Genomic DNA, 71,783 nt, shown 5'->3' on the forward strand with positions numbered 1-71,783 from the left:
GGGATTACTGTCAAATAGGTGCTCAGGGGTAAATGTGATTTTTTTTTTTCATGCTGACAAGGGATGCCCGAGGGAGGCCCAGATTCAGTCTCACAAAATCACAATAGTATTGAAGAGGAAAATGAAAAACAAGAAGAAGACGGAGATTTCTCCCGTCTTCGTAATGAGATTTACAGTAGAATAACAAAGATATGATGCAAGAGCATTTACAAAAATGACAAGAACTCAGACTCCCCGTTTTGGAAGTTTCCATCTGCCAAATTCCACGTTGCCACCCATTTATCGGCTTCTCATGCTCCTCCTGAGAGATTTATAATTTCCCATTTATAAAATTGAATTAATTAGAGGAATGAAAGCTGCATACATAATAGAAATCGAGGATGTACAATTGGGTTCATCAATGCAGAAACTTTAGAAATATCAAGGTGGTTACTGTAAGATCCATGATTTTTTTATTGCGACAATAAATATATGGATTAATTATTATATTTTATTACGAATCTATCATTATTTAACGAGATGAATTATTTCTTATTAAGTACTATGTGCAATTATGGATTTTTTTCCCCAAATTACTTCCCTTAAAACCTCGTCCGATTCCACACGTTGCGGAGAGGACTGTCTTTTGCCTTCATCTCTCAGGGAATATGGGGGAGGGAGAAGAGATCATGAGAGACTGAGATTGAGAAGGGGAATGAGAGTGGCGACCGGGACTTGGAATCGAGCAATTGTCATGACCAGGGATTGGAAACAGAACGTCACAAATGGTACCAAAGCTTAGCTATTAGATCTTGAATGGGGAATTAATTCTTTTCTCAATTCAATTTGGGCCAAACTTGAGAGCGTTCGTCTGTGTCAAATTTCAGAAATCGGTAAGTTCTTGTGTGGTCATTTGGTTGTTTTCTGTTAAATGGTAAGCGTGAGAATAGATATAATTTTAGCTTAAACTCTAGACTCTTAACTTATGTATATATATATATAAAAGGAATTCACACTCATCCGGACTTATGAATTTAAACTTCTAAAATTCTACTTCTTATTACATGATCTTCAATACAGATCCAGACATCCACGTACTACAAGTTACAACAGTGACTGGAGACCATATATCAATGAGAGAATACAAACTTGAAAATATGTGGTCTTAAATCAGATAGAGTACAAAAAGACACGTGACCAGGAAGAGTGGTAATACTTAAAATGAGTCATTATACATATCAAGTAATGGCACTCCATTCGGTACTAATATCTCGTAGGAAGGGTTGGTTTGGAAAATGACTAATCTCATTCAGCTCCACACAATGAGCACTTGCCTCCAGTAGCAAAACTAGAATAGTTACAGAAGTCTATATTAGATACACTTCTGTTATAATGGTGTTTACCGGCATGATTCATAATTTCAAAATTATGCTATCGTATGTTCGCAACATATATCATCAATGTGTCCTATCCCATCTGTTAAGCTGTAAGCTGATAATGACATCAATTGATACCTAAAGTCAGGCTAACAATATTTTTTTGTTGACAGCAAGCAATGCAATTATTTCAAATTCCCTGACTCAACACATGCATGAAGAATCTGTCTAATGAGAATACTTATGCAATGATTCGATGCGGATAATGAGACATATTCAGAAAAGATGGTTCATCGACTTCAAACAAGCTCTTCTCTGTTAGATTATAAAGAAGTTAACAGCCTTTTTCTTTGATTTATGACTATCGACAGCCTAATAAGGATAAATATATGTCTCTGCCTTCTTATTTTGCAGAATTTTCTTCAACCACATTAAATTGATGCAAATAAAGACCAAAGGCATTGACTGACTGTTCAAAGTCATCCAGTTACTCGTATTCCGGCCAACACCAACACCCAGGTACTGTGGTGACAGCCTGGATCCATTGTGCTCGATCACTGTATGCTGTTGAAGCGATGATATTTGCCTGAGAAGAGGCTTCCGATCGATGAGCCACTGTAAGTGTCTGCCATTGCTGCTCGGGGTCGAGGTGATTGTTTTGTGCTGACAAGGGACAGCTAAGGGAGCGCTGCTTGGTCTTTACAGAATCAATTAAAGGGGAGAAAGAAAAACAAGAAGAGAAGATGAAGATTCCTCTTGTCTTCCTAATCAATCAATTATAATATATTAAAACCGAAGTGCGATGCGAGAATGCGTCATGACTTACTTTTTTGAAACCTTGAGCTAGTGGTTAAACGTCTTTCCGGTTGCTCGGACTGTTTAATTCTTGATCGAATGTTGGTGTATCCTTCCATTTCTATCACTGTCTCTTCGCACTTTTCAATATCCTATGTCGGTAGGATATCGTCTAATACTATGTGCGTAATCAAGAAGATATGAAATATTTCTTTAAAAAAATAAAAAATTATCCATCGTGAATAAAATATTAAAAACAATTTAAAAATATATATCCAAGTAAATTAAAACATTTCTTCATAAAACTCGAATAAACTATACTTTATTAATTTTTGATAAACCCACGCAACATGTAGAGCTGCCTATAGTATATATTAAAGGGGAATAAGAAGATTTAGCCAAAAAAAAATTGAGGGGAATAAGAAGAACAAAAAGAAGATGAAGATTTCTCCAATCTTCGTAATTAGATTTACAGTATAATACCAGAGATATGATATAAGAGCATTGACAAAGCAGACGCACTCCGTTGTTTTCTATAAAGCAGTACAAGAACTCAGATTCCTCGTTTTTGGAAGATTCCATCTGTTAAATTCCGTCTTGCCACCCATTGATTGGCGTCTGGCGCTCCTCCTGAATGATTTATAATTTCTCATTGACAAAATTAAATTAGAGGAATGAAAGATGCATAACAAAAGACGAGTAAGTTCTGTTGCTCAGTAGCAATGCAGAACCTTAAGAAATATTAAGATGGTTAGTGATGGCGATGGACATAGAATTAAAGGGAGAGTTTTTTTGTGAAAAATACCTCGATTATTTGTAGGTGGCACATTCTTCTTCGGCCTATTTTTTTTCCTGGGTCGTTGCCTCGTGACCATTCTCTCTAAGCATATTGGTCTCCTAGACCCCTGGTCTCCAGCATAATGTAACCTGCTGAAATCCCAAAGGAAAGTCCGCATCCGTAGCTCATTAAAACCCCCTCTATTCAATCATACTACCAGACTCTGTCTCTTCTTCTTCATGGGAAGTAGAGAGGTCTGTTTGTCTTGATCATTACCGCATTCTTTTCGCAAAGCATGGCCACACAATCCAAGATTCCTATCAAAGGAGTAGCCGAAAGTGTCGAATTGCGTGCTTTGTTGTCCTGTCCCTTGAGCTGGTGATTTGAGAGATTCAACCATGAGAGTGATGAAAGATTTGCCAAACCTCTTGGGATCCCCCATTAAGCCTGAGAGATATTTTAAAGAGGAACAGGCCCTGAGAATCCAGATGAAGAGAGATTGAGGTGTGACAATCTTGTAAAACCACCAATGTTGGGCGAAATTTGTGAGCCATTGAAATCGTTACCTGAGAGGTTGAACCAAACATCAGGGAGCAAAAAGGGGGTGCTGTTGTAATGGGGGCCTCCTTGGAGCTGACTGCAACTGAAGTTGAGGCCAATCACGTAAGTGGTTGCTCTATGGCATGTGATCCCATCGCACGAGCAGTAGTCAGTGCTGTTCTTCCATAAGGCCATCTTTGCATATGATGTGACTGAGGGAAAGTCACATTATAATGACGCATATTCTGTTAGGATAAATAAATTGCTGAGCCGGAGCAGGGCATCACACTAATCTACAAGGCTCAACTGTTGGGACGAATAAGAACGAGATGATGTGCTACTAGTGGTGGGAAAAGCAGGAATATCTATAGAATGGCTTTGGAGTAAAGAGAGGAGGAAGTGAAAGGGAAAGAGTATGCTTCAGAAGTATCTCAAGTGGCAATGAATGAATTGAATATGGATGTAACGGGAGAAGACGACTGCTACTAGATAGTTCAGAGTTCGAGTCAAACAAGTCTTCTTCGATGTCCACGCACACCCACTTTATGTATGAATTGATGAAGAAATTAATAAGAAGGTTCATTGCCTTGAAATAAGAACATGCCTCAAAAAACAGAGAAATTCTGTCGTGTTTCATCTAAGAACACGCATCAATTGAGCTTCATCAATTCATCAATTGAGGCTCGATGCTGCAATTTTGATCTGTAATCTTTCTTTTGCTGTTTTGTTCTTTGAGCTTCTCTTAGATGAGTGTACATTTTTTATAACAGATAAAAGAGTCATAAATTATTCCAAAAAAAAAAAAAGGAACACGCATCAATACCAGACTAAACATTACGAGAACTCAGATTTACTGTAGTTCGAAGACTCCGCCAGCCATTCTTTGCCCCGCTGCACGCCCACTTCACCGGCCTCTGGTGCTCCTCCTGAATGATTTACAATTAATTTTTCCTCAAGAAAATTTAATTAGAGAAACGAAAGCTACATCATGAAAATTGAATGTTGTCCTAGTGAAGACACACAGACATGTTCGCAGCCATGTAATCCCATAATATATTATGAAATAACTTGTCATGAAATAAGTACCTTGCATGATTTCTCGAGGCAGCATTCTTCTTTGTTCTGCTTGCTTTCCTGGGTCGTTTCCTCTCGACCATTCTTGCTAACCATCTCGGTCTCCTGGTCTGCAGCATGATGTACCCAGCTGAAATCCCAAGTGCTAGTCCACATCCATAGCCCATCGGCACTGCTCTCCGCTCAATCCCATTTCTCTTCTTCCTCATGGGAAGTTGAGGGGTGCGTTTGTATTGCATCGTTCCCGCGTGCCTTTGGTAAGGGATGTCCACACAATCCCGAATTCCAGTCAAAGGAGCGGTTGACAGTGTCGAACTGTGTGCTTTGAGGAATCTGTCCCACAAGCTGTTTGTTTAAGAGATTCAAGTAGGAGAGTGACGCAAGATCTGCCAATCCTCTGGGGATCTTCCCGGCGAGCTTGTTCGAGGAGAGGTCCAACCACTCAAGATTAGTCAGATTTCCCATAGAAAAAGGAATGTTACCACTTAGACTGTTGTGAGAAAAATTGAGTCCCTTGAGTGCCTTCAGATCTCCAATTAAGTCTGGAATCTCTCCTTCGAAGAAGTTGATTGAGAAGTTGATGGTTGTAAACAAGGTCAGAATTTTCACCAGCTCCATCTTCAGCCCCTTCATCTCCACCACAATAGAATCTTGATAGTATTCATCGCCCATGTATTGCAAACCACCTCTCACTTCATTCTTCATGGCTTTTAGTTTCGCAATGTACTTAGCTGGCAAAGGACCATAAAACTTATTGTTGGAGAGGTCGAAAATGCGCAGTTTCGGGAAGGGATGATTATTTCTCTTGGAACTATCAATCGGACCACAAAACTTGTTGGATCTCAAGACAAGTACTTGCAACTTTGGAAGAGTATCCAACCAATAAGGGAAGCTGCCCTCCAACTCATTTTCACTTAGATCCAGAACTTCTAAGTTCTTGCAATATTCTAAAGATCGCGGCAGGGTTCCTTCAAGTTGATTTTGACTCAAGCGGATCGTCCTCAAGCTGGTCTCTTGGACAAATATTTCACGTAAACCACCAACAAACTTATTTGCTCGAAGATCCAATACTGATAGGTGGGCAATGAAATTTTTAAAGCAATAAGGAAGGGTGCCCGTCAACATGTTATTGGATAGGTCGATGACATTTAGCCCCGTGGCTCTGCATATCTGATAAGGAGTGTGTCCACTGAACTTGTTGTTCGAAATGGAATAGAACCAAATAGTGGGAGGTGGAATTGGGAGTGGTCCGTCAAAATTATTAATAGCTAAGTCAACAAAATAAATTGTTGAATTCATAGAGAAAATTATTGGCAACTCTCCAGAAAAATGGTTGTTGGAGAGCCTTAAGTATGAAAGCTGCGGAGGGAGGGGATCTTCAACAACTCCATGAAACTTGTTCTGCTGTAAATCTAGAATCCTCAATCTGCCGCTACCATTTAACCAGCATGGGAAGGTGTCATATATTTCATTATAACTGACATTTAAGCGCACTAAGCTCGTACAATTTCCAAGAGATTTTGGCAGAGGACCTCGAAATAGAACTTTGCTCAAATGCAAGCTGGAGAGGCTGCTTAAATTTCTCAAACATCTCGGAAAAGTGTCGTTGAGTCTGTTATTTGAGACCTCAAGTTCTTGTAGTGAACTCATTTCACAGATTGATGATGGGATCTCTCCTGCGAAATTATTAGATGAGAGATCCAAGAGTGTCAATGTGTCCCTCCCTACTCTCCAAAACCATTCAGGAATCCGTCCACTGATCATGTTCCCATTAAGGAGCAATACTTCCAAATTTTCCGAAGAACTCAAGAAATATGGGAACCCGGTCAGGTTGCAACCGAACAAATTCAACACCTTGAGCTTTGGGAAGGATAAGTTCCCATCACTTTGCAACAACACATTGAGGTTCTGTGGAAGGTAAAGGTACTGGAGATCTTTCAGTGTTGAGAACATTTCAAAGTCCACGGTGCCACTGAGCTCGTCACCTCCAAGGTCCAAGTGGGTGAGGTGGTCAAGGTTTCCAAGTGTCGGTGGGATTGGACCAGTACCAGAGGTCCAAATGTTCCACAGATGTCAGATTCCTCAGTGAAGTAGGAATTGACCCGTGGAAGTTTGTATCTGATAGATCCAAGGATATGAGCGGACTGGTCCAGTTTGCTCGAGAAATAGTGCCTTTAGGATAAATATTCTGAAAAAGAGAGAGGCCGCGGAGGTTTGCGAAATGGAAGATGGCAAGTGGGAATATCCCACGCAGATCACAGAATCCAAGGCTCAAAGATGTCAGAGTGGAAGGAAGTCTGCGAGGGAAATAGTAGAAATTCTAGACATATCGGTACCTTCGAGAACAAGTTCTCTCAGTTGACTGAGATTATGCACAATCCTTTTGAAACTATGATTTTCTATTGCTACAAGACCAATGGGATTAGAGTTAGAGAGATCGAGTGAAACTAGTCTGGAAAGGTGAGATATTTCCAGAGGAACACGGCCCGAGAATCCAAAATTAGATTGATTGAGATGGGTCATTTCTGTAAAGGTACCGAACTTGGGTGAAATTTGTGAGCCATAGAAATTGCAACCAGCTAGGTTGAGCCATCGAAGATTGGGGAGCGAAAAGAGCATGCTGTTGGAATGGAAGGTCCCTTGGAGCCAGCTGCGGCTGAGGTCAAGTCCAGTCACGTAATTAGTCGCTCTGTGGCATGTGACCCCATCCCACGAGCAGCAACCAGTGCCATTCTTCCACGAGGCTGTCTTTGGATATGAAGTGACGGAGCAGCAAACAGAGGAAGTGTAGGTATTGCCGCAGCCATATCCAGAGGCATTTCTCATGATGATGAATGAATGGCTGAACTGAAGCAGGGCTTCACACTCTCCCATATGGCTCAGATGTTGGGACGAAGGGGATGATATCTTGGGAACCGAAACAGCAATGGAGGAGTATAACAGGAAAGAGATCAGGAGGCAGGGAAAGAGCCAAACGTTGATCATCTTGTCTTGTGAGTAATACTGACTGAAGATGAAATTTGATGTGTTTAAGATGGAATGAATTATCAAGGATATATCGCTGAAATTATTAACCCCATAACGTGCTGAATTTAGTATGTGTCGTGGAATTCTTCCCAGTCACTTTCCTCACCAAGTAGTCAACAAAGAAAGGGAGAAAAAAATGGAAGTGTCTGTTTTCTCCTCACAAATTTCCAGCTGACTAAGGCGTTGACCACTACGTGCAGTCCGCTTGATCCTGACCTCCATTTGGATTAGTTCAATCATTCGAAGCGGTTATGAAAGCTACTACAGTACGGTCCCCCCATCTCCGATCAGTTTTACATATTCCATGTGCATCGTCAATTGAATGAGTTAAGCCAGTAGCAGTAAAACTTATATATACCCGAATCGAAGTGTCAGACACGGTTGAGTCAAGGTGATTGCCGTCGTGACAATCTGAGACAACTTAGGAAGGCCAGCTCGGGATAGCTTTGCTAAATTGTGACTAATATGCTCCAGGGGCTTCGGCCTTGTTTTCCAGTTTGGCTGCAGCAAGTAACTCATATTAATTCAGTCACTCAATTCATGCGAGTTTTGGTGAGAAGGAGATTGCTGAAGTTGGTTCTGAATTTGGAAGGGGAAGCACAAATGTCACGGTGAGCCCTGAAAACAAAAATTGTAAGTTAAAACGGGGAAAAGATCGAGAATATATGTCAAGAAGAGTAGATCTGTCACCTACAGGATATTTATATTTGCGATTTTGCAGGTACTATTATTGCAATCGTTCTGCTTATGGGTACTTCTTCAGGGTAATCAACATGTTCATTGGTGGTTATATTATTTCGATGCCAGTTTACGCACAATAGCAGGTGCATCTGTGTGCAGATTACCAGAACAAGCTCTAACTTTATCCTCTTCATCCCGGAGTATTTTCCAGTTCTCTCTCTTCATTTTCAGTAATAGGAATCACCTCAGAAAACATGCCTATAAAACATATCCTGTAATACCATACAAGTGCGTGCTTATGAATAGCATGAAAAATGGAAGAACTCTGTTACATATGTCCAGGAACTCATTATAGTAGCAACATTATTCTAGCAAAGAGGGCTCTGAAGATTCCCGACTTCATCAAAAGCTCTTTTGCGCATCAGCTGTTTGGAGATAACCCCTGTCTCTTTGTTGGTTTGCCCAGTTTATTGACCTCGGCTTCTCCTGATTCACAAGGTTTTGCATGGAGATTCAAAAACAAAAAGGGTTCAGGATGAAAATCAAGGTTGTTATAGGTGCAAAGTTCTTACAGATTAACCGAACTTAGATAGAGAAAACTGCAGAATAAAATATGAACAGCATGAGATCGAAGGGCAAATATGTTTCTAGAAGATGTGCAATTCATGACCTAAAGGAAGAATTTGCAGTAAACATTACCTTGTGTGATTTCTTGGAATAGCAGTTCTCGTTGGCCGGTTTGTTTCCTCTCAACCATCTTCACCAGCCACCTCGGTCTCCCTGTCTCTAGCATGATATATCCCCCTGAAATCTCGAATCCAACACCGCATCCATAGCCCATGACTACAGCTCTCCATTCGATCTGGTTCCCGAGTTCATTCCTTCTTCATCTGGGGAAGTTGTTGAGGGTTGTGCATCATCTCCACATGCTTGTGGCAAGGGATGCCAGCATAATCTGGGATTTCCATCGAAAGAGTCACGGTTGAATGTGTCGAATTGTGTGCTCTGAGGGATGGGCTCTGTGAGTTGATCTACCGAGAGATTCAAGTAGGATAGTGATGCTAACTCTGCTAATGCTGTAGGAATCTGCCCAGTGAGCTTGTTTGAGGAGAGGTCCAGCCACTCGAGATTACAGAAGAAGGGATTCTGCCCGTAAGAGTGTTGTGACAAAAGCTGAGCCCTCTAAGGGCCTTCAGATATCCAACGGCTTCTGGAATCAGTCCTTCAAAGGATTCCTAGACATGTCAAGAGTCGTGAACACGGTCAAAATTCTAACCTACTCTCCCTCCATCCCTTTCATGATGACCTTGACAGAATCTTGGTAACCATAGCGTCTACTCTTCATGTACTGCAGACCTCCTTTCTCTTCATTCTTCATGGCATTTGCCTTGACGATGATTGTAATCGGTAAAGGACCAGAGAAGTTGTTGTCGGAGAGTAGAATCGAACATTAAAGAGATATTCGCGAAGGGGTGATCTGTGTTCTTGGAACAATTTAAAGGGCCAAGGAAACTGTTGGATCTCAGAACAAGGACCTGCAGCTCAGGAAGAGCATCTAACCACACAGAGAAGCGATCCTCCAAGTAGTTGTTGCCGAGATCAAGGACCTCCATGTTCTTGCAATTTGCCAAAGATCGTGGTAGTGCACCCCCAAGTTGATTCTGACTCAAATCAATGGACGTCAATTTGTTCTCTGGGACAAACATTTTAGGAATTTGGCTGACAGACTTGTTCATTTGAAGATTGAGCACTAATAGACTGGTATTGGAATTTGCAAGACACTAGGGATGGTGCCACTCAGGCTGTTGTTAGACAAGTTGATGACCTCAAGACCAGTAGCATTGCGGATTGAAGACGTAATCTCACCCATAAACTCATTTCCAGACACAGGATAGAAACCAATTGCCGGGGGTGGAATTGGTACGGGACCTTTGCAACCATTATTTGATAAATCAATGATCGAGATCTAGAATTTGAAAAGAAGTTCACTACTGGCAACAGACCACAGAAGTTATTTGCAGTGATAGAGAAGTACTCTAGCTGACCGAGGAAAAACGGATTTTTTTCGGATTTAATGAAACCATAAAACTTGTTTGACTGCAAATCAAGAGATCTTAAGTTGGGGATTATTAAATTTCTAATGGGCTTATACGGACCTGGGCCCATATCCACTTAAAAACTCAAGCTAATAAGTGGTGGTACCCAAGCTACATATTAACCCATAGATTTTCCTTTTCTTTTTCGATGTGGAATTTATCCTATTTTACTCCTCAACACCTCAACACCCGCCCTCACGTGCAACGCCTCAACACCCACTCTCACGTGCAACGTGTGGTTTATATCTGTCTACACGTTGTCACGTGCCCTTAAACACCTGCCCTCAACAATTGACCTTGAGCCGGGCTCATCTTCCGTGCTTGGGCGAGGCGCACTCTTGGCTGCACTCGACATATTGGGCCTAGCGTGACATGGGTGCGCATATGCGCGTGGGCGCGCTACGCGTAATCAGGGCTCTGATACCATATTAAATTTTTATTGGGTTTATACGGACCTGTGCCCATATCCACTTAAAAGCTCAAGCTGATAAGTGGTGGTACCCAAGTAACATATTAACTCATAGATTTTCCTTTTCTTTTCCGATGTGGAATTTATCATATTTTACTCCTCAACACCTCAACACGGATAATCAGCCAGTATGGAAAAGTGTCAGAAATTTCATTTTTGCTGATATCTACATCTACTAATATTGTACAGTTTGCAAGAGATCTCGGCAATGGACCCTCTAGCTGATTGCCGCCCAAATTCAACCGCCCCAGATTAGTCAAATTCCCAAAACATTCCCGAACGGTGCCGCTGAGATTGTTATTTGACAGAACCAGATCTCTTAATGAACTTACTCCACAAAATGAAGATGGGATGTCTCCGGAGATTTTGTTGTTTGAGACATCAGATAAGTAAGTTGTAGGTGGCAGGGCTGGGAGCGGTCCCTCCAGGAAGTCTCCACTAAGGAGAGCGAAATCTATACAATTCCAAGGGAATTGGGACATGACTCCGGTAATCTTGTTATCAGATAGAACTAAGAACTCCAAGGTATCAATCCCTATGCTAAATAACCATTGAGGAATCTGCCCCTCAATCATGTTTCTTGACAGGTCCAGCAAGCCAAGTTCTTAAGAACTCAAGAAATATGGAAATTCGGTTAAGCTGCAATCAGAGAGTACTAACATGTCGAGATTTGGGAAGGAGCAGTTCCCATTGTTTTGCACTAGCAGTCGCAACTTTGATGGGAGCCAGAGGAGTATGCCATTTTTGAGCTTCGAGAACATTGTTTCGAACTCTAGGGCACCACTCAGGTTGCTCGATGAAAGGTCCAAGATCCTGAGCTGCTCATGGTTCCCACATAGGGCGCCAGGTGATAATGTCTGGAAAACTCGGGTGTCTGATCGTGCGGTCTTCTCCTCTTCGTTCTGCTGCCCCCTCCTTATATTTATAAGCAATCTGCCATCCATGACAGTTAACGTCTGTCATGACCAGAAAAGGGGGAGGCAGGCACTGCTTCATTCCATGGGCTGGACCAAATGTTTGCTTGGGCTTTCTTGGGCCCCCATTGGGGGAGGCCCATCACCAACAATAGATTCTGTTACAATGCGTTTGTTTTCGGAGTTAAAGTCACGAATTTGTGATTGTGATTGTGATTGTAGAAGAAGACAAAAATATATGGGGCCCACCAGTTTGACTTTTGAAATATAAAATGAATGGAAGGTAGAGATAATTAATTATAATGAGATTGTATTTTAATAATATATGGGGCCCACCAATTTGACTTTTGAAATGTGTGTTTTGTTGTATAGTGTTTTGAGTTAAAGTTAAAATTAAAATCTTAAATCACGATTTTGAAAACAAACGGAGCTACGTTTCCCTCTTAAAGTCGTCGATTCTAGTTCTAGATGCAAGGGAACAAGCGGACTGGTCCAGTTTATTTGGGGAAGAGTGCCCTTTAGATCGGGGTTATAGGGCAAGTAGAGAGTGCAGAAGTTCGGGAGATCGAAAATGTTAGTCGGGAATATGCCCCTCAAAGAGCTACTAGTAATACTTAAATGTGTCAAGGGGGAAGAAATGTTTCTTATGGAAACGGGCGAAATTCTCAACACGTCAGTACAATCGTGAACAAGCTCTCTAAGGTCGGTCGAGTTCTGGACGAGCCTTTTCAAAAATTGGTTCTCAAGTCTTGGAGGGTATTTAGCGTCGTAGCTGCCCGAGAGATCGAGGGAAAGTAGCTTGGAGTGGTGGCACATTTCCAATGGAATGAGTCCAGATAACCCGGATTGAGATAGATTAAGATGTCTCATTCTAGCAAAAATGCCAAACCTGGATGAAATTTGAGAGCCACCAAAATCTTTTCCAGCAAGGTTGAGTTTCCAAAGACTGCGAAGCGAAAAAAGGGTGCTGTTAGAATGGAGGGTTCCTTGAAGCCAGCTGCAACTCAGATGAAGGCCAATCACTTCTCTCGTCGCTCCATCACAGGCCACCCCATCCCACAGACAGCAATCTGCGGCTTTCGTCCATGATGCTGTCTTCGGATAGGAGGCAGGGGAGAAAATATCACAGCTTGCCTTAAGAGGCATTTCTGGAGATGATGAATGAATTACCGAAGTCGAGCAGAGCTCTGCACTCATCGTCGTGATTTGAAAGCTCAGGCGGAAAGGTAGAAGGTAATGATACGGTTAAAGCAACCATAAACTGCAGGAGCAAAAGAAGTATCATGCGGCAAATCCTCATGTTCGGTATATGGTTTCTGAGAACCACTGAAAGAGTGTGCCCTTCGTATAGAAAATGCTGTGTCAAAGTTTCGTTGATAACAAATGCGCAAATGGTTCAATATATCTCTCCCTCGTGGGGCCGACCCTACGGATAATACTAATTATCATTATGTAGTGTTGCATAGAATACATTGAAATTTCTTAGTCACTTGTATAGCATTTGTATATTGCAGCAGCATTGATATTTCCACAATACAGCCGCCAGAAGAAAACGGAGAGAACGAGATTTCCACAAAAACTCCCAGTAGACTCAGGCGTGGACCAGGGAAATGCTGTCATCCATCACACAGATCAATTTGATTTGATAATTAGATTTGATTACTTGAACCATTTGACATGGTATGCTGCAGTGCAGTCAACAAATCAGATCAACTTTTTCATTTAGCATCATCAAATGAGTTAGCCAGCACCAACTATGATGATTTTTTTTTTCAATACACCCATGGATGCATTGATTTGTGAGAAGAAAAAAATTTATGAAAAATAAAAAGTTAGCATTGGACGTAGATTTGAAAAAGAAACAAAATAATGTGATTCAATGTGAATTGGAAGAGGTTGACACTAGAAAAAAAAAAGAGTGCGGATAGCAATATTAAGTGGACATATATAACCTCAAAGGGTTTTGATCTAGTGGTTAAGGTGCGCCTAAACTTGCACTCAATCCAGGGTTTGAATCCTTTTAGGGCCACCGGAGCGCTTTTGGCGTTATTACCCGCTCTGTGCGCTGCCGGGGGTTCACAGAGCCCCAGGGATTAGTCAGACAAAGGCTGGACACCCCGGGTTAGTAAAAAAAAAAAGTGGACAAATATTACCCTTCCACTCTTTCTCACCTTCAATTGCGTTATCTATATATATATATATATATATATATATTAAAACAAAGTATGAGCCGAATTTTTATGCCGTCATATTATCAAAAATAAAAAACGGAGCTATTTTGCTTTGCCACATCATATTTTATGTATTAAAGAAATTTTTTAAGAATATAGAGCAAAATATATATCAATTCTTACAAATATATATTGCATGGCCATATAAGTAGAAAGGACATTAAAAAAAACTATGTATATATATATATATATATCGATTCTTTTGCATAGATATAAGTAGAAAGGAAGATCCAACCAATATCGATATATTCGGTTAATTTCATATTAACGGAATATATGTATATATATTTAATAATATGCATAAGATTATCAAAAAAGAAAAATAACATAAGTGCAAACCGCATTATATGTGTGTGTGTGTGTATCAGACTATGTATATGGGGAAACAAAAAGGGAAGGCAGAACAATTCCACCGAAAAAAAGGGAAGGCAGAACAATTCCACCGAAAAAAAGGGAAGGCATAAAACAGACTTATATATATCATTCTATATTGTAGGTATGTATGATGTTAAGCCTCTTTTTTCTTTTTTTCTTTAAATTTTTATTTTTCTTGGTTGAACTTTGATTCCCTTAATGAACTTTTTGATGCAAATTTGAAATTGATTGCTTTGATATTGATTGTGTTGATAGAATCTATGTTGCAGTTTCATTATGAGCATCTTTTCGGTGCCCGTAAGACTTTTTGAATTTCTATTCCCTAAATATTTCTTTTTAATTTTTATTTTATAATTTGATGGACTTCTTTTCTCCATGAACTTCGAGGTCACGAGCTTTAGTTATTTATTCTTAATTCTTTCGTTGAAATTTAATTGGTAGAATAAATCTTTTAATGCATTTGTCAAACTAATTTCATCTATATTGATTGTTAAATTTTAATAATCTTCTCTATTGCAATTCCATTATGGGTATTGCTTCAGTAACGGTTAGACTTTTCCGCCAAGAACATTTCTTTTTTACTATAATTTCATCATATCATAATATAATGGAAAACTTTTCTCCATGAACTTCAAGTTCATAAGCTTTATGTATTTATTCTTAATTGTATAAATTTGTTAATGCAAATTTCGAATTAATTACTTCATTATTGATTGTTTTAGTAGTCTTCTCTAAAATTTTCATTTTTATAGTTGAATTTTGATTTGTTGAATGAACTTTTTAATGCAAATTTGAAGTTGATGGTTTTGATACTTACTGTTTTTCATCCAAGTTTTACATATTATATTATAATTAAACCAAAAAGTTAATACTAAATTAATTTTTATAGCCTTAGATTCTTTTTCTCAATTCCTATTTTTACATAGAACTCAATCATTTATATAATATATATATTAAAATTAAATTTTACATTATTTAATAATACGAATAAGTTTTGATACTTCAAGATTTGTATATTAAAATTTCTTTTTATTCGTCCGCGCAATGCGTGGGTCACCATCTAGTTTAAACTAAAAAGAAGGAGTACGTCCAACTTTTCAACCACCTTTTATGAATAAGGTGATAATTACAAAATCAGACTTTCACTTAAATAATATAAGTTTATAAGATATATTCGAACGAATTAATTCGCCTGAAAATAAGAGACAATTGACAGGAATTGAACTCATGGAAGAGATTGGGCCCTAGAAAAACAGATCAATAGACCGCCCCAATTGAAGATATGTCTAAAGGGCCCATTACTGGGGGACAAGGCCCAGGAACACTAACTATAAATAGAAGGGTTGTTATCATCATATAGCACGATATTTAGAAAATTTTCACTACATAGCACATATCGTATTAATTTCACTATTTAACACGATATTTTGAAATTTTTTCATGAAATAGCACAACAAACAATAATTTCACCAAATAGCACAAAATTATGAAAATTTTTCACTATATAGCACAAAAAATTGAAAAATTGACGAAAAACCAACGTCGTACTATGGGATGAAAAATTTTCATAATTTTGTGCTATGTGGTGAAATTATTGCTTGTTGTGCTATGTATTGAAACATTTCAAAATATTGTGTTAAATAGTGAAATTAATATGATATGTGCTATGTAGTGAAAATTTTCAAAATTATCGTGCTATATGGTGATATTATTCTAAAATAGAAACATTCCCATTGAGGAAAGTGTTGGGAATTGGTGTATGCCCTAGATACAATCTATCATCAGTTCTGTAATATGACATGTATTTCATTATATTACGAGGCATATCTGTTATTGTGTAGATTGCGCTAAATATGATTTTACACAATAATGTCCTTGGAATAGTAGGTTCAATAGGCATCAAGTGTGACTTGATTGTGAGATCCTATAATTACTGAACATTATTCCTAAATGTCCATAGTCAAAGTATTATCGTTAATTAGGACAACGATAATACGGTTAGATTAGTGTAAGTGTTGATTGATGATCAAATCTCATAGGTCATGGATATGGAGATATCAAATCACACCACATGTATACATTAAGAGTAATGTGTATAGGACTGATCCGCCATGAGATTGCTACATGGGTTGTTACGTGATTGTCATTAGCATATCTCAAAGTGACTATAGTGTAATGGTCCTTTGACTTGAGGTCACCATAGATTCCTACATGTAATGTCATATACTTTGATACTGTCAAACGCCACTGTAACAGGATGGTTATAAAGACAGTTATTGGGTATACCACAGAGCATGGAGAGGAATGTGAGTGATCAAGATAGGATTTGTCCCTCCTACGAAACGGGAGCGATATCTCACGGCCACTTGGTGGTTAAGTCTAAAAGTGTATGCCTACCCAAATGAGTCGATATAATGATATCGAGCTCATTTGTTCTGATAGACTTACCCGGTAAACCAAGAAAAAGAGATATTGAGCCATACAAGGATGTCATCGACTATGCCTTGGGCTCAATAGAGATATAGAGGACAAAGTGATTATATTACACGGTAACGGAGGTCACAAGGTTCGTTGAGAAATTGACTTTCCGATTACTTGAGTAACAGTGATGCATTGCTAGATGCCACTCACTGTTTGTAATATTGAAATAGAGATTTTGATATTATTGTCAACGTAATTGGGAACCTACAGGGTCACACACTACGACTAAATTGACGAGATATTTTGAAACAATAAAATCATCTAATAGAGATTAGATGATTTATGGTGCGACTAATTAATTGGATATTTAATGAGATTAAATTTGTCGATTAATTAGACTCGATTTATTAGATTAAATGGACCAAATTGATGCACGATTAATATGGTGACACATGGCTTTTATGTGGATTAACATGTGTAAGGACACATGTCATAAGGGAACCTTAATTCCCTAAATCCCATATCGGTTGGGATTTCATCTTCACCCCCCCCATATTGCTTATAAAAAGGGGCAGTAAGCATGATTATATATATATGCATATATATAAAAGCGCACACATATTATATATATATATATATATATGCTAATATATATATGTACGTGCATATATGTGTGCATATAAAATATATATATTTTGGGTTGAATTGTTCAACTCAAATTAGGTCCATTAGTCTGAAAATTTCGGGTGTCGCATCGGTGTTTCTTTCGAGTGTTGGTCGCTAGCACCGCCGATCTCGAAGACTCGTCGACAAAGTCGGTGTGGATTCCAGTAGAGGCGTCACGCGTGGGACGCTCGGTCGACAACTTTAAATATTCCAGGTACGTTTTTATTTACTCTTATTCTTCTAGTAGGTCTTGGAATTAGTTTCACGGGTAGGAAATTTTGAATTTCTGTTCCTTTTTCGCTTCCGTTGCGCCCCGTGGAACTAGCAATTGGTATCAGAGCCTAGCTAGTTAGAATCTGAGTAGATAATAGCATAAAATATGATTTTATGCTTGGTACTGGTATGATTATGTTTGATATTTGCGGTGCATGACTGTTAGACATGGACTATGTCCTAGTTGTGTTAGTATAATAGTTATACGTGTGGACTATTATGTAATAGTTACATAATAGTGTATAGTGAGATCGATTAAATGTTAATCAAATCCCTCAAAATATTAAGTCCATATCCTTCCACCGTGTAACGCTCGTCAAGATCAAGATCGATGAGTGTGTAGACCTTGCCTTCGCAGGATGCCCTTATCTATCCTAGTAAGACGTTGTGTTTACCAGTGGGTCGGACTTAACTGAGCAAGCCTAATAGGATTAGGAGTTCAGAGGCATGTAGTTGGGCATCGATCTATAAGATAGATTTGAATAAGGAGTTATTCACTCAACTAATCAAGAGTTGCATGTGATGCAATTGGGAAAGTGAGTTCCCTACCTAAATAGCCAGTTCTGGGTGAATCAGCCCTCGCTGACTCAGAGCTTGGTGAGATATGGATCTTGAGCTACTATGAGAATGATATTCTCTGAATCAATGTTGAGGGTCATTGATTTGATATAAATAGTGGGAGCAATATTTATAAAGTCCTCATTAAATATTGTTGTGTCATAATACTTATTTTGTATATTTCTATGGTAGTTACCATGGCAGGGAGCACTTCTAGTACTTTCTGTTTGCGATCCGTCCTTGATAAGGACAAACTGTCAGGGAATAATTTCCTTGGTTGGTATCGAAACTTGAGAATTGTTCTCACCCAAGAAAAGAAGCTATATGTCTTAGAGCAACCTCTTCTTGCGCCACCGCCTGACGATGCCCCCCAAGCTGAGAAAGATGCTTATAGTAAGCATCATGATGATGCCGTAAACGTCGGATGTCTCATGTTAGTCACCATGGACTCGGAGCTTCAGAAGCAACACGAGAACATGAAGGCGTACAATATGATCGTGCATCTCAGGCAGCTCTATCAAGAGCAGGCCCGACATGAGAGATTCGAGATCTCTAAAGCACTTTTTCAGGCAAGGTTGACTGAGGGTAGCCCGGTGGGTCTTCATGTACTCAAGATGATTGGGTACGTTGAGACTCTGGGAAGACTGGGATTTCCTCTTGGTCAAGAGTTGGCCACAGATTTAGTCCTACAGTCGCTGCCCAGCAGTTATAGTCAGTTCATTATGAGCTATAATATGAATGACTACAATAAACCATTGCCTGAACTGCTTAGCATGTTGAGAACAGCTGAGCATGATATCAGCAAGGGGACATCCGTTCTAATGGTCCAAGGGACCAAAAGAAAGGGCAAGAGCAAGAGTAAAGGCAAGAAGGCTAAAGGTGCATCCAATTTTGACTTGGGTGCGTTGAAGCCTAAAGCCAAGGTGGCGAAGAATGATTACTGCTTCCATTGTGGCAACACTGGACATTGGAAGCGGAATTGTAAGATATACCTGGAAGAGTTGAAGAAGAAGAAGGGAAGTGAGACTTCCACTTCAGGTATCCATGTTATAGAGATTAATGTATCTACTACTTCTACATCTTGGGTATTAGATACCGGATGTGGTGCTCATATTTGTGGAAATATGCAGGACCTAAAGGACAGTAGATTGTTGACAAAGGGCGAGGTGGACCTACGAGTTGGAAATGGAGCAAGAGTTGCTACATTAACTGTAGGGACTTATCACCTAGTTTTACCTACTGGGCTTGTATTAGATCTTAACGACTGTTATTATGTACCTGCTATTAGTAGAAACATAATATCTGTTTCTTGTTTGGACAAGAAGGGATTTTGTTTCACTATAAAGAACAAGTGTTGTTCTATGTACATGAATGATGTATATTATGGCAGTGCACATTTAAGTAATGGTCTGTATGTTCTTGATCTAGATACGCCTATTTATAATGTGGAAACCAAACGGCTCAAATCTAATGATTCGAACCCGACTTACCTCTGGCATTGTCGTTTAGGCCATATTAGCGAGAATCACATCTCTAGACTCCTTAAGGATGGATTACTGGACTCGTTTGATTTAGAATCGATCGAGACATGCGAACCTTGCTTAATGGGGAAAATGACTAAGGCCCCTTTTACCGGAAAAGGTGAGCGAGCTAGTGATCTTTTGGCTCTCATACATACCGATGTATGTGGACCAGTGAACAAGCTTGCTAGAGGTGGGTATCTCTACTTCATTACATTTACTGATGATTTCAGTAGATTTGGATATGTGTTTTTGATGAAACACAAATCTGAATCCTTTGAAAAGTTCAAAGAATTTAAGAATGAAGTGGAAAATCAGTTGGGTAAGAGCATTAAAGTTCTTCGATCAGATCGAGGAGGTGAATATTTGAGCTATGAGTTCGCTGACTATCTTAAACAGTGTGGGATTTTATCTCAACTGACTCCACCTGGAACACCACAATGGAATGGTGTAGCTGAGAGGAGGAATCGAACTTTATTAGATATGGTTCGATCTTTGATGAGTCATGCAAACTTATCTGACTCCTTCTGGGGATATGCTCTACAGACAGCTGCTCTCATATTAAACAATGCTCCGTCGAAATCAGTTGAAAGGACACCATATGAGATGTGGTATGGGAAACGTCCCAAGATATCTTTTCTAAAGATATGGGGTTGCGAAGCTTATGTGAAGAGATTGTCTTCGGATAAGCTTGGCCCTAAATCGGACAAATGTTACTTCGTGGGGTATCCTAAGGAAACTCGAGGATACTATTTCTATAATCCCATCGAGGGCAAAGTGTTTGTCGCTCGAACTGCGGTATTCCTTGAGAAAGAGTTTCTCTCCAAAGGAACTAGTGGGAGGAAATTAGAACTTGGGGAAGTTCTACCACAAAATGACATTGACCAATCGACGGGCGATGTTGCAGAACAAGTACCACAAGTTGTTGTGGCACAATCTTCTACACAGGTGACACAGGAGCCTCGTAGGTCTAGTAGGATACGTCATGAGCCCGAGAGATATGGATTTCTCGTGACTCAAGACAATGACGTATTGCTCATAGATAATGATGAGCCTACAACCTATGCGGAAGCCGTAATAGCCCCAGACTCTGAGAAATGGCTGGAGGCCATGAGATCTGAGATGGAGTCCATGTACACTAACCAAGTATGGACTTTGGTTGATCCACCTGAAGGGGCAAAACCCATTGGGTGTAAGTGGGTTTTCAAGAAGAAGACTGACATGGACGGTAATGTGATTACCTTTAAGGGCCGACTTGTGGCAAAAGGTTTCAGACAAGTTCATGGTGTTGACTATGACGAAACCTTTTCCCCGGTAGCTATGCTTAAATCCATCAGGATCTTGCTTGCAATTGCAGCTTATTATGATTATGAGATCTGGCAAATGGATGTCAAAACTGCTTTCCTGAACGGGAAGCTCCTCGAGGATGTGTTTATGACACAACCTGAGGGTTTTGTCGATCCACATTGTGCCGGAAAGGTTTGTAAGCTACAACGGTCTATTTATGGACTGAAGCAAGCTTCTACGAGCTGGAATCTTCGTTTTGATGATGCAATCAAAGAGTTTGGTTTCATCAAGAATGAAGATGAACCCTGTGTTTACAAGAAGGTTAGCGGGAGCGTAGTAATCTTCCTGGTGTTGTATGTAGACGACATACTTCTGATTGGGAATGACATTCCTTCCCTACAGTCTGTGAAGACTTGGTTGGGAAGGTGTTTCTCTATGAAGGACTTAGGCGAAGCTACCTACGTGCTAGGTATTAGGATCTATAGAGATAGATCCAAGAGACTGCTTGGCCTAAGTCAGAGTGCATACATAGATAAAGTGCTTCGGCGCTTTAGCATGCAGGATTCTAAGAAAGGGTCGCTGCCTATGTTACATGGCATAAGCCTTTCGAAGGCTCAGAGTCCTTCTACTCGAGAGGAGAGGGACAGAATGAATAGGATTCCATATGCGTCAGCTATTGGATCTATCATGTATGCTATGTTATGCACTCGATCAGATGTCTCGTATGCTTTGAGTATGACGAGTCGATACCAATCAGATCCAGGTGAAAGACACTGGATTGCAGTAAAGAACATCCTTAAGTACTTACGAAGGACTAAGGAGATGTTTTTGGTATATGGAAGCGAAGAAGAGCTCGTTGTAAGAGGTTACACCGATGCTAGCTTCCAGACTGATAAGGACGACAGTAGATCGCAGTCAGGGTATGTGTTCTGCCTGAATGGAGGTGCTGTGAGTTGGAAGAGTTCCAAACAGGAGACAGTAGCCGACTCTACCACAGAGGCCGAGTATATTGTTGCCTCTAACGCTGCAAAAGAGGCCGTTTGGATCAAGAAGTTCATAACAGAACTTGCTGTGGTTCCTAGCATCGCAGACCCAGTGGATCTCTATTGTGACAACAATGGAGCCATTGCGCAAGCTAAGGAACCCAGGTCTCACCAACGATCCAAACATATACTCAGGCGCTTCCATCTCATTCGCGAGATTATTGACAGAGGAGATGTGAAGATATGCAGAATACCAACAGATGAGAATCTCGCAGATCCACTTACGAAGCCTCTTGTGCAGCGCAAGCACGAGGCTCACACTAGATCTATTGGCATTAGACAGATGCCAGATTGACTCTAGTGCAAGTGGGAGATAGTTGGGAATTGGTGTATGCCCTAGATGCAATCTATCATCAGTTCTGTAATATGACATGTATTTCATTATATTACGAGGCATATCTGTTATTGTGTAGATTGCGCTAAATATGATTTTACACAATAATGTCCTTGGAATAGTAGGTTCAATAGGCATCAAGTGTGACTTGATTGTGAGATCCTATAATTACTGAACATTATTCCTAAATGTCCATAGTCAAAGTATTATCGTTAATTAGGACAACGATAATACGGTTAGATTAGTGTAAGTGTTGATTGATGATCAAATCTCATAGGTCATGGATATGGAGATATCAAATCACACCACATGTATACATTAAGAGTAATGTGTATAGGACTGATCCGCCATGAGATTGCTACATGGGTTGTTACGTGATTGTCATTAGCATATCTCAAAGTGACTATAGTGTAATGGTCCTTTGACTTGAGGTCACCATAGATTCCTACATGTAATGTCATATATTTTGATACTGTCAAACGCCACTGTAACAGGATGGTTATAAAGACAGTTATTGGGTATACCACAGAGCATGGAGAGGAATGTGAGTGATCAAGATAGGATTTGTCCCTCCTACGAAACGGGAGCGATATCTCACGGCCACTTGGTGGTTAAGTCTAAAAGTGTATGCATACCCAAATGAGTCGATATAATGATATCGAGCTCATTTGTTCTGATAGACTTACCCGGTAAACCAAGAAAAAGAGATATTGAGCCATACAAGGATGTCATCGACCATGCCTTGGGCTCAATAGAGATATAGAGGACAAAGGGATTATATTACACGGTAACGGAGGTCACAAGGTTCGTCGAGAAATTGACTTTCCGATTACTTGAGTAACAGTGATGCATTGCTAGATGTCACTCACTGTTTGTAATATTGAAATAGAGATTTTGATATTACTGTCAACGTAATTGGGAACCTACAGGGTCACACACTACGACTAAATTGACGAGATATTTTGAAACAATAAAATCATCTAATAGAGATTAGATGATTTATGGTGCGACTAATTAATTGGATATTTAATGAGATTAAATTTGTCGATTAATTAGACTCGATTTATTAGATTAAATGGACCAAATTGATGCACGATTAATATGGTGACACATGCTTTTATGTGGATTAACATGTGTAAGGACACATGTCATAAGGGAACCTTAATTCCCTAAATCCCACATCGGTTGGGATTTCATCTTCACCCCCCCCATATTGCTTATAAAAAGGGGCAGTAAGCATGATTATATATATATGCATATATATAAAAGTGCACACATATTATATATATATATGCTAATATATATATGTACGTGTATATATGTGTGCATATAAAATATATATATTTTGGGTTGAATTGTTCAACTCAAATTAGGTCCATTAGTCTGAAAATTTCGGGTGTCGCATCGGTGTTTCTTTCGAGTGTTGGTCGCTAGCACTGCCGATCTCGAAGACTCGTCGACAAAGTCGGTGTGGATTCCAGTAGAGGCGTCACGCGTGGGACGCTCGGTCGACAACTTTAAATATTCCAGGTACGTTTTTATTTACTCTTATTCTTCTAGTAAGTCTTGGAATTAGTTTCACGGGTAGGAAATTTTGAATTTCTGTTCCTTTTTCGCTTCCGTTGCGCCCCAATGGAACTAGCAGAAAGGACGATTAACGACCTTCCTAGTTGAGCAACCTCCCTCGCCCTTCTCACAGCTATATGCAAAGATCCTTAGGGATGACCTTAAAGAATGATTTTCCCAAGGTAATGAAGTGAAGATTCATCAGCTTAAGACTGATATTTGTTTGCTCAGACAAGAGAAAATATCAGTTTCAGAATATTATTCAAAATTAAAGAGCCTTTGGGATGAATTGGATTTATACCTCGATTTACCGGTCTATACATGTGATGCTGGAGTCTGACTCACGGCTCACAAGGAGAAGGAGAAAGTGCATCAATTTCTCATAGGGCTCAATCCCGAATTCTCAACCATCCGTTAGCAAATTTTGAGCATGGAGCCACTTCCAAATGCGAACAGAGCTCATTCAATTGCTACTTATGACAAAGCGCATCGTCTGATTACACACGGCAGGGAAACAACGTCTGAAGCACTAGGTTTTACGGCCAAAATCGGCCATGATTTCGGTGGGGGTTCAAACCCTAATTTTAGTAATTTCAGCAGAGGAGAAAACAAACCTCGAGGCCGCTCGTTCTGCTATTACTGCAGTCGAAATGGTCATTATCGGGCCACTTACTATCAGCTGCATTGATATCCAAGTTCCGACCAGAGAAATTCGAAGGGATCCTCTGCTGGAAGCTCTCGACTGGGCGGGAACAACTCGTCCTCTTCTTCCTCGACTCTGCAGAACTAACAGAGAGGAGGTGGAGTCGGGTTTTCTCATTCCGGAGGCCCGGGTAACTCTTACTCGGGTGGCCCATCTCAACAGCGCTCGGCCCAACTGAACTGTGGGTAATGGAGGCCTGGTCAGTCAGCCCAATAGTTCTTCCATCAAAGCCCAGCGAGCTACACCGCGGCCCAGGACCATGTTGATCAGCCAGCAGACTTTAGTAAATTGGCCCATCTCTCTGAGGCCTTATTGTAGCAGCTCATGTCGATGATTCCTTGCGATGATGGTGAGGTTAATCGACTAAGTGGCGAGACTTTTGAGCCTATTACTTCGAACTTTGATTGGATTATTGATTCGGGAGCTTCACAACATATGATCGGTAGTCGGAATAATCTTTTTGATATTACTCCCATTAATGATATTGATGCCAACCATTGTCGTTCCTTGCTGCAATTGACTTCGACAAAGAGCCAAAGACTTATTCTCAGGCTGCCAAGGATACCCGATGGCGTCTTGCCATGGCAGACGAAATTCGCGCTCTTGAGGATAACGGCACCTGGACCATTAAATCACTAATTCCCGGGAAGAAACCTATCGGATGCAAATGGGTTTTTAAGATTAAAAGATGGGCTGATGGCATTGTAGAACGTTACAAAGCTCGGCTCATGGCCAAGGGTTTCATTCAAGTTGAAGGCGTTGATTTTCACGAGACATTTGCGCCAGTAGCAAAATTGGTCACAGTACGCTGCTTATTAACCATTGCCTTTGCTTAAGAATGAGAGATGCACCAACTTGATGTAAATAATGTCTTTCTTCATGGGGACTTGGCTGAGGAGGTTTACATGTCCCTTCCTCCTAGTTTTCGTTCCACTAATTCTAATCAGATATGCTGTTTGCGGAAGTCTTTATATGGCTTTTGTCAAGCCTCTCGCAACTAGTATTCTAAGTTCGCCACAGCTCTTTTTCAATATGGTTTTCAACAATCCGAAGCTGATCATTCTCTGTTCACCTTCTCCCATGGTGACAAGTTTCTTGCGGTTTTAGTTTATATTGATGATATGATTCTCGTGGCTAATGATTCTGTCTCATGTACTCGTTTTAAGAATTATCTCCACCAGTGCTTTCACATTAAGGATCTTGGTCCTTTGTCCTATTTTTGGGGATATAGATTATTTGCAGCAGTTCTGGTCTATTTCTCAATCAGCGAAAGTACAAGTTGAATATTCTTACTGAGGCCAGTATGCTAGGTTCTCGACCTGTTTATTTCCCTATGGAGCAACAGCACCAGTTGTCTGACGACAGTGGCGATCCCATTCTTGATCCGGGCCAATACCGTCATTTGATTGGTCGCCTCCTGTATCTCACCATCACTAGGCCGAAGCTCAGCTATCTTGTTCATATTCTATCACAGTTCTTACAAGATTCTCGCCAAGGGCACTGGGATGCTGCTTTGCGAGTGCTCCGGTATCTCAAGCAATCCCTTGGACAAAGAATATTTATCCGACCAACCTCTCTGTCTTTAACGGCTTATGTGATGTGGATTAGGCTAGTTGTCCAATGACTCGACAATCTTTGACTGGATATTTCATCACTTTAGGCGAGAGTCCCATCTCTTGGAAGACCAAAAAGCAAACAACAGTCTCCAAGTCTTCCGCCAAAGCCGAATATTGGGCCATGGCAACAGCTGTCAGTGAGCTCTTATGGCCTTGTTCTCTTCTCAGCTCTCTTGGTATTTATCATGCAGGTCCAATGCATCTTTTCTATGATAATCGGGTAGCTCTCCACATCGCCTCTAATCCGATTTTCCATGAGCACACCAAGCACATTGAAATAGGTTGCCACTTCGTTCGGCAACATTTGCGCTCTGGAGCTATCGCAACATCTCACGTGTCTACCCGCTTTCAACTGGCAGACATTTTTACTATGGCACTTGGGCGCGATCAGTTTCGTTTTCTTCTCAGCAAATTGGGAATTCGGAATCCTCATTCTCCAAATTGAGGAGGAGTATTATGAAAAGATTTATTTCCCATTATATTCTATGTACATATCATATTTTACCATATTTAGCAGTCACTAGTTTAGCCATATATATTACTTTCCCTTTATTGTTTGAACCTGGATGTATATATGTCTATCTAATTAATGAACCCACAGTAACTTCTTCCACTCCAATTCTATTCTTTACAATGGGCATCTTAGCATTTGCCTATAAATAGCCCACACCCCGAAGCAACCGCTGCTTCACACAGAACAGCAAACTTCAATACCAATAGATCATGGCTCAATTAAATCTCTGTTCTCTCGTCCTAGTTGCTTCCTTTGCGTTACTACTCGCGATTCATCTCTCCGCAGCTCATCCCCGAAAACTAATGAAATCGACCAAGATACCTTCCCTCAACGAGGTGAAGGGCTACCTCCAGGCATATGGATACATGGAAAGGTCCGAGGACCACCCAACTGGCACCAGTGGTGACTCCCCGATCACCGAGTCATCCCTAAAGCCCGCTATCAGGATGTACCAGGAGTGGAACCACCTGGAGGTAACCGGGAAGCTGAACTCGGAGACTATAGCTAGAATGATGACTCCTCGGTGTGGTACGCCGGATATCGTCCGGATACCAGATAAAGGCGTGCACCATGAGTCAAAGCCGGGAAAGTTCCGCGTGGTCGCTCACTATTCCTTCTTCAAGAATATGAATCCGTGGTCACAGAGGCAGCTCACGTACAGCTTCACGTCCACGATCCCATCAGTTCCGATTGGGGACCTTAGGGCCATCTGCACCCGGGCTTTCCAGCACTGGGCAGCAGTCTCACCATTCCAGTTCCGGGAGGCCGGACAGGGCGAGGTGGCTAACATCATGATAGGATTTTATACAGGAGACCATGGTGATGGCTATCCCTTCGATGGACTAGGCCACACCTGGGCCCATGCTTTTTCCCCTCGTGATGGGAGGCTCCACTACGATGGATCTGAGAACTGGAGCATATCTACTCCAACCACAGACCAAACGGACTTGGAATCCGTAACACTGCACGAGATCGGGCACACCCTGGGGCTCGCCCACAGCCAGGACCCTGACGCTGTCATGTATGCTTATATAAATACCGGAGTCATCAAGAGGCAGCTCCAGCAAGATGATATCAATGGAATCCAAGCTCTGTATCCTTCCAAGTAATAGTTAAGCCGGTCAGCCGAAAGAGATCTTCTGTCAGCTGGCCGCCACAATATGATCATCAACTCGATTGATACTCGTGCATGCGAATATGCGTACACATATGCGCACCGGCGCAAGAAAAGTCTTAAATAGACATCCTAAGTGTATATAATAATTAGATGAATGAATATGGATATGATATGATTAAAGGAGCTTGTACTCGTACAATGCAAATTCACCCTCGAGCTCGAGCTACATTACGTTTTTAACCCACTGGCTACTTAAAGTAGGTGATATATAGTCATCATAAAGTTGGAAAATATTTCACAAGCCGCGGACTAGTGATATGATAAACAAAAATCACGAAGCTGATGTACAGTGATAAAAATGCCTTTTATCATATAACATATGCTTTATTTGGAGATCTAGATATATTATTCTTTTGTCTTTTGACCTTTTCCCTATCATAATCCAAAGGGATTGCGACCGGAAACGAAAGCGACGGTCCAGGCATTGTAATATAATCGAACAAAGATGGCCCAGAAGAAAATGGAATTAATTTTCACACGGCCAGCTTCCTTCTCCGCGCCACCCCCACCCCCCAAATTATTAATAAGATTGGCCATTTGTGATGCTTAAAGGAAAACGTTCAATCAAGATGGCACTAATACCTGCATGCATGCATGCATATGATATATGGTGCATACGCATGTGTAATTTCTTTTGTAAACGGTCAAGGCTTTAAAACTAACAGGTCATTTAGGGTCATTTACGTCGGCCAGAGAGCTAGTGAATCCGACTACTTCGGGCCTTATAGTTTCCGCACTTCAAAAAAGAAACTTAACATAAGAGGGCATGTATATAATGATAAATGCAGCGGATCCACTGTCGGCGAGTTTAGTTACAAATCAATTGACATATGACCATGTTAAGCATAAACCGATAAATGCAGGATTCACGTCACATTATGATATTTAGGTAATGCCAAGAAGTATCATTCACGAGAGGACATGAACGGCAGCATAGATTGGAAAATTAGCTTACTGAAAGCCATGTCGGATCCTTGCCCGGCAAAAACGAAAATCAACATAGAAAATAACTCCGCGAGCGCTGCTCTGACCGTGCCGGGATGGCTTGCCTTCGCGGGAGTTCCGATAGCGATATTATAAATCGACATATTTCTGTTGAGATTATGCTTTTCTCGATTAGTTGTTTAATTTTTATGTGTAATTTTTATGAGCTTTTTATAAAGGACACCATTATTAAGATTCTTATGAACGAATTTATAGTGTACTTCGTTCTAGATAAATATATATGAAGGAATGGAAGAAACAAATGAGCACATCCAGTAAAAAATTTTATATCGACTCATTTGAGATTTAATAAATCATACTGACATATATATTCAGGTTGATAAGTAAACTTTATTATGAAGTAATTTGTAGTTAAAAGTTCTTAAATTTTTATTTCGTCCTACATAAAGCAAAAAGATTCCAATTAACATTTTCTTAATCTAACAATCAACCTAATTTTGTTACTAATAAAATTGAATAGACTACCACTGTCGTCCTCCACTTATTCATTAACAACCGTTTTTGCCCATGACATATTTTTGCCACCAATTATCCCCAAACGTTGGTATTCCGTTTACCATTTATACCCTTCTGTAACAGAAAAGTGACGGAAAAGGTAACGCCGTCCATGAATTTTCCGTCACGGAGGTTAACGGAAGGGTATAAATGGTAGACGGAATGCCGACGTTTGGGGCTAATTGGTGGCAAAAATATGTCGGGAGCAAAAACGGTTGCTAATGAATAAGTGGAGGGTGACAGTGGTATTCTACTCAATAAAATTCCCGATTAATACCGGAAAGAAGTATCAATAAATGAAACATCTGATCATTAAATGGTCATGGAGACATTGATAAAGATATCCCGCAGGCCATGCCCACAGAGATCGCACTCATCTAGTCCGCCACAGTCATGGTGGACTTGTAATAGTCAATACTTTTGGTTTAATTAGTTCCATCCTTTCAGGTATCGAAGAAAATTATGCATAATAAGAAGCAAAGAGAGAAGCTAATTTTCCAAGACAATGATATTCTTAATTAATCTCTTCACCATACAGAATTTTCTGCATATGCGAACTATGTATCTCCGTCTCATTTATCCTCATGGAACCGTCCAACAATCCCTGCAAACTGTCTCATTCTTAGAAATGGAATTCAAATTTAAGTCGAGTCCCTCCTTGGCCGTCTTCTTGGTCTTGCAATTTATCTATATGTAGTCTGTGGCCGCCGTTCTAGTAACAGTCGCCTTCTCGCGTTTCCATTCAAAGTATACAATTCATTGGTTGCAACTTGAGATTCCTCAGGAGAGTACTGTGTCTATATCTGATAAGTACCTGCGATTTCTAACGTGAAAGTGATCTCATGGAAAAACAGGGCGCCTCCGGACAATACATGTAAGGGAAATTGACTTGTCCATGAATCATCAGCTAGAAAGCCGATCGGAAATTTCTGAGCTGTATGATTGAAGTTTAATTTCCATTTCAAGTGGTCCGACGACTGAAAGCCATCATGACATGGTGTATGTTATGAGTTGATAGTATATTTATGCCCCTCAAAGAGCTACTGGTGACACTTGAATGTGTCAAAGAGGAAGAAATGTTTCTTATGGAATCGGACGAAATTCTCGACATGTCAGTACAATCGAGAACAAGCTCTCTAAGGATGGTCAGGTTCTGGACGAGCCTTTTCAAAAATTGGTTCTCAAGTCTCAAAGGATAATTTAGCGTCATATCGAGGGAAGTAGCTTGGAATGGTGGCACATTTCCAAAGGAATGAGTCCAGATAACCCAGATTGAGATAGATTATGATGTCTCATTCTTGCAAAAATGCCAAACCTGGATGAAATTTGAGAGCCGCCAAAATCATTTCCAGCAAGGTTGAGTTTCCGAAGACTGCGAAGCAAAAAAAGGGTGCTGTTAGAACGGATGGATCCTTGAAGCCAGCTGCCACTCAGATCAAGGCCAATCACTTTCCTAGTCGCTCCATCACAGGCCACCCCATCCCACGCGAAGCAATCTGCGGCTTTCGTCCATGGTGCTGTCTTCAGATAGGAGGCAGGGGAGAAAATATCGCAGCTTGCCTTATAAGCATTTCTGGAGATGATGAATGACTTGATGAAGTGGAGCAGAGCTCTGCACTCATCGTCGTGACTTGAAAGCTCAGGCGGAAAGGTAGAAGGTAATGATACAGTTAAAGCAACCGTAAACTGCAGGAGCAAAAGAAGTATCATGCGGCAAATCCTCATGCTCGGTATATGGTTTCTGAGAACAACTGAAAGAGTGTGCTCTTCGTGTAGAAAATGCTGTGTCAAAGTTTCGCTGATAACAAATGTGCAAATGGTTCAATATATCTCTCCCTCGTAGGGCCCGACTCTACGGATAATACTAATTATCATTATGTAGTGTTGCATAGAATACATTGAAATTTCATAGTCACTTGTATACTAATTATCATTTGTATATTGCAGCAGCACTGATTTGTAAGAAGAAAAAAATTGTTATGAAAAAAATAAAAAGTTAGAACTGGACATAGAATTTGAAAAAGAAACAAAATAATGTGATTCAACGTGAATTGGGAGAGGTTGACGTGTGAGAGAAAAAGAAGTGGGGATTGCAATATTAAGTGGACAAATATTATCCTTCCACTCTCTCTCACCTTCAATTGCGTTATCTATCTATATATTAAAACAAAATATGAGCTGAATTCTCACGCCGCTACATCATAAAAAAAATGGAGCTATCTCGCTTTGCCACATTATCTCTCATGTATTAAGGAAATTTTTTAAGAATATGGAGAAGAATATATACCAATTCTTACAAATATATATTGCATGAACATATAAGTAGAAAGGACATTCAACATAAATAAATAAATAAATATATATATATATATATTTGTTGCGACTGATGTACGATAGTAGAAGACAATATGAACGAAAAAGCAAAAGTGACACACGGAATTGATTACCCAGTTCGTCAGTAATTCTGACTACGTCTGGGGGCGCCGGCAAGCCAGGTATATCCACTATTTATATCAATTCTTTTCCATAGATATAAGTGGAAAGGAAGATCCAGCCAATATCGATATATTCGATTAATTTCATATTAACGGAATATATGTATATATTTTTAATAATGTACATAAGATTATCAAAAAAGAAAATAACATAAGTGCAAACCACAAATATATATTTTTGTATATGTATACATCAGATGATATTGCCTTATAAATATAAATATATATATATATATATACATGTATATATATGGGAAAACAAAAAGGTAAGGCAGAACAATTCCCCCGAAAAAAAGGGAAGACATAAAAAAAGACTTATATATATTATTCTATGTTGTATGTATGATCTTATGCCTCTTTTTTTTTCTTTTTTTCTTTGAATTTTTATTTTTCTTGGTTGAACTTTAATTCGCTGAATGAACTTTTTAATGAAATTTGAAATTGATTGCTTTGATATTGATTGTGTTGACAAGATCTATGTTGTAGTTTCATTATGAGCATCGCTTCAGTGCTTGTAAGACTTTTTGAATTTATATTCCCTAAATATTTCTTTTTAATTTTTATTTTATTAGAACCGAATTTGGTTTGAGAGAATCCATAGATACTAGCAAACAGAGACGTATCATGTAACAGTATGATCTACGTTCACTGATGGAAAATTTTATTTGCAAAATTGTTCGTATTCCAATGACACGACCACCTCGATATTCGCCTTCATCATCCGCAGGGTTACCTTCCCAATTGATCACTGCTGCTTGAAGGTAGAATTAGATCTCATGGTGTACTCAGCAACAAGCTGCGAGAAGGATGATGACTTGTCCTCGAGCAATTTCTTCGGGGAGTCATACTCACAAACAAGCCCTGCACCACCAAAAATATTTCGAAATATCACATACAATTTCAGGAATTATTTCTTCCAGAATCGTAAACCAAGAAACCAATAAATGGAAAAGAAAAAGATAATATAAATGGAAACTGGAAGCACACCAGCCATGATCTATTATCGAGAATAGAACTTATTCGATGGGCAATTGTCACAACTGTACAGTCGGAGAACTGTTCTCTGAGGGTCTTCTGGGTGAGATTATCGGTAGCTGTATCGACCGAAGCAGTGGCTTCGTTGAGAAAAAAAGACTCTGCTTTTCTTGAGAAGGATGTGCCCGAGGCAGATGAGCTGTCTATGGCCCATGCTCCAGTTCTCCCTATTCTCGGTCACTGCAAGGAAAGCTCAAGTAAGTTACACTATGATAACAACTATAGGATGACAGAGGGCGAAAAGCATTTCAGCCCGTCTCATTAAGCCTATTTCAATTGGACTGGGTTGCTTTGCAATTTGTTTCATCAGAAGATGACCCGAAGAGCATGAGCACGAGACAAGCAAGAGCAAAGAGCTGAAAACTGACCTGCAGAGTCTAGTTTGCCTTCCTTCTTACGAACTTCGTATCCAAGTTGGCACTTATCGAGAGCCTAAAAAATGTTGCATACGTATAATGCATATTAACAAACATGTTGTTGCTCATCACCAGAACCACATCATCAATATAACTATTACTGAAAAATAGCAGCAAAGAGTAAACTTGCCGACCTCCCAGATCTGCTCATCTGTGTGCTCTTCAAGAGGGTCGAGGTTGCTTCGAACTGTACCCTCAAACATGGTTGGCTCTTGTGGGATAATGCTCAGCCTCTGGCCGAAGATCGTGCACTCCCATTGAGCATATATCTATGCCATCAATTGTGATGTGACCACCTGCAGGGTCCACGATCCTGAAGATGGTCTGTATAAGAGTCGATTTCCTGCTGCCGGTTCTCCCCACAATGCCCGTTTTCATCCCTCCCGGGAACTTGCATGAAATGCCCCCGAGTACAAGTGGCATGTGTGGGACATATCTAATCTTTACATAACAAAAGAAATAAAAATTTCAGTAGAGAACGGGCGAAAGCTCTTTTGGTGAATAATTCCTGGTGATGCCTGTTATGCAGAAACCATATTTTATTTCATTCCACAGTTTTTTTCCTTAGGCATTTCAAGCAAAGACTGGATGGTGAAGCAAGCGTGATTCTGTAATTGGACTTTCGCTGAAACAAAAGCACCCAAAAAAGTTATTTTGAAGAGAAGAATTTCCCGGTAACCTGCAGATGGTGAATATCAATCTCTCCAGTCGATGGCCAAGAACGTTCCGGCCGAGTCTCCTCAATCACAAGAGGAAGCTCGCTCATGATGGTAGTGTACTGAAGTATTCTCTCAGCTGATATTATAATGTTCTCCATGGTACCAAGGCTCCATATGCCCAAGCTATTAACATGTCCATGCTAAGCCCGTATATAACATCTAATCCCGCAATAGCTTCAGAAGACGAAAGAAAACAAATCAAATCTGCCTTGATTTCATGCCTCTGTCGATACAATTATCGAGAAGGCAGCACGAGAATGCATCTACCTGGACTGATGAGACCCTCGGGAGCAGATACCAATAAAATCAAGCAGAAACCAAACATAATTGAAGATAACATATCTAAGCAAAGAGCAAGCCATTCCATAGCCCTGGCACTATGAAACTTCAGGAGAGAATAGTCAATTGAGAGCTTCACATTGGTCTCAATGAACCTTGATTCCTGATCAAAGCTCCTGATAGTGGTTGATCCTGCAATTGGTTCGGCGAAATGCTGTATCATTGGAGCTTTGTATACCCCGACCAACCTCGAGAGCTCCCAGGCTGAAGCTATGTAATATTCCTGCAAGATGGAAAAGTTCAGCACGCATCCATCGAACAATTAGGGCACAGATATTGAAAGGAAATAGCATAAAAGGGACCGTGGTAGGTTTACCTGATACCACAAAGAGGCAGCAACTACGGGGATGCAAACTATGAAGACTTGCCAAGCGACCTGAGACACAACAATGACCCTGAGCAGCCGGATCAATATGAAGGCAAAGCCAGCAATCACATCTGGAATTCTAAGATCCAATGTACTTTGGTCAGTGGAAGCCTGAGAACAAAGAATGAAAAAGAAAAACGATCACGTCATGACGATCCAATCATGTGCAGACAGAACTGCGTGCCGCCTGGAAACAGGGACATCAAGCAATTTTTTAACTGACAACTTGTACTATGCTTCTTTTGATTTACCCATGAACATGCTTCAAAGATCAAAGGTGCTTACTCTGTTAAGGATTCGTCCGCTCGGGATAGTGTTGAAGAACGAAATGGGGGAACGGAAGATGCAGCGGTGCATTTTCTCAAAAAGCAGGGTGACAGTCTTGTAACCAGCATTTGTGCGAAGCATGGACCTCATTAGAACACAAAGCAAGCTCCCTATGGAAAAAGCAATGTACACAGGCATCACGGTGGACCACTGGACTGCAGGCTTCGTGTCCATGGAAACTGGACTTGCCCAGGCCATCCAGTAATTGCTCAATATCTGGAGGCCTTGGAACATAACATGTCCGAGTAAAATGAAGGGCAGGAGTGCCCCGCCATAAGCTGTAGTTATGTATTTCCAGTAAACCGAGAATCCGATGCTGCCTTTCTCCCTCTCTTCTTCCTGGACAAGCTGCCCAGCCTTATCAAGCTTTTCAGTGGTTTGGATGTTTCCATTCTCTTTATTGACCGAGCTTCATGGGTCCACCCACAGTTGCATTCTCAATCTCCCCATCAAGACCTTCAGATTCTGTCACTGCCTGCATAGAGCCAAGTCCCGACAGAGCCATTTCACGAGCGCCTACAAGTTCCATGAAATCTGTTCCTCCTTGGAGAATGTCATTTTATGTTCCTGCTTCTGTGATCTTACCATCTTTCATCACCTAACAATTACCTTGTTCAGTGCATTGGGTTCTTACGATCACAAATCACGAGAGTACATGCAAAGGCAGTAACTCATGCTTTAACAAAAATTACTCGCAAGGATCAGATCAGCTACTGGCAAGAGCTCTACTTGATGAGTCACATAAATAACCGTTTTCGTACTTAACTGGCATAGCAAACATTCCTGTCATGAATAGACCCAGATCAGTATTCTTGACATCTATAATATATCTGATAATATACATCTTAGGAAAAAAGAAGAAGCTTTTACTAATCCTGAAAAATAACTCCCGTAATATTTGATTATCCTGTGCAAATAACAGTAAAACTAACAAAATGCAGGCAAAAAAATGAATGCTAGTTTGTACCTTGAAAAGATGAGATACAGTATGCGCATCCACCGCACTGAACGGGTCCTCAAACAGACAGATGTCCACATCTTGATATAGGGCCTGAGCGATTTGTATTCTCTGTTTCTGTCCACCGCTCAGATTTATCCCCCTCTCTCCGATCACTGCCTGATCGACGAAAGATAGAACCTCCAAGTCCTCCAGAGAGCACTCTTCAAGAACTACCTCGTACCTCTCCCGATCCATCTCCTTACTGAGCAATATGTTGTCTTTGATCTACCCACTCTGTATCCAAGGAGACTGAGCTATGTAGGCTTTGGTTCCACAAAGCCGAACTGTCCCAGAAACTTTTGGCACTTCTCCAAGTATGCAAGAAAGAAGGCTTGATTTTCCGTGCCAACAGTCCCACAAACAGCAATTCTCATGCCTCGCCGCACCTTCAAGTTTATGTCCTTATGGGTGGGACCTTCAGAAGACGAGTCCCATGAAAAGCTCCCATTGGTTATCTCAACTGCTGTATCTGTGGATGCCGGCGGCAGCCTCTCTATCACATCCTCCCGCAGATCATCGAGGTGGAGGAAGGAGGAGATCCTGTCGAGCGACACCTTAGCCTGGATGATAACCAAGATCGTATCAGGGAGTTGGTAGATCGGTCCCTTGAGGATCCCAAACGTTGCGATAGAAGATAAGACTTTCCCAGACTCGAGCGGTATTCCCGTTGGCACGCAAGCACCAAATGTGGCCCCGGCAATAAAGGCCGGGGCCCTCCAAAAGACGAAGGTCGACAATGCATCCATGTAAATGTATTTCTTCAACCACCCTTCCTCGATCCCTCTTAGTTCTTGTATTTTCGACGAGAACTTCATATCCCAAGCCTGGAGTTTAAGGATTTTCATGTTCCTTAGAATCTCGGAAGTCACCTTCATCTTCTTGTCCTTCAACTCCATTATGCTGCCCTGGTGCTTTTCCAGCAACGAGGCCAGAGGAAGGTTTATGAGTATCGCGAGGATGGTTGTAATGAAAGAAACGATAATAGCAAGCCCGAGATTCTTGTACAAGATCATTAGGGCGAGGGCCACTTTCAGAAGCAGCATCCAGGCTTCATGTGTGTACCAGGCCAAATCCCCAACTCTCTCAGCACCTATAGACATGAAGTTATTTAACTCGCCACTCGTGTGACCCTGTTTCGAGCTGCAGGAAACTGTCAAGCCTTTCGACCAGAGCAGCTCAGACCCTGAAAGCTACACGGTGTAATCTAAAGCCCAACTGCCCCTGAAAGATAGTCTCAACAAGCTTTCAGACCAAAAAAGCAGAGAAAAGGAAGTACTTGTATGAAATCATTTGAGATGTGAAAATACACTAAGTACGAAAAAAAATTTACAAGTAGGATTATGCGAACTCAAATTGGAAAACCACAAATATGAGAAACCAAACCTTATAACACATCAAAATAAGAGATCAAATTTAATAGAAAACCTAAAGAATTGGAAAACTTGAAATCGATCTAGTGGACAAGGCATTCAGCAGAAATAATCCCTGGAATACAATACCCATGAGAATAATCTCGACTGCCATAGAAGAACCCGACCTCAAAAAGAAGATAGATTATAGAAGAACAAAATAGCGTTCGTTCCAAGTAATTGTAAATATTTGTTTGTCATACTGGATTTATAAAACATTTTGTATTATTTATATTTATTTATTTTATTTCAATTATTATAGTACCGAAATATAATGCAAGTTTTAATGTCTAGATAATCTATATATGTATTTACTATATATGTTAAAATATTAATTTATTATGTGATTATTAATTTAATAATTATCATTTAATAGGGTTTTTTTTTACTACATCTTTATAATAGGTAACCTAAAAAAGACAATGTCACACAGGTTTTGATTCTTCCCCTGCAGCATTACAGAAATTAATGCATTTTGAGAGAAAAATCAAATTAAGTTCTTCATTTAATTTTGTTACTATGATTCCAAGATTTCAAAGTATTATAGCTAGCACGTTTAGTAATTATTGAAACTTTATAACTTAAATAAAACTCATAAATAAAAAAGATTATATATATATATATATATATTGTATACATTTGTATCGCAGAGACAAGTTTTAAATCTTACATAATATCAAATAAATTAACTGCCCTTTCAAAAGTATATACGAGAATAATTAAAATTAAATTCCAAGAATTCAATGGACAAAGCAAACCAATGCTAGCATCTAAAAAGTAATTTTAATCAACATATCAATCAATATATTTTTAGTAAATATTTAAATAAATGATATTTACATAACAGAACCCTTCTTTTACGGAGGCGTGTTGCCGCTGAGGTACTAGACAGAGGCGTCGATGAGGTAGGGTCCCACGTAGGATGCGACTGTGATAATGAGTACATACAGCGCCGTGATTTGGATACCGTTCCATGCAAACGAATGACATCAGAGCCTTCACTAGGGTTAATGTTGTCAGTCCATTCCTTGGGACACCGCCCAATTGGATTCAAAGTTTACTCTTGAAGTTCCGGAATCCCACGACAAGACTATCACTTTTTTTTTTTGGGGGGGGGGGGGGGGGGGGGGGATGTCGTCAATCCAAGGCTTTCTTGTTGCCGAAGGCGATGAGAGGGCTAATCCAAGAGAATGTAAACTTGCTGAAAATGGCGGAGTTAGAGAAAGGAGTGACGGTGTCGCCTTCACTGCTTTTGCTTAGACCCCGAATCTCCTTTCAGAAGGGGTTCTTTGAGGTTGACATCTCAGTCTCCAGCATCGGACTTGCCCAGGAATCCCACATAACAAAAGAACAAACCCGACAAGGCAGAAACAACATCTGATATGAAACTCCAAATTGGTGTGGAAATATTATAATTCCTGTACAGAAGAACGTCAGCGACAAAAAAAGTAACAGGATAGAGATATGAAGGCGAACAACCACAATCTCAGCATCAACAGGAACCTCCACAGGCTTAGGCCAGACATTCGGGATTGCAGATAAACATAAGTTGTGTACCATGCTACTGTTCCAAGGACTAAATCGAAAAGGGTCACCAGGTTCTCATCAGACTAGCCGATTTTGTACCAAAAGAAGTAGCTCAATAGACACAATACGAGATTAAGCACCGAAACTGAGACAGCAGAATGGAGTCATCCTGTGGTACAGGAATCTTGTCGTGCTGCAACCATCCTTTGAGCCATCACCACTTCCAAATCTCCAGCGCATCCACGTGGCAAAGAGACCAAGAAGTAGGGTGACGGGCAGAAAAGACGAAATCCCACCAAGGAGGACAATCTTCAAGAGGAAATCACTTCTGGGAAACAATAAGGAAGCTGAGAAATTTGTGAAAAGATCCATCGTTGTGAGGAACAGGAGTGCTCTGCTTATTGTTCAACACGGGGCGGCTGTTGTGTGGGAAAAGCTTATCAATGCTCTCGCTTACATATTAAAGGAGATCAAGGGAGTCCCAAAATAATGGAAAGGAACTCCTTGGAATTGCCAAGTAATGTCGGGGAAATAAAATCTAAATCACTTGCCATTTCTTGGTAGAGCAAATGAAACATATTCTCTTCGTTCTTCTTTCTTGTTTGGAAGCTAATACACAGTTCATTTCTTACCATACAACGCATGTCCAAATATTGTATTGGAGAGTATTCTCGTACCCGGTGTCCTGATGGGACGTCATAAAATTCATCTGTATTTGGCTGTGCTCTCCCAAAGTGGGAATTGTCGATAAACTGCTACGTTTATACCTGACTACCACAAACTTCCATATTGATAGCATCATAATGCAGATTCCTTCTATGAATATCAGTTCACACATCACTAATTCAAAACTTCCTTCTAGGATACCTTATTATTATTAAGAAGCTAAAATATCCTTCTGATGTTATCCTCGAAATTTTCAATTTCAATTTTACTTAAAAAATTTTCTAAAAATGTAGAGGACTCCAAAATTAAATCATACGTTCATCTATTTTATATATTTAATTATACATACACAATGATTCGACAAGGTAATATTTTTTCCTTTATTTTTTTATTCAAAAATTTATATGGTAGTCATTTGTTAGTTATTACCAAAGATATAGAGAGACAGAGATGCTTCTGGACGAGAATGAGAAAGAAGAAATTTATCGAATTTTAATTTTGGAAACTAATAGACAAGAGTAACTGGAGGTCTGTCTTGCAAGATAAATAAAGACTGCTTGAAATAAATATACACTGTGAAAATGATGGATTAGCCATAAATTGGCTGGAAATAATCCAGCCTATTTCATTCTTTAATTTTCCAATTAATGACTCTCCTTTGTTATCTATTGATTATCTATTTATAATATCAACTTCATACTTCTTCTAATAAATATTATATCATCTCTTTTATTCTAAAAATTTGTCGAATATTTCTACTCTTCTTTCCGAAACCTCTTTTTTCTTTTTCTTTTTCAAATTTTACTTTACTAGGGCCCGGTTTCTGTCCACGCATTGCCGTGGATAAAGGCAATCCTTTGATGGATTATATAGTAATTAACTGTATGCAATAATTCATGATCTAAATGATACACATTGTGAGTACATATTAATTCAGTGAAGAATAAGAAGATGATGACAGCATTGGAAGATGACTTTACCCCCATAATATCTCTTGTGACTCGCACATGTTTGAGTGAGTAAATTAGATTCAATTTTATAATATTGAGTGATCAAAGTGACATCAAAGAAATTTCAGCGGGCAAAGTGTCACGGAGCACAAACTTTGACAGCCAAACTGTCTATTCCCCTCAAATAGGGCTGTTTCGACATCAATCAGTGCTCGAAGGTGGAATTCGACCTCATGGAATACTCCATGACAAGCTGGGAGAAGAGCGAGGACTTGTCCTCGAGTAATCTCTTTGGTGAGTCATACTCACAAACAAGCCCTGCAACAGCCAAAACTTACATAAGACTTCGTGAATTGTCTTTTCAAATGAACAAACCAAAATGCCTTGAAAAAATAAAAAAGAACGATAATAACACCATGAAAACCAGAAACCACTGACCATGATCTAAGTGAAGAACAGTATCGCTGTTGAGAATGGAAGTTATCCGATTGGCAATAGTTATGACCGTACAATCGGTGAAGTGCTCCTTAAGTGTTTGCTGGATCAGATTATCTGGGGGTGTATCAACCGAAGCAGTGGCCTCATCAAGAGCAAAGATTTTTCTTTTCTTTAGAAGGACACGTCCAAGGCAGACGAGTTGTCTCTGCCCCATGCTCCAGTTCTCCCCATTCTCCAACACTGCAATATGATAGCAAAGTAAACATTATGCTCACACGGGAAAGAATTGCCTGCTGATTTAGGTTGTAATGCTGAATTGCCTGAATGATATTATACACAAAGTGGATAAAATATCTACTGCTGGAATCTACTTAGTAAACTGAAATTCCAGGCGAATCTGTTACGGAGTACCCATTCAAGTGAGTTCCAACAAAAAGCAATGCGATTTGTGATTTATCTCACCGGAGCAGAGCAAACAGAGCATGAAACAACAATAAAAAAGATGAATAATACTTGCAGAATCAAGTTTTCCTTCCTTCTTCCGAACTTCTTCTCCGAGTTGGCACTTATCAAGAACCTAGAAATTTAGCAAAGATGTAAGAAAATTTATCTGTATTCGTTATCATCGATAGAGAGGTTCTGAAGATGAGATCACAGAACAGACCTCCCAAATCTGCTCATCCGTAAACTCTTCAAGAGAGTCAAGGTTGCTTTTTACTGTCCCTTCAAACATGGTTGGGTCCTGCGGGATAATGCTCAATCTCGACCTTAGATCATGCACCCCAATCGAACATATGTCGATGCCATCAATAGTGATGTGGCCTCCAGCGTGGTCAACAATTCTGAAGAGCGTTTGTATAAGAGTTGATTTCCCGCTGCCCGTTCTACCCACAATGCCTGTCTTCATCCCTCCCAGGAATGTGCATGAAATGCCCCTTAGAACGAGCGGCATGTGAGGGGCATATCTAACCTGTATATAACAAAAGAAAGACAATTAAAATTCTACTTGTTCTGCAGAATTTTTTCTTTTGGGTCTTGATAGATGTTTAACTGAAAATCCAGTTGAAAGAGTATGTAAAGAGAGAATTTTCTCAGTACCTGCAGATTTTGGATGCTAATCTCTCCATGTGATGGCCAAGATCGTTCGGGACAATTCTTCTCTATTACTAGAGGAGGATCACTCGGGATATTAGTGTACTGAAGTATCCTCTCAACTGTTATGATTTTGTTCTCCATAGTGCAAAGGCTCCATACCACCTAAACTTGTAACATGTTCAAATTAAGCCCGTCTGTAGCAGCTAAAACCCGCGATAACTTCAGAAGAGAAAAGAAAATGCATTACATTGGCGTCTTTGTAACCCTTCTTTAATTCTAACCAACAAAGGCAGCATGAGAAGAACAATTTACCTGGATCAATGAATCCCTCGGGAATAGATATCGAGAAAATCAAGGAGAAACCAAACATGAGCGAAGACAGCACATCTAAGCGAAAACAGAGCCATTCCATAGCTCCCGCTAAATGGAGTTTTGGGTGAGAATACCCATCAGAGAGCACCACATTCGTTTGGCAGAACCTTGATTCCTGATCAAAACTCCTGATAGTGGTGGCACCTGCTATTTGTTTCGGCAAAATATTGTATCACTGGAGCCTTGCATTCCCCAACCAACCTCGAGAGTTCTCGAGCTGCTGCTATATAATATTGCTGCAAATGCAAAAGTTTCAGACAAATTCCATGTTGATTAGAGGATGAGTATATGAACTAAAAGAAACAGCTCGGAAAGGGTGCAAAACTATTACCTGATACCACACAGAAGCCGCAACTATAGGGATAAAAGCTATGAACACTTGCCATGCAACTTGAGACATCACACCAATGACGAAGAAGAGTTGGATCAATGAGAAGGCAAATGCACCAACCATATATGGAACATTCATATCGACCGCACTTTGGTCTGTGGAAGCCTGAAAAGAAAGGATGGAACACGAGAATATAATTCAGGATGAAAAGTCCACTTCAGCTACTATTGAAGTGCAAGTGGAACAAGGAATAACATGAAGTGAGCAAACGATACTATGGCTGGGTTAGAGGCAAACAAGACCGAAAACTAGAAAATCTCAGATAACTTGTGACATATCGGATACAGTATTTAGCAAAAATTTTCACTTGTGCCAACAAAAACTGTTAAATCATTATCTAACGGATCATGTAATCACCGTATTTATGCTTAATGAAAACATGTTTTAAGTCACTTACTCTGTTGAGAATCCGTCCACTAGGGGTAGAGTCGAAGAACGACATGGGAACACGGAAAATGCAGTGATGCATCTTATCAAAGAGCAGAGCGGCGGTCTTGAACAGAGCAGTGGCTAGGAAAGTGGACCTTACGAGAAAGCATAAGGAACTCCCAATGGCCGAAGTAACATACACGAGCAAGAGAGTGGACCCCGGGACTGCAGGCTTGACATCGGGAGAGACGGGAGTTGCCCAGGCCATCCAAAAATTACCCCCTATCTGGAAGCCTTGGAACAGGACCTGCGCCATTAAAACAAAGGGCACAAGGGCCCTGCCGTTGGCTGTAGTTATGTATTTCCAGTAAACCGGAAAACCTACATGGCCTTTCTCTCTCTCTTCTTCCTGGATGAGTTGTCCAGCTTTACCAATTGATTCGGCATTCGGGACATTTCCGATCTGTATCTTCTCCGGAACCTTTGCAGGACCCGCCTCAGTACTACGGTCAATATTCCTACTTGATCCTTCATATTCTGTTGCTGCCTGTGCAAAGCCGAGCCCCAACAGAGCTGTCTTATGTGCACCCACAAGTTCCATGGAATCTGTTCCTGATCGAAGAATATCATCATATTTTCCTGCTTCTATAATCTTACCATCTTTCATCACCTGACAAACATTTTCATTTTATTCAGTGCAATGATTATTACTATCACAAGAGTAGATAGACAGTTATTCATCTAATGTAAAATTTACTCACCAATATCAGATCAGCTGCAGGCAAGAGCTCTCCTTGATGCGTCACATAAATCACTGTTTTCGTACTTAAATGTCCCAGCAAACATTCCTGTCATGGATAGACTCACATCAGTATTTATGATATAATTTCCACTTTCCATTGAAATTTGTGAGTTAATTAGGCAAAAAAAATTATGAATTAATTAGAACGGGAGAAAAGCTTGTTTTTACCTTAAAAAGATGAGATCCACTATGAGCGTCCACGGCACTAAAAGGATCATCAAACAGATAGATATCCGCATCTTGATATAGGGCCCGAGCAATTTGTATTCTCTGCTTCTGTCCGCCACTCAGATTTACACCTCTCTCGCCGATTACTGTCTGATCACCAAAAGAGAGAATCTCCAAGTCCTTCTTCAGACAACATGCTTCCAGAACCCTCTCGTACCTCTCCCGATCCATCTCCTTACCAAACAATATGTTGTCTTCAATATTCCCGCTCTGTATCCACGGGGACTGAGCTACATAGGCTTTGGTCCCACATAGCCGAACTATACCAGAAACCTTTGGGACTTCCCCAAGTATGCAAGACAGAAGGCTTGATTTTCCTGAGCCTACAGTCCCACAAACAGCGACTCTCATGCCTTGTTGCACCTTCAAGTTTATGTCCATCAGAGTGAGACCTGAGGAAGAAGACGGGTCCCACGAAAAGTTTCCATCAAATATCTCGACTGCTGTATCTGTGGACCCAGGTGGCAACCTCTCTATCCCTTCCTTCTGCAGGTCATCAAGGTGGAGGAAGGAGGCAATCCTGTCAAGCGACACCTTAGTCTGAATGATCATCGAAATTGTATCGGGAAGCTTGTAGATTGGTTCCTTGAGGATCCTAAATGTTGCTAGGGCAGATAAGATCTTTCCGGATTGAGCGGTATTCCCATCAGCATGCACGTAACAAACGTGGCCACCGAAACAAAGACGGGGGACACCCAGAAGACAAAGTTCATCAATGCACGAGTATAAACAAACTTCTTCAACCACCCTGCCTCGGTCCCCCTCAGTTCTCTTATTTCTGACAAGAACTTCATCTCCCATGCATAAAGTTTAAGGATCCTCATGTTCTTTAGAATCTCTGAAGTTGCCTTCATCCGCTTGTCTTTGATTTCATCAACCTTTCCTGGAAATTTTTCTGCAACGAGGCCAAGGGAAGGTTTAGGAGCATCACTAGGATAGTTGTCACAAGTGATGCGATTGCAGCAAGCCCTAGATTCTTGTACAAGATGATCAGGGCAAGAGTGACTTGTAGAAGCATCATCCAGGGGTCGTGCATGTACCAGACAAAGTCCCCAACCCTCTCAGCATCTACGGACATGAAGTTAATAATCTCGCCACTCGTGTGGCCCTGTTTTGAGTGGCACGAAAGTGTCAGGCCCTTCTCGTAGATCATGGCAACAAGAACCGCACGGGCCCTGATGCTCACTTTCTCCAACTTAAAGAACCACTGTCTCTGAGAAATGCACTCAACAAATTTTCTGGCCAAGAAGGCAGAAACGAGGAAGTAGTCCTCATTCTCAAATGCGCGTTGCCCGCTGAGGTACTGAACGAAGGTATCGATGAGGTAGGGGCCCACATAGGAAGCCACTGCGTAAAGGAGAGCACACAGGGCTGTGACGAGGATTTCTTTCCACTCAAATAAGATCAGAGCCTTCACTAGTCTAAATGTGGTCAGGCCGTTACTAGGGCCATGACCCAATTGAATGTGGAGCTTACTCTTGAACTTCTGGCATGCCCCAACAAGACTATCGTCAGAGTCAAGCTGTGGAACATCCTCGAGGTCCAAGATTTTCTTGTTCCCCAAGGCGATGAGAGGGCTCAGCCAAGAGAACGTAAACTTTCCAAAAATGCTGGCTTCGGAGTAAGGAGTTACGGTTTCAGCCCCCCGGCTTTTGCTTAACCCCGAAGCTTCATAGGATCTAGTACTACCGCTACGGTTGGAAGTGCCATTGATAAGGGGTACTTTTAGGTGGGCATCACTGTCATCTCCCTTGAATTTGCCCAAGAACCCCACATAGCAGAAGAAAAACCCCAACACAACGGAAACTCGGTCGGATATGAAACTCCAAACAGGTAGGGAGACATGATATTTCTTGTACATAAGAAAGTCTATAACCAAGAAATAACCGGAAATAGATAAGAAGAAACCCCACCAGACTCTCAGCAACAGCGGCAACTTCAAGTTCGACTCACTGCTACCTGAAAAACATCTATGCAGGTAAACACAGACTGCACCCCAGGCAACTGTTCTAACAGCCAAATTGACAAGTGTCACCAGGTTCTCATCAGACCAGCCATTTCTATACGAAAAGAAGTAGCTCAAGAGACAGAATACGAGATTAAGCACTGATAGACCAAGACAGCAGAACAGAGCCACCCTATGGTACTAGAACTTAGTCCTATCTCGGCCGCCCTTTGAGTTGTCACCAGCTCCTAGAAGACTCAATCTCCGGCACACCCACAACCACCACACCAACAGCCTCAGCAGCAGAACAAAGTGCAGCGAAGCCAAAAACCCACGAAGGGAACCAGTCTGAAAGAAAAAACCCCTACCTAGGAGCATTAGCGATGTAACCTGTTCTGCTTCCCGTATTCGTTAGCGATGTTTTCTGCTTCAGTTTTAGCGAGGAAGTAACAGTTTTACAGAACAGAGGAGCAAAGCAAACAACAATTCATGACATATCACTGAGCCAAAAGAACGTGACTCATCAAGCAAACAAGGCAATTTAGCTTTCCAGTTGAGTTCTTTTACCTTAGTAGCGCTGCAGTATTCCTTGAAACGAGAGTCATATTCCAACATATCGACCTTGAAGAGTTAGAGATTGTTGTTGATCTCTTGAGTTAGAGTCAGACTAAATGCTTCAAACCACGGAGCACAGCAGCTTGAAAGGTAAGTAAACAGAGAGGAAGAAGAACAAGATTAGTATTTAGCACTGAGATCTCGGACTGTCTGTGGAAGATGTAGCCCTTAGAGAGGAGATGCTTTATGATCCACAATGCCACGAAGCCTCTGGCACCCATGACACACTCATTCTCCTTCTCCATTGGTATATTACTGTCTATTTTGGTGAATGGTGCTACACTGCATAAATAGACTGAGTGGCTAGGAAATATCATCTGACATAAATTCTTAGGCTGTATTATCGGCATTGTCAACGTGCAAATCTTAACAGGCAGGTTGTGTGCAAACCCGAAGTTTACACAATATCAAAGAGCTCATACTGGAAGACTTTGATCAACTATAGAGACCATAGAATGGATTATGACATTCCTGAGAAGCTACAAGGCCCTATTGTACAACGGTAACGCACATAGATGAGTAAATTAATTAGCTACATATTCTACACTTGCTACTCAAAATTTAAACATTAAAATTCCTCAAATTCCAACATCCTAAACTCCATTCGATTTTTCTTCTTCATCATCAATGAGGGTTGTTTCCAAATCAATCAATGCTCAAACTAGGAATTCGACCCCTTGGCGTACTCCATGACAAGCTGCGAGAAAGACGAGGACTTGTCCTCAAGCAATCTCCTTGGAGAGTCATACTCACAGATAAGCCCTGCAAGACCGAAGTTCCGATATATCATGAGACTTAATGAATTATCACCGCGAATGGAAAGGCCACAAAACACAGAATTTTATTGAAAGACAATAAAAAAACCAAAATCAGAAGCCACTGACCATGATCTAAGAGAAGAACAGTGTCACTATCGAGGATTGAAGTTATTCGATGGGCAATGGTTATGACAGTACAATCGGAGAAATGCTCTTTGAGTGTCTGCTGGATTAGATTATCGGTGGCTGTGTCAACTGAAGCGGTGGCTTCGTCAAGGACAAGGACTTTGCTTTTCTTGAGAAGGATGCGTCCGAGGCAGACAAGTTGTCTCTGCCCCATGCTCCAGTTCTCTCCATTCTCAGAAACTGCAAGAATATCCAACTAAGTAAAACATCATGCTGACACAGGAAAGAATAAAAATTCATTCCATTTAGTCTTCAGCTAAGTTGATTTGACTTGCACTGCAGAACAACTAGACCGATATTTGACTAAAATCGATTCTCAAGTGAACTGAAATCTGAGGTGCATCTGTCACCTATTCTATTCCATTCCAACAAAAACCAATGTGACTTGCAGTTTATCTCATGTAAAGCGGGGCAGAAGAAATAAAGTACAACACAACAATAAAAGGGATGAAAAACACCTGCTGAATCGAGTTTGCCTTCTTTCTTCCGAACTTCATCTCCGAGTTGGCACTTATCAAGAGCCTGGAAAATTGCCAAACATGTTAGTGAGAAGATTGGCTTTCATCGTCATGAACATCAGCTATTATTATCATCATAACGGAGAGGTTATCGAGAAAGTTCACAGGCAGACCTCCCAAATCTGCTCATCTGTATACTCTTCAAGCGGGTCGAGGTTGCCCCTTACCGTCCCTTCAAACATGGTTGGGTCCTGAGGGATAATGCTCAGTCTTGACCTTAGATCATGCACCCCAATCGAACATATGTCGATGCCATCGATCATTATGTGGCCTCCAGCAGGGTCAACAATTCTGAAGAGCGTTTGTATGAGAGTTGATTTTCCGCTGCCAGTTCTCCCCACAATGCCCGTCTTCATCCCTCCAGGGAATGTGCATGAAATGCCCCTCAGGACGAGCGGCATGTGCGGGGCATATCTAACCTGTTTATGACAAAAAGACAATTAAAATTGAACTTGGTCTGTGTGAAAAAAAAAAACGATTTCGGTCTTGAAAGATGTTAAGTGAAGAAACGGCTATAAGAGTTTCTGAAAGGAGAGAAACTTCTGAGCACCTGCAGATTCTGGATGCTAATTTCTCCATGTGATGGCCAGGAATGTTTGGGACGATTCTCCTCTATCACAAGAGGAGGCTCGCTTGGGATGGTGGCATACTGAAGTATCCTCTCAACTGATATGATTTGGTTCTCCATAGTACAAAGATTCCATATGACCCAAACTTGTAACATATTCAAATTAAGCCCATATGTAACCACTAAACCAGCGATAGCTTCAGAAAAGCAAAGAAAGAACATCGTATTAGCCTTTGCATTAAGCCTTAGTTAGTTTTAACCACCAAAGGCAGCATGAGAATAGTTTTACCTGGATCGATGAATCCCTCAGGAACAGATATCAAGAAAATCAAGGAGAAACCAAACACAACCGAAGATAGCACATCAAGACGAAAACAGAGCCATTCCATAGCTCCAGCTATATGGAACTTCGGGCGAGAATACCCATCAGAGAGCACCACATTGGTTTGACGGAACCTTGATTCCTGATCGAAGCTCCTAATAGTGGTGGAACCTGCTATTGTTTCAGCAAAATGCTGTATCACTGGAGCTTTACAGACTCCAACTAACCTGGACAGTTCTCGAGCCGCTGCTATGTAATAGTGCTGCAAACAAAGAAGTTTGGTTAAACCAGTTGATGATTAGAGGATGAGTATGAACTATAACAAACAGCTCGAGCAGGGTGCAACCAGTTACCTGATACCACACACAGACTGCAAGAATGGGGATAAAAACTATGAAGACTTGCCATGCAACTTGAGACATCACACCAATGATCCCAAAGAGCTGGATCAACGCGAAGGCAAATGCCGCCACCAGATATGGAACGTTCGTATCCACTGCACTTTGGTCTGTGGAAGCCTGGAAAGAAAGGACACAACATGAGAAAATATTAGTTACGGAAACTAGAGAATAGAGGCAAACAGGACCAAAAACTAGAACACCTCAGATACCGTTTTCAGCAAGAATTTTCACATGTCCGCCACCGAAAAGAACATTGAATACTATTTAATGAACCATACAATCACCCTCTCTTGATAAATGAGAACATGCTTTAAAGTCACTTACTCTGTTGAGAATCCGTCCACTCGGGGTAGAGTCAAAGAAAGACATGGGAGCGCGGAAAATGCAGTGATGCATCTTATCAAAGAGCAGAGCGGCTGTCTTAAACAAAGCAGTAGCGAGCAGAGTGGTCCTTATGAGGACGCAGAACGAACTACCAATCGACAAAGCTACATAAACGAGCAAGAGAGTAGAACCCGTGACTGGAGGCTCTGCATCAGGAGAGACAGGAGTTGCCCAGGCCATCCAGAAATTGCCCCCTATCTGGAGGCCTTGGAACAGGACATGCGCCAATAGAATGAAGGGCACAAGGGCCCCACCATAAGCCGTTGTTATGTATTTCCAGTAAACCGGGAAACCTACAGAGCCTTTCTCTCTCTCTTCTTCCTGAATGAGCTGTCCAGCTTTATTGGTTGGTTCGGCATTCTGGACATTTCTGTTCTCTGTCTTCTCCAGAGCCTTTGCAGGACTCGTCTCATTTCCGTTCTCAATATTCCCACTTGATCCTTCTGATTCTGCTGCTACCTGCACAGAGTCGAGCCCCGATAGAGCTGTCTTGTGTGCACCCACAAGTTCCATGAAATCTGTTCCTGCTCGAAGAATATCATCATACTTTCCGGCTTCTATGATCTTACCGTCTTTCATCACCTGACAAACATTTTCATTTTATTCAGTGCAATGATTCTTACTATCGCTAGAGTAGATAGACAGTTATTCACCTTACGTAAATTTCACTCACCAGGATCAGATCGGCTGCTGGCAAGAACTCTACTTGATGCGTCACATAAATCACTGTTTTTGTACTTAAATGGCCCAGCAAACATTCCTGTCATGGATAGACTCGCATCAGCATTTAGGATATAATTTCTGTTCATCTGTCAATGAAATAGATGATGAGTTAATTAGAAGGGGGAAAAAGCTTGTTTTTACCTTAAAAAGATGCGATCCAGTATGAGCGTCCACGGCACTAAAAGGGTCATCGAACAGATAGATGTCCGCATCTTGATATAGGGCCCGAGCGATTTGTATTCTCTGCTTCTGTCCACCACTCAGATTTATACCTCTCTCCCCGATTACTGTCTGATCACCAAAAGAGAGAATCTCCAAGTCCTTCTTCAGACAACATGCTTCTAGAACCCTCTCGTACCTCGCCCGATCCATCTCCTTACCAAACAATATGTTGTCTTCAATCTTCCCACTTTGTATCCACGGGGACTGAGCTACATAGGCTTTGGTCCCACATAGTCGAACAATCCCAGAAACCTTTGGGACTTCCCCAAGTATGCAAGAAAGAAAGCTTGATTTTCCTGAGCCCACGGTCCCACAAACAGCAACTCTCATGCCTCGCAGCACCTTCAGGTTTATGTCCTTCAGAGTGGGAACTGAGGAAGAAGATGAGTCCCACGAAAAGGTCCCATTGATTATCTCAACTGCGGTATCTGTTGACCCAGGCGGCAACTTCTCTATCCCATCCTTCTGCTGGTCATCAAGGGAGAGGAAGGAGGCAATTCGATCAAGTGAAACCTTAGTCTGGATTATCATCGAGATCGTATCAGGGAGGTTGTAAATTGGTTCCTGGAGGATCCTAAAAGTTGCAAGGGCAGATAAGATCTTCCCTGACTCAAGCTGTATTCCCAGCAGCATGCACGCAGCAAATGTGGCCACCGAAACAAAGGTGGGAGCCCCCCAGAAGACAAAGCTTGTCAAGGCACGAGTATAAACAAACTTCTTCAACCATCCCGCCTCAATCCCCCTCAGTTCTCGTATCTTGGACAAGAACTTCATCTCCCATGCTTGAAGTTTAAGGATCCTCATGTTCCTTAAAATCTCTGATGTTGCCTTCATCCTCTTGTCTTTCGACTTCATCAACCTCTCCTGGAACTTCTCCAGTAACGAGGCCAAGGGAAGGTTTGCCAGCATCACTAGGATAGTCGCCACAAGTGATGCAATTGCAGCATGCCCCAGATTCTTGTACAATATAATCAGAGCAAGAGTGACTTGTAGAAGCACCATCCATGGGTCGTGCATGTACCAGACAAAGTCCCCGACCCTCTCAGCATCTACAGACATGAAGTTAATTATCTCTCCGCTTGTCTGGCCCTGTTTTGAATGGCATGAAAGGGTCAGGCCCTTCTCATAGATCATTGCAACAAGAACTGCACGGGCCCTGATGCCCACTTGCTGCAGCTTAAAGAACCACTGCCTTTGAGAGATGCACTCAACAAGTTTCCCAATCAAGAAGGCAGAAACGAGGAAGTAGCCCTCGTTCTCAAATGCGCGACGCCCACTGAGGTACTGGACGAACGCGTCAATGAGATAGGGGCCCACGTAGGAGGCAACTGTGTAAACGAGAGCGCACAGGGCCGTGATGAGGATTTCTTTCCATGCAAACGAGATCAGAGCCTTCACTAGTCGGAAAGTGGTCACGCCATTACTAAGCCCTTCACCCAATTGGACTTGGAGTTTACTCTTGAACTTCGGGAATGCCCCAACAAGACTATCATCAGAGTCAAGTTGCGGGACATCCTCGAGGTCCAAGATTTTCTTGTTCCCAAAGGCGATGAGCGGGCTCATCCAGGAGAAAGTAAAGTAGCCAAAAATGCCGGCTTTGGAGTAAGGTGTCACAGTTTCGGTCCCTCTGGTTTTGCTCAGCTCTGAACCTTCATCGTTTCTGGTACAACCATTACTATTGGAAGTGCCATTGATGAGTGGTTCTTCGAGGTGAGCATCACTGTCACCCCCCATGTATTGGCCCAAGACCACATAGCATAAGAACAAACCCGACACAACAGAAATTCCATCGGATATAAAAATCCGAACAGGGATGGAGACATGATATTTCTTGTATAAAAGGAAGTCTACGACTAAACAATAACAAGAAATAGATAAGAAGAAAACCCACCAGACTCTGAGCAACACCGGCAATTTCAAATTCAATTGACCGGGACCGGGGAATCGTCTGCGCAGGTAAACGCAGACTGCACCCCAGGCAACTGTTCTAACCGCCAAATCGATAAGAGTCACCAGTTTCTCATCAGACCAGCCACTTCTATACCAAAAGAAGTAGCTCAAGAGACACAAGGCAAGGTTAAGCACTGACAGACTAAGACAGCAGAACAGAGTCATCCTATGGTACAACAACTTAGTCCTACTGTGACCACCCTTTGACCCATCACCAGCTCCTACAACACCCAATTTCCGACACAACCACCACACCAACATCACAAGAAGCAGAACGAGGTGCAGGGAAGCCGAAAACCCGCGGAGGAAAACAGTCTGAAAGAGGAAACCACTACCTGGGACAATCATGAGAGCTGAGAAATGTGAGCAAAGATCCATTTTTTGGGCTTATTGAGAAATGGGTGTGCGCTAATTGGGAGTGTGTGTTAACTGCCTTAGCTTTGGTTCCTGGTTATATATGCAGGGGAAGGGTGGGCGATGGGGTGCAAAAGTCCAAACGAGATCAAAAGACGAGATTGGTCAATAGTTGGGGCTTTACGTGGGCAGGGGATAACGTGGAGCTCAAGATTGTTTCCCCCTGGACGGAGAGTGCGAAGGAAGGAGGGAGGGAGGGAGGGAGGGGGACTGGAGGATGGCGACTGGATTATTTGTTGCAAGCAGAGACACAGAGTGAGAGAGGGAAGTGACGATGTCAAGAAGACGCAATTTGGTCTGCGGCTCTTTCCGGGAAAAACGGCTTCACCTTTGAGAAAAGCAAAGAGTTCACTGAAAAATAAAAACAAAAAAGTAAAAGAAAGAGAAAAGGAACAAAATCATTACTACTGAAAGAAAATTCCAAACGAGAAAAAGGATGGCGTTCTAATGCATGCAACATGCCCTTATCTGGCATATAAGAAGTTCGAAATTCGATTTTTATGATCGAATCTGTACTCTTTTATTAACTATCAGAAATTTAATTTTATTATATTAGGTTAATTGATCTTCTTTGTAGCAGAAAAATAAAACAGCAAAAAAACATTTTCTTTATTCGTATTTATCGAGTACCTCTATTTTTTGAATGTTACCATAGTTTTACTCTATTTTAGGAAAAGGAAAAAACCAACTTTTCATTCATCCTGATTTTATTTTTAATCTTGTCTTTGTCATTACATGTATCCTATCATTTAATTTTTTAATGAAAGATGTGTACTTGACAAGTTTGCAAAGTAATAAATCGGTTTCCATAGAATAAGAGTTTATATTTAGCAAATGCTTTCATTTTGAGTGCTACCCAAGAAAATAGGCGGCCATTGGCATTTTCTGTCGGGGTGGGGGGTCCAATCCATTATTAATGTGACCTTTTCATGTCATTATTATTGAAAAACAGTATACATAATCCAAAAATGAAGTTAAGAACAAAAAAATTCAAAATTGAAGTCATATATACATATATATATATATCTCCAAAGATACTTTGTGATTCGGAGATGCTGATACGCATCTAGAGAAGATCTTTTTATCTCTTGGAAGAGTCAATAAATCCAGAGAAATTATTGATTAATTGCTACTATATATTCAATTTGTAATCCAAGTTAGAAGCTCATCTTCTAACTAGCGTATTTATATATTTTCGTGGATATCATAATATAATAGTCTCTCTATATATATCTTTTTTTGCCACTCTATATATCACTGATAACAAAAATATCACGGATACTTTATTATTCTTTTTCGATTATAAGAAAAATTTATTGACTTAGTACAAGAAAATGTAAAACAAAATAGAGACGCATATGTAATCAAACCTTAAAATTCTTAATTCTCATGCCAAAGTACATATGATTGCGCTATGACCTTTTTCTTAACATTTTTATTAATTTTACATTGTTTTAATCATGCATGTGGTTCTCATATAATCTAATAACGACGGAATTTATTTGGTAAAACATTACCATTCAAAATATAACGCGCATATATATATATATATATATTGTCTTTAGCTCAGATTATTCGTGCACTAAATTAAACTACAATTGCATGCCACAGTGTGATCATATCAATTTGTTAATAACCAACATGCACAACAGGGACTTCTCAAAATAAAAGTCGGACATTATATTTATATATAGATATATTTGGATATAGGTTATATTTATGTCGACCCAAAACATAGCTATCAAGATGAAAAATATCATGGGAAGATAGTCAACAGTCATTTATAACTGGAGTGCAGTGATCGATAACAATCAAGAGGTGTACATGTGGAACTGTATATATGGTTCACATTCTCTTCATCTTTGACTATTGATGATAGAATTAGAATCAATATCAATAATTTGGAAGAAGGCCAGCCCCTCACATAATGTCCTCCAATCATGTGGGGGTGGGGGGAGGGAATCCTTGCCCGTGCCTTGACTATATATTAATTGTTTTTATCTGGCATTTTTCTCCAAGAGGAGTAGCCCTCTTTTTTTTCTCTTTTGAACAAGCCATGATATATATGTTAAGTTGTGAACTTTTTTCTATCGAAACTGATCGCATTTCATATTAGTAAGCAGATACCACGTGATTGTATGTATGTTTGAGAGATGGTGTCCAGGTATAATTAAATTTACTTGACTTTCAAAGCTATCAGTCCACTTGGCAGAGCGACATAAGCTCCACTTATTCTTAATTAGATAACTAACATCAAGATCCGTTATATGCATTCATTAGTTTCATGCGAAGTGGTTGGCATAAAGCCATTGTTGGATGAAGACATGAACTCCGAAATATAAGAAACATCTGCTCTTTTTTTCCAGCAATCAAATTCCGTAAAAATCTGTAACCAGGGAAAAAGAATTTGTAAAACTTTTCCACAAATGACATAAATAAATATTATAAATAAATAATTAATAGATAAATATAACTAAGGAAATAAATATCATCTCTCGAAAGAAAAAATGACAATGCTAATATCAATAAATATTGTGTCAAGATCGATGCAAATCCTTGTGGCTAATTTTGATACGAGACTTTGACATTCTTTTGATTTCAAAGTTAAAATCACAAAAATTTTAACTTTAACTTCACATACTACACAATAAAAATACATATTTCTCAAGTCAAAAATTTTAACTTTAACTTTAACTCAACACACTACACAATAAAAACACACGCTTTCCAAGTTAAATTTATAATCTCATCTCATTTGTCTTTTTCTACAATTAAAATCAAAATTACTTTAACTTCGAAATCAAACGCATCGTGAGATTCCTATTATTTTTAATAAATACATATTACTATAATAATATAGATAGTACCGCATTATCAACCTGCATTAATTTATGGACCTCCAATGAACGTGCCTTATTTTAAACAAATAAACATTATTACAACATATCTATCAAATAAGTCAGGCCCGAAAAAATATGTTTGGTGAACTTCTCGAGAAGATATTCCTTAGATACATTTATATGTACAGTATAATATATTCCCCTCGGGACCTCCGAACCAATAAAATGGGACCTTGTACATGTATGTACATATAATATATACATGTATCCTAAAAGAATATATATATATATATATATCCATGAAATACTTTATTTTCTTCCAAGAAACCAAACAGAAAAGGACAGAAATCCTAACTAGTTCTCATGAAAATGTCTCACGCACCACAAAAAATACTTCTGCATGAGTATTTTAAAAAATTAAAGAAAAAAAAGAAAGAGGTAGAGAATGTGTTGCATTGCATGGTTTGTTTGACGAGCATCTGTCGCGTAGTTGTTGTCCTCATTGACATTAATGCGTCGAATATTACTATTTGCTTCTCTTTTAAGGGGAAAATGACAAAATCTAAAGGGCCATAGCCATTCCCACCAATAATTTGCTTCAATGGGCCTTCTTCGTAAATAAATACAGAAACTCCATTCCTTGGTGTGGCATTGCCGCCGCTAAACCACCAGGCACTGTCGATCGATTCATCTATACACGATCTTCGCTTTGGATCTCTGCAGCCCATGCGTCATGTGCACGAGACATGAATCCAGTTAACATGTTTACTATTGATCACGGTCCGTTGTGGGCTCCTATTCTTTTTCAGTTCTTAATGTGATTAAGATGCTCTTCCGTTTTGATCAGTTGTTACTATTCTTTTCGAACGTATAAAAGGACAGCCCATTTTGATGTGCCCATTGAGCCTGCACAAATGGGTCAGCGCACCGATATGGCGGTCCAATGGGCCCAAATTTAGCCCAAGTGGAACCATTTTCAACTGGGCCGAATTATATGGAATAACAAATTGTGAAATCAAAATAATAAAAATGCAAATTTTGGGAGCAACAGAACTAATATTTAACCTAGCATGCGGCCATTATCTAAATGTACTCAATAATTAGCATTTTGTTAGTACCTAAAGAAGTGAAATTTTCAAAATTCTTTTTGACCAAGACAATTTCAAATACTTAGCACGTTATTTCAGATGTTTAGCAACTTACAAATGCATTGAAGGACTAACCTTGTTAACTTAAAATACTAAATAAGTCTAATTTCAGACCTTCATTAATATATGGAGTATTGAAATTTAATTTTAGTACTTGGTACTTGAAAACTGAAATTTTCAAATATCTAGTACTTTAACTCAAACTATTAGTACCCTGAAAGCACATTAAAAGTCTAACGTTGATAACTAAAAGGACTAAATATATTTAATGTCAGTGTTTCATTAGTGTTTGAATTACTAAAACTGATCCGAAATATGTTGTAACTTACTTCAATCTTTTAGTACTTAGCAAATATATAAAAATACTAACATCGACAACTAAAACAAGTAAATTGATTTAATTTTTGCAATTCAATAATTTAAATGCCCAATTTTTCGATACCTTAGTTAAAATATTTAGTAATTTAATTCAGAAGTTTAGAGCACTTGTAATACGTTATTGCACTATACAAGATATATAGCTGCAAGTATGAATATTTCATAATTGTCAATACCTTGTTACCAAAAAGATATACTTAAAGAAATCCATGTAATGCGAATAAATGATTTGCAATTAAAATACTAAAATTTTCCTAAGGATAATCAGAATTTTTTTCTTGATTTCCTTCTTTCAAATTATATATAATTGTACCTTTTTCATGTTGATTTTAATTGGCAACATATATATGCCGTATGGTTTGATACAATTTTTATTTGACTTTGACATTATGTATTCGGCTGCTTTGTCATTTTGACACAGTGCCATTGATAGAATTTTTGTATCAAATATTATTCAAAATTATTCACCCAAAAAACATTAGTCAAAATCTAATCCTGCATGTATACTGTGTTCTTCCCTTTTTTCTTTTTTCTTTTTCATTTTTCAGTCCATCGCTACTCGAGTTGCCATATTTGACTTTCATGGTTAAAATAAACCATGGCCCCACGCACTTGAAAAGCACTTTTTTTTTTTGGATGGACTCGGGGCAGGAATCAAGTTATAAATTAAACAATATATGAATGGGGAGGAGGGACCCGGCAATGATATCAAACAGACTCGTGCTTAACTTATCGACCCAACCATTTTGCACATACATTCCCTTACTTGAACATGTGCCCCAAGCCTGCAGAGCGATGGAGAAGAACGGCCACTATCTGAAATCCAATTTACGATAACTGCACGTGTTATCTGTTTAAGTCACGAATCGAGGGACGAGTGTTGCTATCAATCAATCCAGCGAGAAAAGAAGAAAGAATGCTATTTTTTGGCGTTATTACCTGATGTTCGAATGTTCAAAAGATTCCACTAATTCAATTTAATTTGGATCTATCAATTAAGTAAAAGGTGCTTACAATATAAATTTTTTTATTCACAAATTTCGAATTCAATATTTTTTTTAAAACGTCTATTTATATAAATTAATCCAGGTCAGTCAAAGATGCTATTTTTTGTTTTCTTGGTCAACAAAGAATGCTACGTTGTCCCTTCCTTCCTTCCTTCCTTCCTTTATTTATTTATTTTTCGTTTGGTAAAACGGGCAAACGGTTCATTGGTGATTTGGATTACATCTCATATATTCCGCTAATAGTGCACATAGGCACCCGAGTTTCCTCTTTTGTCACATTTCGGAGTAATTATAAATATATTAAAAGCACATACTTAAACCAAAATGAATTAGTTCAAGCGATTCGGCGTTTCTTCCGCTTAAGTAAGGTCTTATATACTAAAATAAATTGGTTCAAGCGATTTGATGCTTCTTCCATTTAAGCAAGCTCTTGAGTTTGAGTCCTTGTAAATACAAAAAATCTACGTTGAGAGAGTTTTACCCATTAATAAGTCGACCCGACTCGACTAGATTAATCGGGGTCCGAGTGGGCTTCTGAATACTAGGATTTACATCGAAAAAAAAGCAGGTAATCGAAATTAATTTGAATAATAAGCTAAAAATATACATGATCTCACTAAAGATTACAAAAAATTATATATATATATATATAAACAAATTTTGGCAGGTGTCTTATATCTCATGTCGGGGTTTACTACATTCCAAATTCATATTTAAACAAATTATATCAATATAGCGGCATGCATTCTCTTACATTACGTTTGATTGTTGAGTTAGGAATAAGGATGGGGAGAGATTACATGAAATTCTGTTTTCGATGTGAATCATGGTATTCAGAAACTCAATTGGCCCCCGACCAATCCAGTCTAATGGGGTCGGCTCAGTAAGGGATAAAACTTTTCCAGCGTAGATTTTTTACATTCATAAAAACTTGAAATATTTAGATGAGATTTTTAGTCCTATGAATCTATAGCATCCCAATATGGTGTTTTGGGAAATATTTAGACCTAGAACTAGAACATTAAAGTGAAATGACCAACATATCCCTTAAAATAAATATTTTTAAAATTTAAAAAAAAAAATTGAAAATTAAAATTCAAAAAAAAAGGAAAAAAAAAAAAAAAGAGCTTCATGAATGGAAAGGGAGGAAGGAGCGGTAGGGGGCGACGCCCACCCCCACCACTCGAAATTGAACGAAAATTGGGATCCTATGTGGCCAGCGACCTCACCCAGGTGGTGATGCCAGTGTTACGCCAGCGCCACCGTCCTCTCTATTGTCCATAGTAAAACTTTCAACGTGGCATGTTTTAAAAATTAAAAGAGAGAGTCAAGGGCATTTTCATCCTTTCATGTATATTAATAATCCCAATTCGCCATTATCGCGCACATAGTATGAGCTAACTTTATTATTATATAATTTATGCTATGCCATATACCGTCCAATCTCAATTCTAGTGTGGCCCGACAACAGACAAGAACATTTCAAAAATCCTGTCCGACTTCTTTATCACAAACACCAAAATATGGATATTTGTCCCAATCCTGACGATGATATTATTGATATTCAATATAATACTATCAATAATGCAGTGCAGGAAAAGTGATAAAAAAATCGTATTATTTTTGCATTCAATACTACTTTTGATTAATTAACATGTAAACATAATTAATGCAGTAATACTATATTGCAGTGCAGCATTATATTGATATTCAATATAATACTGACAATAATGCAGTGCAGGAAAAGCGAGAAAAAAAATCGTATTATTTTTGCATTCAATACTACTTTTGATTAATTAACATGTAAACATAGTTAGATATATTTTCATATAAATGGTCGAGTTATATATGGCCAGCCTTTGAATGTTAGATTAATTTAACTACATCGTTGTTCGGGGGCTGCGGCAGTTGTCTAAATCAGCTTTTCAGTAAGTCCTTGTTATTTATCCATTTTGAAGTTTTGTCTTGAAACATGCATGCATCGGCTTGACTCCAGAGTATATTTGTAACTTTCAAAGAAAATGAAAAGCTATGAGTATTCATTGACTCCCGGGAAGGGGTAGAAGAATGGGACATGTTAAATACAATGCATTACAGATGTATGATCATGATGCTTCAACCAGATTATTCTATTCCACCTCTTAGAAAGAAAAAAACTTAAATCAAAATACATAATTTCTCATCGGCAATGACGCCCTAACATCTTTCTCTCTTTCTTTAATTATCATTTAATATAGAAATCAGGCAATGCATGTTACGCAGGAAATGGTCAAAGTGAAATATTTAATGAAATTTTGCATTCTAGGTAAAATCCCTAAAAGTATAAACTAATGTAGGAATAGTAATATCAACTACTCCGTACCTTTTCGTTGACAAATAGGAAATTCCGAATACAACTCGATAATCATAAAGATTACCACATATAACACAAATTTCTCCGCCGATTCCTTGTAGTCGAGCCTCTCGGTATGTCATTATACCTCGATAAATAGAAAGAATTTCAATTCCCATCCCGCCTAGAATTCTAGGAATTCGTTGATAGTTAGAATAGATTCTACTAATCCGTTTTAAATTTAAAATAGTTTTAGACCATGGAGCACGAAAAAGGGAAATTAAGTTGGAAGCGCCATATATATATATATATATATATATAATCACGAAGGACCAGTAATCGGAAATTAATTTTCGGTAGAAATCAGAGATCAATGTTCGCCATTTCAAGTGTCCAGTCAATATAGTCCCTATAATTACTTTATATGCTATGTTCATTTTCTACCAAATCTGAACATTGAAAATCCTTTTTAGACTGTTCCTGGTACGCCGAATTGTACGTGAAAGGCGTGCACAACTCTTAACTAAGGGATGATATTCCATGATGTGAAAACATGGTCGATATATGATATCCATTTTTTGAATTGCTCTGTTTCATCCTAGTTAATTATCGTGCAACTTATATGTATTAAGCAGTTACCGATCATATTTATAATATGCGGAGAGCTTATGAAAATTAAAGAAAAGATCATCCGTAGATTTGATTCTTTCACCCGTCTGATTTCGAGTTCAACAATTCATTTGCTTTCACCCGGTACGGCCTGAACCTTAGTACGACACACGCGGTCCACCGATATTCAAGTTCCAATCAAGAGAGACGAGACACTCCAATACATTATTAAGCATGTCAAATGGATCAATCCAACTGAATCCATCGAGATTGATACCTAGGGCCGGATGTACGGGGTCGGGATCAGGTACAGGTCGTCCTTCCTCTTCACTGTGACCGCGAACGTCTCAGTCATGTCGAGATCCTCATTCCTCATCCCCTCGGGCAGCTTCCAGTCGAAATGGTACAGTAGCATAGCGATCTGCAGCTCCACCTGGGCAAGCCCGAAGGTCATGCCGGGGCAGATCCTCCTGCCCGCCCCGAAAGGAATGTACTCCATATAATTGCCCTTGAAGTCCACTGAAGTGTCGTTGAACCTCTCAGGGTCGAACCTCTCCGGGTCCTTCCACCACTTGGGGTCCCGCCCGAGCGCCCAGGCATTGATGATTCCCTTGGTCTTGACCGGGATTGTGTAGCCACAGATCTCACGGACCTCCGAGCATTCCCTCGGCAGGAGGAGAGGCACGGGCGGGTGAAGTCTCAGGGCTTCCCTCACCACTTGTTTTAAGTAGCTGAGCTCCGAGACTCCTTCCTCATCGGCTCTACCTCTCCTGTTGAAGACTTCTCGCACTTCGCTTTGGGCCTTTCGCGTGATGTTCGGGTTCTTGATGAGCTCTGACATTACCCAATCCGCCGCTGTCGCTGGTGTCTCACTTCCAGCACTGAAGATGTCCTGCAATAATGTCACACGAAATTAACTATAGCTACATATATACTTGGACGTTCAATTTAAATCAAAGCATCTATAGTAATTATGATTTTAGTAGGAAATTGAATGGATTTACCAAGATGACAGCCTTAATGTTGTCAGTGGTCAAGGAAAATTCAAAATCACCCTGCCTCTGAATTTTCAACAGCACATCAACCAAATCCTCATCTTCTTCAACCTCCTGGCCACCATTGTCAGCGTTTCTCTTCTTGGCCTCCCGGTGTTCGCGGATAATGTCCTCGAGCATCCTGTCAGATTCCTTGTGCAGCTTCTCGATCTTAGGCTTCATGCCGCTGATCACATGAAGCAGTTTGATCGATGGAAACAAGTCCGCAATCCCGAACCCGCCTACAAGTCATATTTCATCAGAAGAGTCCCATGAATACATAGCTAGCTCTATGAAACGAAACCTGATGGGGTCATGATGCCAGAAATAGTGAGTCCTCGGGTTTCGCCCATGAACTTCATCTTTCGAGAATCCGGCCCATAAACTATATGAAAAATGGCAATTTTGTCCCTTCCCTTATCAAAGCACGTGAGAATGTTACGTGATGTAAACAATTTCACCTTTTTTTGGGGGGTCAAGCGACAAAAAATTAGAAGTTGATATACGTTGAATAAAGTGTTTTTTGTTAATTTAGCCAACCTGCGAACTTAATAGCCTCCTTGACCACTCCAATGAACCTGTCCTGCTCGTGGCACTGCTTCCCGAACGCCGCCCTAGAGGTCATGCCGTACTGCGATGAGTAGATCTTCTCCGTGAGATTGATTGCGGTCCCAGCCTTCGACCTGATCCACTTCACCAGGTTCGCCATCTCATCCTCCCTCACCGAACGATACGAGAGCACCCTCTTGGCACTGAGGAGCTCGAGGATGCATATCTTGCGCAGCTGGCGCCAGTACTCGCCATAGGGCGCGAATGTGATGCTCGTGCAGTCATATGAGATGATGCTTGAGGCAAGGATGGGTGGGCGAGACGCGAAGATCACGTCGTGGGTCTTTAGCACCTCCTTGGCCGTCTCCGGGGAGGAGAACACTACCGTGGAAACCTGCTCAAAAACGAGATCAAAGTGCAATCACAAAATATATTAAGATCGAGAACAAAATTTTCACATGGAAAAAGAAAAGCACGCGCACGTCCGAGCCGGGCCTGATCACAGCCTCAGATATTCGAACATATAGGGACCAGAAAACATAACTGGCCACTATATATATCCTAAGCCTTTATACGGATCGACACAGTGGCTTTGTTAATGAAGGAGCTCGAGAAGGCCTTACCTCTCCCATCTTTAGGTGCATCAAGGGGCCATATTTAGCTGCCAAGTCATGGAGGGTGCGGTGGGGGAGAGGGCCGCTAAGCTGGTGCATGTTGCCGATGACCGGGAGCTTCCATGGACCGGGAGGCAGCCTCGGCACGGATTTGTTTTTGGGTTTGAGCTGCAGGAAGGTGACGAGTAGGATGAGGAAGGAGAAGAAAACTGGAAAAGAGAAGAGGAAATGTAAATCCATGATTATACTGACAGTGGAGTGAGTGCGAAGCACTCTTGAGTGTGTGGAGTGCAAATGGAAGAGTTTATATGGACAACTGAATCATCTTCTGACGCAAGGTAAAGTAAAAATACGATTTTTTTAATACGATTTTTTTAATCATCGAAAAAAAAGGTTAAGTGGGCATACGTTTTTGCCTCATAATTAATAGATTAATTTCATATTTGGTACTCTTTTTTTTTTTTTGCTAACATAGTATTAAGGATGGCCCCACAACATCGGCTAGTCAGCTCCCCGTTAAGAAATAATGGAAAATTGATGTTGTTCTATGCCATGAACAAATTTCAAAATATTCTGTAATTTGATGAAATTAATTTGATACGTGTTATGTGATGAAAATTTTCAAAATATCGTGTTGTATGGTGAAAATAAACCAATTATTTAAAAAAGCCGAGAGCGAAATATGTTTTCGATTTCACTAATATTTGCATTGAGTAAATTTCACCGTATAACATAGTATTTTAACTTTTTTTTTATGAATATATAGCAAATACCATGACAATTTCAGTGCATAACACTATATTTGAAAAAAAAATTGCCTTAAAGCATCCACAGTTAATTTTCTGTTGATTCAACCGTGCACGGGGTGGGGCTCAATTTAATTTTTTAATCAAAAAATTATTTAAAAAATATTGATAAAAGAAAACCTCGGGGAGAAGGACTGCCAACGGTTAGGGTCATGATTGCGGCCACCACCCCACCAGTCAAGGTAATTGGCGGCAACGGAGGTCGATAACGACCCTCATTGAGTTGTGGAGAGGGTTGTGTTGGGGGGTGGGTGTTGCAACTGCAATCAGGGTCCTCGTGCTCGGAATCGAGAGAATTTAGGGTTGTCTTGATTCCGCCTTGAAGTCCGTGATGTGGCTAGTGATGCGGCAACCGATCAAGATCACTAGTGACCCCGATTAGTAGGGTGGTGATAGCAATCGAGACCCTCGCCAAAAGCCCCTTCTCCAAGGGTTTTCTTTTAAAAAAATGTATTGTTTTTTAGAATTTAATAATTTTTTGATTAAAAATTCAAGCCAAAAATGTCCACATGTGCATAGATAACACAAAAATAATGGCATGTCAGTATTTCGTGCATCCATTGACGAAAAATTTCACGTGGAGATCAACTTAACACCACCCAACAATAGACTAAATTATTGTCAGTGTCATATATTAAAGAATTAACTTTGCACCGCCCAACGATAGACTAAAAATTAACTTAGCACCATCCAACGATAGACTAAATTTATTGTCACTGTCGTATATTAAAAAATTTATTCCAAAGCGTAGAGTTCAATTATCGCATTTAATTTCTTATTGAACGGTCTATATTCTAAGCGTAGATTACGAGCCACCATGTTTGATTAAGAAGAAGATGAAAAAATGCCATGAAAAGGACATGGACGCACATAAAAAAGACAAGACGTAATACACGTCACTGTTCAAAATATCCCCCGATTATTTTCCTACTCCTGGAATAAATATATAAATAATAAATAAATAAATAAAATATCATCTTTAGATCTTGTGAAGCCCACTACAAATCAACAAGAAAAATAAAATCTTGACCAGAAAATCAATTTATATATATAATATATAATTGAGAAACGGAAAGAACATTAACATCGTCACTTCAATCATTGTTATCAGAATCGAACCGAACATCGAACCGGCCGAGCTATGAGTTCATGGGTTCAACCGGAGGTTCGATGGGTCGGACCGCATATTTAATTATAAAATAAATAAATATTTATTATTTTAAGAAAATAATATAAAATACATGAAAATAGAGAGTTGCTTTCTCTAGTAAAGGATATGGGACCCTGAGAATAACACGTATAGGTCGGCAAGTATGAAACGAGGAATCCAGAATAAGGAAATTGATTGCCTGGGATTGGGATGCCTCAAACAAGAATTCGAAAATCATATACTATATCCCGAGAGCTGATAAAGCCAATTTCTTCTTCATATCTTCTTCAATTCTCTCACCACTCTTCAAGTAAATAAGAAATAAGGAAAAGTCGACAACGGGAAATTAATAATGAGAACAAGCAAAAGCACTAAACCTCGGCAGCAGAGGAATGAGTCAGATTTCCTGCTATCTGATCCCCTACCTGGCAGAGACACACGGTTGATTCAAGGCATCTAAATGTAGCAGACCATCCAATGAGGAATTTCTGGAGCTTCTCCAACCACAGCACAGGGACCACCTCCCCATTTCCTCCGCATAATGAACTTCTAAAAGCAGTACAACAAACTATAACTCAAAACAATGTTAAGGGCAGAATCAAAAGATGAACCACTCGGAGACTCTAGAACGGAAAAGCAACATATTTCTTCAAGGAAGATTGAAAAGAACCAACTTTGGTCAGTTTATTTAGACAACAAAGAGCAATCCAAAAATGAATCCATGCTAGAAAACGAACAGAGCAGGAGCACAACAAGCTTTAGATGCAGGTAAGAGCACAACAGAATAACTTCAAATTAACATTATCCGAGCATGCCTGTATTTAACATTAAATTTGGTGAATAACTATTTCACTAGTCTCTAAGTTAATAATCCACAAAATACAATGAAGTATTAATTAATGTTTTGATCTCCAATTAAATAGGTGATGAGGTGCCGCCCATAAACCAACATGTGGCGTTCAATTTAGGTTAGGAAAGAAAAAAGTAAAAACGCGATCAAACATTCATCTTTTGACATCCCTTCTAATGATTAAAATATATTTTATTTTATTTTTGGTCCAATCTATTTATATCTATTCGTACTCCTCGGGAGTTTCACATACATGAGATAAAGAATTTCCACATAAACTATTTGGTTAATTTCTTAGGCTATGATAAACTTACTCTTCGTGTCTCTAAATGAAATATATACCTAAGTTGTTTGAACTGTCCCACTACATATTTATATAACATATAATTGTATGACGATGAGAGAGGATTTACATCTTATTAATTTGTTAAGATGTGGTGGGGGAGGAGATTTGCATACTTGATTTTTAAAATAGTTTTATATTCATACGTACATTTATATATAAGCATATCATCCTCTAACTTAATTAGTATCTTTGGAGCAAATCAACAAATGTCTGTAAAAATTTAAAATATAATTTTGAAAAATAAAAATATAACATTTTAGTTGAACTTGATTTTGCTTGAATTTTATTCTACAGTTCAATTTCATCGACTCTTAGTCAATAATAATATATTTTAACGGTCAAAAACTCTACATAAAATCGAATTCGCAATAATATAATAATTAATGTTAATTTCATAAAAATAGTTACTTGAATAAAAATTAAGTAATTATTTTAGTAGATAAATAAAGAGATAAAAATAAGTTAATTTGATAAAAATAGTTACTTGATGGATTTAGTCTATCGTTGCCCGAACTGGTTTCAGTTACATTGTCTACTCTCCCCAAGCGATGCTTTGATAGGGAAACTCTATTAGTGCATATGAATGGATTACGTTTGGTTTTCACTATGCACTTACCATGTGTATACAATTCTTAACCGGTACACACTTCAAGCAAGTTATGAATGATAAATGCATAAGACAGCACGTACATGAGAACCTCTCGCATATTACCCACCTTTACCATTTTTCCATCATGGTGAGCCCTAATGGTCCATTATTATATAGGATGGGGACATCAACAAACTACTTGTTCCGCCATGTCGATAAGTTAGAGACAAAAATTCTTGACATGAGATGCACATATAATTTGATAAAAGAGCACGCATAAAATTAATTAGGACCATTAAAATTTTTCAGTTCAAAATCACTTCATGAAATATAAAGATACTTTATTGTAAATATCCATAATTTTTTTTAATTAACTTTCAATTTTAACTTTCAGAGATGCTCGTGAACACAATAGCATCCCCGCGACGCCGCGACTAGCGATTTTTGAGTGATTCATTGGTATTTTACAATAGCCTTTCTTTAAAAAATAAATAAATTAAAACATTCTATTGCAAGGACCAAGCTTAGAATTAAGAGCCACCATGTTTGATTTAGAAGACTTTTGGTGGCTCTGTTAAAATATATATGAATTTATTGGTCTAATTTTCTGGGCAATTTGAGGATATTGATACACGCATGATGAAGACAAAAATGGAACGTTCACTGTCCAAAATGCCCCCATCATTTTGCACCGAACATCATCCTTTAGCCTCTTATGACCTCTATAAAATTACTTTTCAGCAAGAAAAGAAAATCCTTTAGCAGAAGATTTATCAAATTATAATTAATATCGCACCGAAAATATTATCATATCATATTTATATATAGAAACTTCGAGGTTTTTGGAGTTCGTCGGGAAGAGTATGAATCGAAATTAGTACTCTCGCGACTGCAATTCGTTTTCATTAAATTTTATAACATATTTGATAATTTTATTTTATTTATAATATTTTTATTTGATTCGATGAATAGAAAACCAAAAAAATAAGTCCGTTGACATTACCGTTTATTTTTAGTATATTTTAATGAATTTATTATATTTATAATAGTTTTTATTAGAATTTCGATTAAAAAATGAAAGAACTAAGTGTTTAAACAATGTTATTTCGTTTTTTTGAACAAATTATTTTTTTAATATAAAACTTTATATACTTTTCTCTTTCAATTTGTTTCATAATATAATATAAACATATATACATTACGTAATGACTTGAAGGTTTTCGACAGTTTCGAGTGAGGTATGATTACATATGTTATTGATTCTCGATAAGTGAAAACAACAAAAAAAACTTTGTATTCATATACCTAATCCATCGTATTAGCCAAATAAAATTCTCCAAAATAAATAAATAAATAAATTATTTCAATTCGTACAAAGAGAGCGTACAAGAATTTGGCCATTATTTTCATCTAAATAATAAGGGTAAATTGCACCGGTGGTCCAAAATATTTTACAAATGTTTCATGATGGTCCAAAAAGTTTTTTTTCGTTACATGATAGTACAAAATGTTTCAAAGTTGTTTCATGATGGTACAAACTGTCAACTCGAGCTGACGCCGTTAACATTTTGCTGACGTGGCGCGTCCTATGTGTCACTTTTGTTACGTGGACCAATCATAGTGCGCCACGTAATTTAAGACAAAATAAAATTTTAAAAAGTCCAAAAAAACAAAAACAAATTTTAAAAATACAAAAAAAAGAGTAAAAATTTTGAAAAAATAAAAAATATTTTAAAATTTTGAAAATTTTAAAATTATTTTTAAAAATTTAATTTTTTTTTTTTTTTAAAAAAATAAAAATACAAAAAGAGTAAAAATTTAGAAAAAAAAAAAAATTATTTTAAAATTTTGAAAATTTTTTTAAAAAAGTCAATTTTGTTTTTTTTTTTTTTTAAATTTTTTTTTTTTTAAAGGAAAAATTTATTTTTTATTTAAAAGATTTTAAAATTTTCAAAATTTTAAAATAATTTTTTTTATTTTTTTCTAAATTTTTACTCTTTTTTGTATTTTTTTAATATATTTTTTAAAAAATATAAATTTTTAAAAATAATTTTAAAATTTTCAAAATTTTAAAATTTTCAAAATTTTCAAAATTTTAAAATTTTCAAAATTTTAAAATTTTCAAAATTTTAAAATATATTTTTATTTTTTTCAAAATTTTTACTCTTTTTTTGTATTTTTTTTTAATTTTTTTTGTATTTTTTTTAATTATTTTTGGACTTTTTAAAATTTTATTTTGTCTTAAATGACGTGGTGCACTATGATTGGTTCACGTAACAAAAGTGACACATAGGATGCGCCACGTCAGCAAAATATTAATGGCGTCAACTTGAGTTGACGGTTTGTACCATCATGAAACAACTTTGAAACATTTTGTACTATCATGTAACGAAAAAAACTTTTTGGACCGTCATGAAACATTTGTAAAACATTTTGGACCACCGGTGCGATTTACCCAAATAATAATCAAATATATTGATGATATGCTGTTCTCTTTGCCTCATATTTCCTTTTTTTTTCCTTTTGTTATTGTTTCATAAAATTTTTTCCTTCTATATTGGTTAATTTCTAGAGATTTTCGGTACTCTTCAAACCGCTGCTGAATCCATGGGCAGGCAAGAGACAACCAGGCGAAAGGGTGGCTGCTTCTAGGCAAACCTCCTGGCTGTCTCTGTAAAGAACATGCAAAACATAGATAAAGTAAATGCATTAAGATTAGTTCAATCAAATAATAATCATGAGTGGACATAATTCTAATCTTAAAGTAATCTAATTCGTCAATTATTTTTCTCTTTTGAATTTGTGCGTCCTCACATTTTGCTCATCCATATGACATAATTAAAGACAGTTCAAATAGATTCGTCTCTTTACTTCCTTTTTTTCGTTTTCTTCTTTTCTTTTGTGCCTTTTTTTGTTGTTGTTGTTCTTAAGTTATTTCTTCTATAGATTGTTTTTGGCCTTTTTTTAACTTTTATGCATATGACATTCTAATCTTAAACGAGGCTCTCTTCTATTTGCAATTTCGAAAGTTGCTACTCTATTTTCTATATAGATGGTTGATGTTATTGTCGGCTAATTTTGTGTTTTAATTTATTATAAATCATTATTGTCAAATATAAAATGAAGTGAAAAGGATCGATAAGAATATGACAACTCCACTGCAAATTAAAAGATAGACACTGTGTAAGCTTGAGGTTGAAAGGATGGGACTATGGGAAGGAAGAGGTGGCAATAGGAGGAAGCAAAGAAAGAGGGGCCAGTAGAAGGAAGCAACAGATGCCTTCACTTTATTTGCTCTCTCTCTCTCTATATATATAATTTCGTAAAACAGCACCTACTTGAGTAAATATTACGTGAGTATTATCTATTCATTTGAATATGTAATATTTAATTAAAATGTTTAAAAGTGAAAAATTAGTTCATAACGATTCACATATTCCTATTTATAAGCATTTTAATTTATTATTACTTATTTAAAGTGAATGAAGAACACTTTGAATCTTTAGTCTAAGTTTGTTGGCTCAAAAAAGAGCATGCTATTCACATATATATTTATGTGTGTGTACCTGTGCGTGAGCTTACCTTTATTATCCTTCTTTTCTAACTCTTTTTTTTTTCTTTTTTCTTTTTTTCTTTTTTCTTTTTTGACGATATGTGCTCTATGAGGACAAGAAGAGATGAATAGAAGAGATCCTCATTTCAAGCTTTCAAGGAATTGTCCATGCTTCGAATGATGTTGTCAAAAGTAAGGCAGATCTTCATTTCCATTTGAAGGAGTACGAACAAGCTACAGGAGCTTAGATAGAAGGATCTGAAAGCAATATTCCTTCTTTTGACAATGAAGCCGGTAGTTCTGAACATATGAATTCAATATGACAAGTAGGTGAAGTAGGGAGAACGACGGTTCCGATATATCGAGTAGGAGAGACTCAGAGGAGATCGAGGTATGCCATGCTTTAAACCATGTTGATTATAGGTTGAAGGCACGTTGTTCAATCACTGTTGCATTGGGTCATCATATATGCATGCCTAGAGATTAATTATTTATCAAATTCAAAAATCGTTTA

The 71,783-nt window shown here is 39.2% G+C and overlaps 6 protein-coding genes and 2 pseudogenes across 6 annotated transcripts; 1 reads left to right on the forward strand and 7 right to left on the reverse strand.

Moving 5' to 3' along the window:
• Window positions 1-4,725: 4,725 nt before the first annotated feature.
• On the reverse strand, window positions 4,726-6,495 carry LOC116214574 (receptor-like protein 43). Its single transcript, XM_031549960.1, has one exon. The coding sequence runs from the start codon at window positions 6,493-6,495 to the stop codon at window positions 4,726-4,728; it is 1,770 nt and encodes a 589-aa protein (XP_031405820.1).
• A 2,598-nt stretch (window positions 6,496-9,093) lies between these two features.
• Window positions 9,094-9,956, reverse strand: LOC116214575 (receptor-like protein 41). The gene is made up of 3 exons (XM_031549961.1): window positions 9,786-9,956; window positions 9,557-9,637; window positions 9,094-9,396 (listed from the first exon to the last, which is right to left on the reverse strand). The coding sequence occupies exons 1-3, from the start codon at window positions 9,954-9,956 to the stop codon at window positions 9,094-9,096; spliced, it is 555 nt and encodes a 184-aa protein (XP_031405821.1).
• Window positions 9,957-10,000: 44 nt separating this feature from the next.
• LOC116214576 (receptor-like protein Cf-9 homolog) lies at window positions 10,001-12,926 on the reverse strand. The gene is made up of 4 exons (XM_031549962.1): window positions 12,619-12,926; window positions 11,476-11,748; window positions 10,923-11,394; window positions 10,001-10,216 (listed from the first exon to the last, which is right to left on the reverse strand). Exons 1-4 carry the CDS (start codon window positions 12,924-12,926, stop codon window positions 10,001-10,003), a joined length of 1,269 nt encoding a protein of 422 aa, XP_031405822.1.
• Window positions 12,927-27,045: 14,119 nt separating this feature from the next.
• On the forward strand, window positions 27,046-27,945 carry LOC116214577 (metalloendoproteinase 5-MMP-like). The gene has a single exon (XM_031549963.1). The coding sequence runs from the start codon at window positions 27,046-27,048 to the stop codon at window positions 27,943-27,945; it is 900 nt and encodes a 299-aa protein (XP_031405823.1).
• Window positions 27,946-32,753: 4,808 nt separating this feature from the next.
• On the reverse strand, window positions 32,754-39,985 carry LOC116214579 (annotated as a pseudogene).
• A 652-nt stretch (window positions 39,986-40,637) lies between these two features.
• Window positions 40,638-47,208, reverse strand: LOC116213945 (annotated as a pseudogene).
• A 222-nt stretch (window positions 47,209-47,430) lies between these two features.
• LOC116213943 (ABC transporter C family member 3-like) lies at window positions 47,431-53,675 on the reverse strand. Its single transcript, XM_031549108.1, has 10 exons — window positions 51,020-53,675; window positions 50,829-50,915; window positions 50,096-50,737; window positions 49,724-49,888; window positions 49,338-49,632; window positions 49,031-49,245; window positions 48,594-48,899; window positions 48,421-48,484; window positions 47,903-48,142; window positions 47,431-47,780 (listed from the first exon to the last, which is right to left on the reverse strand). The coding sequence occupies exons 1-10, from the start codon at window positions 53,426-53,428 to the stop codon at window positions 47,680-47,682; spliced, it is 4,524 nt and encodes a 1,507-aa protein (XP_031404968.1). The 5' UTR covers window positions 53,429-53,675; the 3' UTR covers window positions 47,431-47,679.
• An 8,169-nt stretch (window positions 53,676-61,844) lies between these two features.
• LOC116214935 (cytochrome P450 71D9-like) lies at window positions 61,845-64,247 on the reverse strand. The gene is made up of 4 exons (XM_031550445.1): window positions 63,985-64,247; window positions 63,353-63,755; window positions 62,783-63,054; window positions 61,845-62,670 (listed from the first exon to the last, which is right to left on the reverse strand). Exons 1-4 carry the CDS (start codon window positions 64,213-64,215, stop codon window positions 62,056-62,058), a joined length of 1,521 nt encoding a protein of 506 aa, XP_031406305.1. The 5' UTR covers window positions 64,216-64,247; the 3' UTR covers window positions 61,845-62,055.
• Window positions 64,248-71,783: the final 7,536 nt, after the last annotated feature.

This window comes from Punica granatum, chromosome 7 (genome assembly GCF_007655135.1).
Source record: "Punica granatum isolate Tunisia-2019 chromosome 7, ASM765513v2, whole genome shotgun sequence".
In the NCBI taxonomy this organism is placed as follows: domain Eukaryota; kingdom Viridiplantae; phylum Streptophyta; class Magnoliopsida; order Myrtales; family Lythraceae; genus Punica; species Punica granatum.

Excerpts from the sequence above, each read along its gene's own strand:
- LOC116214575 (XM_031549961.1), bottom strand. The coding sequence starts at position 9,956 with ATGTTTGTCCCAGAGAACAAATTGACGTCCATTGATTTGAGTCAGAAT. Across the intron at positions 9,638-9,785 it reads ATGCTCTTCCTGAGCTGCAG|GCAAATGCCATGAAGAATGA; the intron begins GTCCTTGTTCTG and ends ATCATCGTCAAG. Across the intron at positions 9,397-9,556 it reads GTTACCAAGATTCTGTCAAG|AATCCCTTCTTCTGTAATCT; the intron begins GTCATCATGAAA and ends TCTTACGGGCAG.
- LOC116213943 (XM_031549108.1), bottom strand. The coding sequence starts at position 53,428 with ATGGATCTTTGCTCACATTTCTCAGCTCTCATGATTGTCCCAGGTAGT. Across the intron at positions 50,738-50,828 it reads CAGCAGCCGATCTGATCCTG|GTGATGAAAGACGGTAAGAT; the intron begins GTGAGTGAAATT and ends AATGTTTGTCAG. Across the intron at positions 49,246-49,337 it reads TGAGGGATTCATCGATCCAG|CTATCGCTGGTTTAGTGGTT; the intron begins GTAAAACTATTC and ends GCTTTTCTGAAG.
- LOC116214576 (XM_031549962.1), bottom strand. The coding sequence starts at position 12,926 with ATGAGTGCAGAGCTCTGCTCGACTTCGGTAATTCATTCATCATCTCCA. Across the intron at positions 11,749-12,618 it reads GGCTCTCAAATTTCATCCAG|ATTGCTTATAAATATAAGGA; the intron begins GTTTGGCATTTT and ends CATGGATGGCAG. Across the intron at positions 10,217-10,922 it reads GGCTGATTATCCGTGTTGAG|ATCTCGATCATTGATTTATC; the intron begins GTGTTGAGGAGT and ends TTCAAATTCTAG.
- LOC116214577 (XM_031549963.1), top strand. The coding sequence starts at position 27,046 with ATGGCTCAATTAAATCTCTGTTCTCTCGTCCTAGTTGCTTCCTTTGCG.
- LOC116214574 (XM_031549960.1), bottom strand. The coding sequence starts at position 6,495 with ATGTTCTCAACACTGAAAGATCTCCAGTACCTTTACCTTCCACAGAAC.
- LOC116214935 (XM_031550445.1), bottom strand. The coding sequence starts at position 64,215 with ATGGATTTACATTTCCTCTTCTCTTTTCCAGTTTTCTTCTCCTTCCTC. Across the intron at positions 63,756-63,984 it reads TGCACCTAAAGATGGGAGAG|GTTTCCACGGTAGTGTTCTC; the intron begins GTAAGGCCTTCT and ends GTTTTTGAGCAG. Across the intron at positions 63,055-63,352 it reads GGAGGCTATTAAGTTCGCAG|GCGGGTTCGGGATTGCGGAC; the intron begins GTTGGCTAAATT and ends TATGACTTGTAG.